The sequence below is a fragment of the Phocoena sinus genome, chromosome 3 (genome assembly GCF_008692025.1).
Source record: "Phocoena sinus isolate mPhoSin1 chromosome 3, mPhoSin1.pri, whole genome shotgun sequence".
NCBI classification, from domain to species: Eukaryota; Metazoa; Chordata; class Mammalia; order Artiodactyla; family Phocoenidae; genus Phocoena; species Phocoena sinus.
Window position 1 is genome coordinate 163,201,909 of NC_045765.1, and position 72,089 is coordinate 163,273,997.

Genomic DNA, 72,089 nt, shown 5'->3' on the forward strand with positions numbered 1-72,089 from the left:
CTAGAAACAATAAATGCTGGAAAGGGTGTGGTGAAAAGGGAACCTTCCTGCACTGTTGGTGGGAATGTAAATTGATACAGCCACTATGGAGAACAGCATGGAGGTTCCTTAAAAAACTAAAAATAGAACTACCATATGACCCAGCAATCCCACTACTGGGCATATACCCTAAGAAAACCATAATTCAAAAAGACACATGCACCCCAATGTTAATTGAAGCACTATTTACAATAGCCAGGACATGGAACCAACCTAAATGTCCATTGACAGATGAATGGATAAAGAAGAAGTGGCACATATATACAATGGAATATTACTTAGCCATAAAAAGAAATGAAATTTAGTTATTTGTGGTGAGGTGGATGGACTTAGAGTCTGTCATACAGAGTGAAGTAAGTCAAAAAGAGAAAAAAAATACTGTATGTTAAAGCATATATATGAAATCTAAAAAAAAAAAAAAAAAATGGTACTGATGAACCTAGTTGCAGGGCAGCAATAAAGAGGTAGACATAGAAAATGGACTTGAGGACATGGGGTGAGAGGCCAAACCTGGGACGAAGTGAGAATAGCATCGACATATATACACTACAGAATGTAAAGTAGTTGGCTGGTGGGAAGCAGCTGCATAGCACAGGGAGATCAGCTCGGTTCTTTGCGATGACCTAGAGGGGTGGGATAGAGAGGAGGGGAGGGAGGCTCAAGAGGGAAGGGATATGGGGACATGTATATGCACATGGCTGATTCACTTTGTTGTGCATCCAAAACTAACACAGTATTGTGAAGCAATTATACTGCAATGAAGATCTTTTTTTAAAAAAAGAAAAGGAATACAATACCAAGTGTTAACTGTAAAAATGAAGTACCAGAATGCTCAACTAGTGAGGATATAAATTGCTACAGTCTCCTGAAAACTGTTCAGCAGTATCTAATTAAGCTGAATTATTCATAAGCTAGGACCCAGCTATCCACTTCCTACAATTCTCAAGAGAAGTGCAAACACATGTTCAAAAGAATCACATACAAGGATGTTCAAAGAAGCTTTATACAAAATTGTCCCCAGATGAAAATAGCTAAAAGTCCATCAACAGTGAAATGGTAAAGAAATTTAGGTGTGTTTGCACAGTGAATCCAAAACAGCAATGAAACTGTATGGGCTATAATAACACAGAGGCATATGGATGAATCTCACACATTATTTTTTAAGGAAAGTGAACTGAGAATATAATATACTGTAAGTTTCCATTTATATAAAGTTAATTAATGGGCAAAACTAATCTATGTAATCAGAGCTCAATGTACTCTATGTAATCGGAACTCAGTGTACAGTTTGCAACACACAGTGATAATGAGAGGGGACCTGTGGAGACCTCCAGGGACTGGAGATGTTCTGCTACTGGTCACACATTGTCAGTTGCTGAGAATTCATCAAGAGGTACTCTTCAATTTGTACAATTTTTGCATATATGTTATGATTCATTATAGAGATAATGAAATAAAACATTTGATGTAGCAAAGTCTGAGGGATGAAAAGATTAACTATAAAAATAAACCTATGGTAGCAAAGAGATACTCATTCTTGCCATGCCCATTAAATGTAGCAGAAACAGTGAAAGGAAAGTGATATTTCCTTGCTTTAAATAACAGCTTTAATATACTACCAAATGCTATTTGGTATGTATAATGGGAAGGGGTTCCTGGCTATTTTTCTCACCAAAAAACTGATTTTTCAGTTTTATAATTTTCTCTAGCTGAATGCTATACTCTTCAGCAGGCAAATTAAATGTATTCTGATGAAAGACAAATATTTAATGATCCATTTCGGGAAGTCATCTGCATGCATTTCTGAAAGATAATGCACAATCAGCAGCTGTAAATTAGTATTAATAGAATTGAAAAGGAAAATGTACATACTAATCATATTACAGAATGGCCCTTCACTGGCTTTAAAACAAGCTAATGTGCAATGTTCCTGAGACCTAAATAATGTGCTTGTTCAAATACTTTAAAATAATACAAACAAGTATCTTTCACTCTCTAGGACACTTGACATGTTGAAAGAGAAACTAACAGCGGTTTGATTTAAACATTTTTGATATTTTTTCATGCCATCAATACATTGTGTCCATCAAGACATGCTATGATAAAGTAGCTTGCCAAAACATTTTGTATTATTGGAGTATATCTTTGCAAACTGCTCTAGAATACCTATGGCAAAGAGGTCATTACTATTAGGATTCAGGCCAGTATTTTTAAGACTATGTCAACCCTATCATGGTTTAGAAAATCTAGAAATATCTATTCTTTCCTTCTTTCGCTGAAAAAGTTCCTAGGAAAAAAGTTATGGGGGAATAAGGAAATAAAGTATATGCATAATGCCAATGGCATGTGGATAGTAAGTTATGACATTACCAGCCTAATATGTTTTTCCAGTGCTCATAGTAGCCATTGCAGGTAAAGAACAGGAGAAGGCATTCTTGTTGCCAGAGTCCTCAGTCCCTACATCTTTGCCATGTGCTTGTTTTCAGTGATGGAAGGAGAGTCCTACAGTTCTCTCTGTCTCAGAACAGGTTAGAGGAAATGTCATCTTAAGCATCTTGACACCACTATTTTTTTCCCCTCAACTCTTAGTGGTGTTCATTCTTTATCCAGGTCCCTCTTTCCCATATGATTTTTTTTTTTCTTTCTGAATGGTCGATCCCAGGGTTACATTTTTTTTTTTCTGTGTGAGAATTTAAAGCAAAACAAAACAACAAAAAAGTCACCCAGAGCTATCAATGCTTCACAGTCCAACTCACCAAGCCCCTCCCACTCTCAACAGTATTCTGATTTACAAGGAGTGGTGGGAGCTTTGCAGTTAGGGACACTCTGCTTTTAAACACCTTGACACTTGATAAGTTCTCTAGGATAGTCTTTTCATTTGTCTCTGTTGGGTAGGATCCTAAATGCTGCAAAAGTCTCCTCAATTTTAATCTACTCTATATGTTTTTCAGCAACTACCAAAGGAATTAAATTCCAATATGTTTTTCCATGTTGCTTTTTTTTAATAGACTATATTTTAGAGCAGTTTAAGTTCACAGCAAAAATGAACAGCAGGTATAGAGATTTCCCATGTCCTCTCTGCCCCGACATATGCACAGACCTCTCTACTATCAAAATCCCCCACCATAGGGTGCATTTCTTACAACCAATGAACTTATACTGACACATCATTATCACTCAAAGTCCATAGTTTACACTAGAAATCACTCTCAGTGTTGTACATTTCAAGGCATTTGGACAAATGTATAATGATATGTATCCACAATTACAGTATCATACAGGGTGTTTTCAATGCCCTAAAAATCCTCTGTGTTCAGCCTATTCATCCCTCCCACTCCCCAGCTCCTGGCAAACACTGAAATCATACAGTATGTAGCCTTTTCAGATTGGCTTCTTTCACATAGTTATATGCATTTAAGGCTCTTCTCATGTCTTGGTAGCTCATTTCTTTTTAGTGCAGAATAACATTCCATTGTCTGGATGTACCACAGGTTTTTTTTGTTTTGTTTTGTTTTGTTTTGTTTTTTGTGGTACGCGGGCCTCTCACTGTTGTGGCCTCTCCCGTTGCGGAGCACAGGCTCCGGATGTGCAGGCTCAGAGGCCATGGCTCACGGGCCCAGCTGCTCCGTGGCAGGTGGGATCTTCCCGGACCGGGGCACGAACCTGTGTCCCCTGCATCGGCAAGTGGACTCTCAACCACTGAGCCACCAGGGAAGCCCTGTACCACACTTTTTATCCATTCATCTACTGAAGGACATCTTGATTGCTTCAAAGTTTTGAAAATTATGAATAAAAGTACAATAAACATCCATGTGCAGGCTTTTGTGTGGACATAAGTTTTCAACTCCTCTGTTTAAATACCAAAGAGTGTGATGCCTGGATCATATGATAAGTGTATGTTTAATTTTGTTTGAAACTGTCAAACTGTATTCCAAAGTGTCATTTTGCATTCTCACCACGTTGCTTTTGAAAAAATTTTTTTCAGTATTAATCGTATTTTGTTTTATTCAGATTGGCTCTTCTATATCTAAAGGTTATAAGCATCCTAAAAATTATAATATACATTTTATTTTTTACCTTTGTGTATCCTGAAACTATTTGTGTGTCTGCAGCATAGTAAGTACTGAGGATTTATTTGTTGCTTAACAATTGTCTTATTATCAATAAAATTATGCTTCATATCAAATGGAAAAACAATGCTTTTCAGTATTTGTCATATTTCATAGTTAAGAAAAGGTTTTGCCACACAGTGATATAATTACTTTTATGAGTCACTTCAATAATTTCATTATGCATCAGGCTTTTTACCCTAAATGGAGTCATAAATCAGATCCATATCATATTACCATATATGGCACAATTCCTTCAAAATAATCCAGATTATAATTTTCAAAAAATTGTTTAAACATTTTTTTTCTTTCAAAATAATTATCCTATTTCCAAGTGCTTTTTAAATGCCAAAATCTCTTTAAGATAAATGTATCTAAAATCAATAATTAGTGGGGCATTGAAATATACTACTGTTGTCTTTATTACCTAAATTATATTTTCTTTTATGACTTATTTCTATAACAGTAGTATGTACCTGAATCACAGGTATTCTTATGTAGTTCATTTTAACCTCCCTGCATCTTTCTGGTCAAGCTTGATTTTAATTTGCCTTTCCTCAAATCACTTCTTTGTTTTTATAAGTCTTCAACAATTCCCACAGTGTTTCTTCAGATATCTCACTTAATTAGATCTTTTCACCTACTACCATACTTCTTAGATGGTATTTATTCCACACACTGTATATATTCCACTGACCTTCTAATGAATCCTTTAAAATTTTAATGCAGATATAAATTAGATTTAATATTTTACATTGATGCTTATTTTATATGAAGCTATAAATTATATTAAAGCCAGACTCTGGTGGCACAGTGGTTAAGAGTCCACCTGTCGATGCAGGGTGCAGGGGACACGGGTTCGTGCCCCAGTCCGGGAAGATCCCACATGCCGCGGAGCGGCTAGGACCGTGAGCCATGGCCCCTGAGCCTGCACGTCCCGAGCCTGTGCTCTGCAACGGGAGAGGCTACAACAGTGAGAGGCCCGGGTACCGCAAGAAAAAAAAAAAAAAAAAAAAAGCCAGACTCTGACAAGCTGGCAGTGGACAAAAATATGAGACCATTTTTATCATCAACATAGGCATGTCATTTCCAAAGTGGGCAAACAGTAGGAATTCCTTCTCCACGGCTCCATTAGCCAAAATAACAGGATCAGAGGCATATAGATATGTGAGTGGAATGACACTAAAATAATTCCAAAGTATGAAGTTCAAAAAATTGACTGAGTTGTCAAAAGCATAAGACCTTTGTAGCGGGAATATTAACCAAAAATGTTCATGGTTGTTTTCTAAGTAAATCTTGAAACAGTGCTTTCAAATATATTTGCATTCTATAAGAAAGTGGCCTGTTAAAAATTTAGCAAGAAGATAGGTGGGAGAATAAGTTATTGTCTGAAAATCAATATAAAGAATGCTTCACGCTGTGCTATATAGTTTTAAATATAGAAAGATCATGGAAACCAGCATGTATCTTTGTCTTTAAAATATTGTATTGTTTGTTTTCTACCAGATTACAGTTCTACATTAATATCTACATTAATATTCATAAGTATATTCATATCACTTTTAAGTGTATGTTATATGCTATTTTCTAGTAATTTGCAAATGAATCTAAAAATCAATCTATTGACTATTTATTTGACATTGAACATGAATAAATGTAGGTATTGTTGTCTTTGGTCATCGATTTGTTATTCACATCAACGAATATATTAGTTAACTGATGGGAGATACTTGCCTCTGTGCCTGGCACTGCAAGAGTTGAAAGAAAGGTAGCACAATGACAATTATAAGCAAATATTTAATGATAGTTTTCCTTGTCTACACATGAAGTAATACCAGAATATGTTTTATTAACTTTTTGTCTCAGTAACTGATATTATGCATTCAGGCCTTTTCTGCTTCATTGTTGTATACAAAGGGTGTTGGTGAAAACTCCCTCAATGTATCTACTGGACATAAAAGCTCTGCTACAAAGTGATTTTGCTTAGCAGTGCCCTTCAATACCAGGAAAAAAAAGAAAGAAATCACCCTAGGTGGGGTACAAACCTCATTGCTCATTGCTGGATTATGGAACAGGCTCTGATAGGAGAACTAAAATACTGCCTGCCATTTCAGTAAACAAAGGGTGTTGCATCACATTGTAGTCATCCAGGCGGTGAGCCCTGAGGGAACTCGGGATGGAGAAAAAGGGGCGGCCCACTGCCAAGTCCATGTAGCAGTCAGCCACTGCAGCCACCCGCAAGGGTGCATCTGAGGAGACTCAGGATGAGGAAACACAGGATACTGGCCCCAGATAGCTGAGGGGCATATCAAAGGAATGATTTCAGTGAGCCCAGACTCTTGCATCTTCTTATACACAGCAAAGCACTAAATTCCTTAACTTACCTGGTTTTCTTTTATTAACAGTAATCCTTTTCCAAGTACCTGGTCTTTTGTTGCAAAAACTTCTATATATCCTGGCTCCGCACTTGCGTCTTCAGAGAAGTCCTTTCAGAGTTATTTGAGATTCTGCCTCCCGAACTTGAAGCCCTAGAAAGTCTGGCAAATAAAACATAACTCTTAACTTTAAGTGGTGCATTTTTTTTCAGTTGACAGATAGCATACTTTCTCAGGATAATGACAATCGGTGAGGAAATGTCCAAAAGATCAAGAGGGATTTCCTGTTCTGCACCCAAAGTTCTGAACAAGGTCTGCATTCCCATTTCTGTGAGTGATCCTAAGAGACCAGCAATGTAGGAGAGTCCATGGGGGAAAGGTTTACCTACAGTAAAGGCTTAAAGAAATGGCAAAGACTTGAAAATAAAAATTTAAATGTGTTTATCTCTGATTGTGACATTCTGAGGCGTGAAAACAATTAGCTGGGAGGATTTTTTTTTAAATTATAAGAAAGCAGAAATAAAGAAGGAAAAGAAAGAGAGAGCAAGGAAAATAGAATAGTTGGCCATTTTTTGTTTGTGAAAATACTCTAATGATAGAGATTAACCAGGAGTATACACACAGTGTATTGTGTTTTATAGTCATTTCTCTATTTGGTTTTGGTTGTATATAAAATGAGTAGTTAAAGATAGTGTAATATGCTGAGTTATATAGTCCATTTTAATTTGCTTGTTTAAACTTTCTAAAGCAAGATTTTATTTTGAAGCATAATATTTCAAGCAAAATGTGTGATTTTTAAAACTAGATTGTGTAGAACAGGATGCTCTTTTTGACTATTTAAGGGTTGTTGAAAGACCAGTTTAACTATTCTGATATCCTTTTTGCAAATGATTCCTTAGATATTTTTCTAGGTGGCTTTTACCTGTTCTCTATCTATCTATACATACTCTCTCTTCTGAAATATCTCTGGGATGTTCCGAAAAGTTAAAATTTGACTTTTTCTTAATTTAAGTGACTAGTGATAAACTAATTTTGGAAACAACAGTGCCAAGTGTATCTTAAGAGAGGGTTCTCTTCTAAGATTCTCTGTAGACAAGCACTGTGATGTCTTGAGTTCTTGTGCATCACCTTAATACAAAGATAATAATAATAATTAAACAGATAAAAAAATACCTTCAATTGTATGGTGTGATGTAACAGATCAAGCGCCAGTCTAGAGTTAAGAGATCAAAAGTCCTTGCCTTCTTTGGCACCAATTAGCACTGTATTATTCAGGAATTTTAAAATTTATCTGAATTTAATTTCAATTTTACAATAAACTTTTCTTAGATTACTAATCCTTATACCCCAACATTCTTCAATAATACACTAGCAGTTTTGAGACACAGAGAGAACATAATCATAGAGGCAATAGTAACCCTGAAGATGACAAACCACCTGAAACTAGAAAATGTAGATTCTGGATCCATAACTTTGAACCCTGCACTCAAATTCCACAGAGTGTTTCCCATTAGGAAAAGAAGTAAGGTGCTTGTACTCCAGATCCCTGGCTCCACTGAATGTTTTCTTTGGCCACCATGAGCCCAGATGGGCTAGTTAAAAATATTTTCATTCTATTCTTGTATCTAACACCTTAAGATTGCAAGTCAGAAATTACAACAATGCTTTCTTAATTTTGGCCGTTCCCTTTTAATTACTTGTATGGAAATAATAATAATGATCAAATATGCAAAGTGCCCTCTTCCCACACCTTCCAGATAAGTCACAGATTTTGTTCAGAATATTTATACAAAATACTTTTCCATGAGACTCTACTTTGTAAAACAAAAAGTTCCAGATTTGTACAAGCCATTTTTTGTTGTTATTGTTTTGGGTTTTTTCTCTCTAAATATGAAAACTGCTCTGATTTCATTCTGAATTAAGCAGTTACTAGCCAGTTAGTCTTGAATACAATGCTTCAGACAGATGTTGAGAATAATATAAGAACATGTTTAAACTGACTCCGTTATATAAACTTTGTGTTTCTTTGCTGCTCCAAACATTATTCTAAATTACAATTCAAATATAAAAAGTATTTTAAATGTAAATGTGAATAAACCTATATTTTAGATCACTCTAAATGGTGTGCCTTCTATAACTTTGAATAGAAAATTAAGACTAGAACGTACATAGGGTTTCCTAAAGTGTGAAAGAGATTAGAGTATGAATGAATCTGGGAAATGGAGGATTCTATCACCAGGAATTGAGAAACTGGTTTCATATGGAAGTCATTTACCCTATGGGAAACATACGAGTTTTCATTTATGTCTGAGAAAGAAATTACAAAAATTTAAGCTATTTTTATCATATATTTATTTGGTTTTAAAAATATACTTATTCTAGTGGTAGTATAGTATATAAATATAAAATACACACACATTTTGAGTGTTCAGTTTTACTTATTGTGTGAACAATCAAATTATTGGAGAACTGTTGTTAACCCATCCTAAATACACCATTAATTTCCCCTATGTACCCTCAATGTCCAGCCACTGTCTGCCATATATTAGATAACTAATAATTAATTAATTATTCTAAATGAAATTTCTGGAGCTGAAAATTTTCAGCAATAAATTACTGTAATCTTATTTGAAAGTTATGCATTACTGAAAATCCTTCACCATTCATAATTTGCCTAGAATATCCTGTATTTTCCTAAACAACTCAGGGATGTATATTTTAGAAGACATGAACTTTTTCAAATCTATTGCCCAATATTCACATATATACCTTTTAGACTATTCAAACACTTGCCACAACCTTGAAAAAAATGCCTTGGAATTAATTATTGCCCATGTGCTTGAAGAAATACTTGGAAGGTTGAAATACCATACATTTGTCTTTTCACATACTTTCCAACATTTAAAACCATGCTATATTCATATATCAAAATTATTAAGATATTTTATGAAAACTTTTTCTTTACCCTGAGCTTACAGAAAACACTAATACTTCATAATAAGATAGCAAGATTTGGATATTGCATTCATTTTATGGCATGAAATCATAATTATAAATGTTTATCATGAAAACTACAGTGGGGAATAAACATATTGTGTACTTAGACATTTTTAAAAGAGAATCTGAAGTTAGCTATGAGCTGAACATAACCTGGTATTTTAATTAAAAGAAGAGACTATAAAGTCATTTATAAAAGCAGTATTAAGTTAGCAGTTTATTAAATTTTAATTTCATGTTACTTTGCTCACTATGCCTTAGGGATTATTTTGAAAACTGTGCTTGTCATTTTACCATAGGAGATAATATAATATATTCCAGGAAGATGCTCTTTGTTATAAAATTACAAAAATATTTGTTAGCTTTTTAATGAAACATACTATAGATTTATCAACCTCAGTTCCATCTGAACTCAAGTTTCAACTGCCCTTGGTAAATGGTATGCTATCTTCTGATAGAGTACCTTTTTCTATTTCCGAAATTAGAAACATTACCAACTTAATGTTATTGGAATGTCTCTATGTAAACTGGCTGAGAGCAATAAATTGGTATTAAATGGGAACACTGTATTCCTATAACTTGTGATAACAGAGTTTTAAAATATTAATTTTCATTACTTAGTTACCTGCTTTTATATGTTGTGTATATTATACTCAGTCATGACATACCAGACCCTAAGAGCCTATAATGTGCTTTTGAATATTGTCACAAATTATAAATGACCATACAATATCTATACTTGATAGTTCTAAAGTATATATTCAAAATAAGCAATAAGAGATTATACAAATAAGCATTAACATTAAGAATAAAAAATAGTAAGGGGAAAAATGGAATATTTCACTATTTAAAATAAGGACCAAAAGAAGGCAAAATTTTGCATCCCCAATTACTTTTTTTTTTTTTTTACTTTGAGATATCAATAAAAAGTTATGGATTGTCTGTTTAAACAGGTTGAATAATAATATCCTACCAAGTTATTAATGAATAATTCATCCAAGTGAAAAACTCACCTATGTATTAAAACTTGATTTAGGCAGTGGGTTTATTGGCAAAATATGAAAGATATTTCTTCTTTTGGTGAAGGAAAATGACAGATTACGAAAGAAGTTTTTAAATAAACTTTTTAAAAAGTAGTTTTAAATTTACAGAAAAATTACAAATACAATACCAAGAGTTCCTCGATGCCACATACTTAGCTTTTCTTGCTAGTATGGTGTATTTGTCACATTGAACCAATATTGATACATTGTTTTTAAGTAAAATCTACACTTTATTCACATTACCTGGTTTTTGCTAAATGTCCTTTTTTTTTCCTGTTCTAGCATCCCATGAAGGATATCACATTACATTTAGTTGCCATATCTCTTTAGCATTCTCTTGGCTATAACAGTCTCCCAGAATTTTTTATGACTTTGACAGTTTTATGGTGTATTTGTCAGGTATGTTGTGTACTGTCCCGATAGTGAGATTTGTCTGATGTTTTTTTTTCATGATCAGACAGTGTTATGGGGTTTTGAGAAGAAAGAGGTTAAATGTCATTCTCATTATACCATGTCAAGTGTACAAGCTATCATCACTGTTGACTTTAACTTTGATCAGCTCTCTGTGGTATTGTGATAGTTTTTGCCAGGTTTCTAGACTGTAAAATTATTCTCTTCCCCCTTCCTATTCTTCACTGCTTAAAAGTAAGTCGTGGGTTTTCCTGGTGGTGCAGTGGTTAAGAATACACCTGCTAATGCAGGGGACACGGGTTCGATCCCTGGTCCGGGAAATCCCATATGCCACAGAGCAACTAAGCCCGTGTGCCACAGCTACTGAGCCTGCTCTCTAGAGCCCGCGAGCCACAACTACTGAACTCACGTGCCACAACTACTGAAGCCCGTGCACCTAGAGCCCATGCTCTACAGCAAGAGAAGCCACCGCAATAAGAAACCTGTGCACCTCAACGAAAGAATAGCCCCTGCTCGCTGCAACTAGAGAAAGCTTGCACACAGCTACGAAGACCCAATGCAGCCAAAAATAAATTAATTAATTAAATAAATTTTAAAAATTAAAAAACAAATAAATAAAAAATAAAAGGAAGTCACTATGCCCAGTCCACAGCTAAGGAGCTGAGTGGAGTTCAAAAGTCTTTGCATCACCTGCAAAGTATGTACATATTTAATAACACTCTGCACTTGAAATTTGTCTATTCCTTCCATTTCATTTATATAGTTAATCATATATTTGTATCTGTGTGGACTCATAGATATTTTATATGTCAGGTTATAATCCTGACATCTTCATTTGCTACTCAAATTGTTCCAGCGTGGACCATTGGAAATATTTTCCATTTGGCTCCCTTTGTCATGCTGCCGTGTATGTGTGTGTGTGTGTGTGAGAGAGAGAGAGAGAGAGAGAGAAGAGAGAAAGAGAGAGAGGGAGGCTGGGAGGGAGAGAGAGACTTTTTACTTTTGGTACTACAAATCTATATTTCCTGCTCAATCCTAGCATCAGCCTTTTACTGAGGATTCTCGGTACTTTTTATGGGAAAATAGTATTAGAAATAAGGTTTGGGAACTAGATGTGCTTGTTGCTACTGAGGAATTGCTGCTTATAAGTCCTCTCAGCCAACAGAGCAAGGACACATTTGCATACCAACCTGTGTATACACATATATCTACAAATACTTCTATATGTATCCATATGTGTCTATATTAAGTTAAACAACAGTTTATACTTATGTCTCCAACTATAATCCTTTACTACTTGGTTATCCTAGCTTTTACTTCTTGCTTATGTATAACTTCACAAATCAACATGAGAAAACTGGCTCCCATCACTTGCCATCTCTTTACTTAATTGTTCATTTCCAGTATACATTCTGCATTCCATTCTATGAATCCCTAACCTCCTAAATATATATACACATGTATAAATAAATAAGTAAATAAATGTATATATATATGTACATATATATACATATATATGTATATATATATATATATATATACATACACATATATACATAGTGGTCAGCAATAATTAGACAGAGATTTCCTTAAATGCCTGGAATTGATCATTCTCTCCCAGACTTTGCTCCGTATGTCTGCATGTTGTGTCATACCTTCAATGCTCAGGCAGGCAGGACAGGTTATTTGTACTGAGGCTCTGAGTCAAGACAAATAAAGAGAATCCTGTGCTGAAGAATTCAGCAATTCCTCTTCTGTTAATGATTTTTGAAATATCAGAAAGTCAGATGAGCTAGGAAGAGGATAAGCTGTTCTCAGATTCACATACCTGCACAATGAAAATGAAACAAATGATGGAGACATTCCTTAGAGTTTTGTAACTCAACGTGCCTTTCAGATACAGATTTGAGAATATGATGTGGATACAGCCCAAACAGAAGAGCAGGTGATGAATCTCTCTTACTTAAAAAATCTGCTGGAAATTATCCAATCTGAAGTTATGGGAGTGGGTAATAAAACAACAAATATGGAATGAAGAAAAGACTGGAGACCAGCAATAATTCAAGCATTTTCTGAAGACACAGAGGGCTACAAAAAGGCAATGGTCTAAAATCATGGACTGTAGAAACAGAAATTAATAAATATTGGGAAAATATAATTTTATATTTGAGATGTAAAAAGAAAACAAGTCATAAGGAAGTTTAAAAACTGAATAAAAAAGGGAATGTGTGTAGCTGAAAAAGGTAATGAAAATGTAAATAAAGATTGTAAGAGAACTCAAAAACTATAGCAGAATTTAAATATGCTTTTAGATTAAATATGTGTCACATGTAGAGTCCAGTTTCTCCCACATATTTCCACACTATTTTTATCTAAATTATGTTTTAAATATGTACATTCACAAATACAAAAAGAATCACACACAATTTTAGGAAGGCTATGATAAAACATATAATATTTCTAGAAAGAAGTATACTGTTAAAATTGACTATGTGTAAATTGCCATTAATTTAACAGGCTTAAATTACTATCATGGCAAACCACCTATTTTATTTGCCCATTTCTAAAATTATGGCATTTGGAAGATTTCTTTTCTTTCAAAGTAAAGCATTGCTATCTTTTGTAAACTATAAAACATTTACAAAAAGGGCTTTTACCTGTGGCTATTAAGAGAAGCTAAAGTAATGTACCCTGATCTCTTTACTCACATAGATGTACCATACAGAGTACATTTTAATTAAAGAAAAATAATGATACTTGAGTTGAAGTTATGCAAATTAAATGTATTATTCTATAGGTAAAGAAATTGCTTTAGTGCCTCTAATTCAGAGAGACACTTTATAATGTCAGCTGTAAATTTTGTAGTTTCTCAAGGGATATTATTTCATGTGCCTTCCATTAATGTTATCAGGAGTTGGATTGCAGAACTTTAGTTTCATGCTTTAAAAAGGTATTTTCAATTAAGATTTTGTTGTCTGATATTAAAGACATACTTTTGAAATGGAATTAATTCTGACCCTTAGTTTAATAGTTTCTTCTTTAGGTAAAGAAAACCATACAGAATATAGCTCTATTTGTATACACACCAACTAGGGTGTTTAGTCACCTTAATAAACCAAGAAGGGAAAATCTTGGAGGTGTGTTATAGATATGAACCTATGTAGATATTCAAGGCATGTAGAGAGCCTCCTATTAACTCTTTGGATATAGAGTAAGGTTTTATTGTTGATTATGATATATTTTTTGATTATTATGTGTGTTTTATTGATAAAAGCCTCAAGAGAATATATAAATTTGTGACATAATAATTTCAATGGCTAGAGTAAAATATACCCTTATTTTGAAGGGCAGTAGATAAAATTATGTGAAAATCAAGAGACACTGGTTTCTCACAATAAAACAAGTACAAGTTACTTCATCCAAGAGAGTTAATTGCCTTGCATTGAATGATGTCAACAACTCAAGAGCTCAGTTTCACCACCTCTACACTCCTGTGAAATCCATCCCAATATAAATATTTCCAAAAATCTATTTCATTAGGCACCCTCACCAGATAAAGTGTATTCTTCACATAGAATTTTAACATATTATTGAATATGCATGATCCCCACCATTTTTTTTTGTATATTAAAATGGTAAGAAATGTTAATATTTAGAGAACAGAGTTCTATGCCTGACTCTGCCTGTTGCTAGTTCCGTGGTCTTGAACAACTTACCAAACTTCCTCATTTGCAAACTATTACAAAATAATTGTACATACTTAATAGAGTGTTGTGAAATTTAAACAATATGAGTAACCTGTCCTGAAAAGTGACTGGCACATAGTAAGCATCATGATGTTATTTTATGATCAAATTATTATTGATATAATCATCATTTAGATAATAAAGTCTAAATATAATGTTGTATTACTCATCTTTTTTATTATTAACATATTACAAAGTGTTTTGTATACATCACATGTTAAAATAGATGTATTTAAATACAACTTTAAGAAAGCAAATATATATTAAGAAATAAGGGCTTCCCTGGTGGTGCAGTAGTTAAGAATCTGCCTGCCAATGCAGGGGACACGGGTTCAAGCCCTGATCTGGGAAGATCCCACATGCCGCGGAGCAACTAGGCCCGTGAGCTACAACTACTGAGCCTGTGCATCTGGAGCCTGTGCTCTGCAACAAGAGAGGCCACGATAGTGAGAGGCCCGTGCACCGTGAGGAAAAGTGGCCCCGGCTTGCCGCAACTAGAGAAAGCCCTCGCACAGAAATGAAGACCCAACACAGCCAAAAATAAATTAATAAATAAATTAATTAAAAAAAATAATGCCAACAAAACAAAAAGTTATTTTTGATTATAAATACTTTGTTTAGAAATTTAAGAATCTTTCATGATACCATGACAAAAATTAAAATAAATTTAAGTTAGAACAGCTTTAGAGAGTATTCCATGCATAATATGAATATATTTGCAGATATTAAATTGATCTAAAAATTTACTTTAAATATTTTAAATAACCTCTTATTTAAAATCAACATTTGTACATTTCATTCACCTATTTCCTAAAGTTGGAATTTCCCGAGTATGTCATCTTTTACATTTTGAAATTCTGAATTCAGTTACTCTAATCTTGGAGCCCACTACTTTCATGATTACAACAAACAGACCCAAGGATATGACATCCTAACAATTTTGTCATCCTGCACACTGGAATTATAAATATCTAATAATATTTTAATTATTTAAATGTACAAGCCATGACCTCAAAATCAACATACCCTTAAATCAGTTATATGATATTAATTTCATTTTCTGCCACCCCCAATACCATTGTGTCATCAGTTATTCATTCACAAAATTTTGATTACTTCTCCTTGCCCCAAAATCGAGTCACTAACCATGTATGTTTATGTCTTCTTTTATAAGGCCCATCATCCGGACCTTTATTGTCATGCTAAGTGAATGCTAACTAAGAGGAAGATTTCAGTAAAACATCTTCTCCTTTCAATTCCAGAAAATTAAAACACACAAGATCACATATACTTTGCTCTAAAAATTCATTTTTTACTCTAAAAAGTTATATAATTATCATTCATGGTAGACAGAGTGAGCCATCCCATAGATACTTTCTCCAACAATAAAAATAAAGTGTGTCATTTTGTCTGCATGACTTTAAATAATCTTTTTAGGACTATAGTAGCTCATTTAAGTCTCTCTCAATGGTCTTTTGCTATGATCTATGTATGCAGGTGAAACAGAGTATAAAAAATACTCAATTCAATTATTCTAAAAACCTTCCAGTATGATAGGAAAATTTGACATTTTAATCAGTACAATTCTCTTTTTTCCTGTCTTTCCAGTATAGATTGGTATTCTTTTTGACAGCTGTATTCTCTCTGTCCCAATCAGTGTTCTATGTGTGCTATGGTAAGACAAATGACTTTCGAAACCCCCTTGACATAAAAGAGATCACTTCCTACTTGGAGTCAAACCAGCCCACAGAGCCCTGTTTCCTGTGAATAAGACCCTGAAAGGTCAAAAATATTTCTCTTGACAATAATAGGTCATTTCTTTTTTATTCAAATTTTGTTCAAATTCATCTAGTGATCTCCAAACTTGGTGGTGTATGAGAAAACTCTGAGATGATTTTACAAATAACATTCAAAATACCCATCTAGATCTATTAAAATAAAAATCTCAATATTGGTGTCTATTAATGTTGTAATAAAAAAAAACACCACCAATAAACTCTTTCAACCAATTTTTGCACCATATTAGCTTACATTGATTTCAAAATACCATGTGCAATAAAATAATAATTTCCAGCAAAGAATACAATAAAATACATATTTCCTTGAGACTTAGCATGCATGTAACAATTTTATATGGTGATTTGAAATATGCTTAGTTACTGCAATGGTATAATGTTACTACAGATTTTCTTATACCCAGATTTCAGCTCACACCAATAATCTACTACTTTCCCCAGGATTTCTGCATATTATTAAGTGCTTAAAGACCTCAGTGGTTCTCAGTTATAGTGTCCACAGAACTCAGAATGTCTTTCTCACTATATGCCTACACAGTTCTTATCTCTTTGATCCATGCCAACCACACTTGAAAATCAATCTCTATTCTTTAGTAGTTTCAGTGTAAACAAGTAAGCAAACATACCCTAACAAAATTTTCATTTTATAGCGTGCTGGTCTATAAAGCAAATTTTACCGAGGGTTTAGGAGGTAGAGGAGCTTACACTGCAGTTGTTCAAATCGCATAAAATTGGATAATAGATCACTCTTTGGTTAGCGTATCAGCAGAAATTCCTTTCCACCCCTTTTTGCCACACATCTAACCCTCTTGCCTCATTGCCTGAGACTGCTGCCTCTGTCACTCCCTGTCTCTTCTCCTTCCTGCCACACCCACAAAGTTCTGATGTTACATATGTAATAATTTACCCCTTATTTCTGTTTTATAGTCTTCTTATAACACATGCCCTTCTGATCTCATTTGGAAACAAGAGGTGGATAAACTACAGCTGGCTGACCACATACATCTCAGCACCAGTTTGTTTGTTTCTTTAATTTAATTCAATTTTATTTTATTTTTAAAATTTTATTGGAGTAGAGTTGATTTACAATGTTGTGCTAGTTTCAGGTGTACGGCAAAGTGAATCAGTTATACATGTACATATACCCATATGTATACTTTTTTTCGATTCTTTCCCATATATGCCATTACAGAGTATTGAGTACAGTTCCCTGTGCTATACAGCAGGTTCTCATTAGTTATCTGTTTTACATATAGTAGTGTGTATATGTCAATCCTAATCTCCCAGTTTATCCCTTCCCCCCTTATCCTGGGATAACCATAAATTTGCTTTTTACATGCTGATTCTACTTCTGTTTGTAAATAAGTTAATTTGTACCCTTTCTTTTAAGTTTCTTGGAAAACAGCCATACCCATTAATTTATGTATAGCCCATGGCTACTTTTGTTGTAAAAATGCAAAGTTAAGTAGTTGCAACAGACATGGTATGGATGGCAAGACTGAAATATTCATTCTGTGGCCCTTTACAGAAAAAGTTTGTCAACCACCTTACTAAAGGATTTCTGGAATAGTTTGCTAAACAGAGACTCTCTAGTCCTTAACAAGACTTATGGGCCAGATGTTGTTATAATTATTTTCCCACCCATTTCACTCTCTCTCTAGGGAAGTATTTGTAATTTATGAACGTAGCCTCTGTCCCCCAGATTCTCCCTCCGTGTGCTTCACGGAGTAGGACAAAATATAAAAAAAATCTGTTTAAACCTCAGGTACTTTCTCCATTTCAGGTTGTTGGCTGTATTTATTTCTTCTCCAACTCAATGCTCAACCACACCTTCATTCCTCCTGGTGGGAGGTGAAAGTAGCACTCTGAAAGTTCGACTTGCAAATATTGCTTTCCGACTGTGCCCTATTTCCTGGATACTTAGGGATTTTTTCTTTTTGGTTTTTTGCTTTTTTTTGCTTCTGTCAGGAAAGCTGATGCTCCATACCAAATCTCTTCAAGTCTCTTCACAGCCAAATTTCCTCTAATACCCAGGGACGGTAGGTCAGGTAGATTTCAGAGGCAGGTCTTGGATGACTGGGGGATGTGTCAGTGTCCTTGCCTTAAAATTACTGACATGGAGATTTAATTTTGACTGAGAGGGAAGGCTGTTCCTCTAGACTACATATTCTGTCATTTCTCTTTCCCACTTCCATATTTCTGAGACTCACAACTTAGAAAAGAGTATTATTAAGAAGTCTGAAGAAGTAAAAGACTCCTAGAGACCTTCTATAGTGCCTGAAATTTCCAGGAATAATTCATTATAATTAGTCATCGCTTCTGTGTTCCAACTAAACTTGGATCATCCCCCTGTGCTGAAGAAAATCTTTCAGAATTGCCCTTAGAGTAAAAGTTTCTTTACCTTTAACCATATGCAGAATTGTCAACTCCTTCTTGTAATACATTGCAATAATTAGCATAAGCAAGTAGAGCACTATGGACTTTAACTCATATAGAATTCCATAACGTCTTATGAAAAAACCCAAACAAACTTTTTGGCCAACCCAATAGCTTATAGAGGTTGAAATGATTTGTGTGTCACTTCAATACAATACTTACTTTATTTGATAAGAGCAAAATGAAGGTTTTAAAAACTCACACAGTATTTTAGGAATGATAACTAAAATTCACTATTGTATATGTATATGTTATAAATATTTATGTGATAAACTATTTAAAATTAGTTTCTTTTTCCATTTTTGCTTTTCAATTAACATATAAGCCAAACCTTATTAACTTTAATTTTCATGAAGAAGGAGCTTCTTGGTCCAAGTCATACTACTAGAAAATTGCATATCCTGGACTATATAAGTGTATACATTTAATCTCTTAGAGCTGATGGTGTGGAAATTGTGCTGTATCTTCTGTTAATCACAGCTCCTGGAAAGATGGCAGGTGACAGCACTAGTTCTCAGATTCTTCAGGAACTGTCTGAAGAGTTCTCCTCAACCAAAGGCATGTGTTTTCCTAGTGCATTCTGAAACAAATTACCTGTCATCTCTGGTACAAATCACAGTATCCTAGCTCTACCATGGAAAATTCTGAAAGGTCATTTCATCTTCAGAGCTCAATACGGGGTGGCTGAGGTCTTTGCAGAGACTGCATTGAGACCAATTTCTCACTCTGCCTAATGGTGTACCCTTCAAAATGTTGATCCTGAGAGCATGCTCTATTAAACACTCTGCACAGTAGTCTGGCCTAGAGTCTGCTTCTTAGCAATGCAACCTTCCAAAGAGTATTTACACACCATCTTCTTGCTATTTTTGTACCTGCAGAGGCTTTGGGGGTATCTCCCCACTGAAATCACCAACCTTACTAAAAAAAATTGTCAAATTTGGACTGATTTTGTGTGAGACAGCATACCCTTTTATGATAGTTCAAACATCTTGAATATGGGACCATATATCTTATATATAATTCCAGCACCCTCTGAGTGTAGGTGTTTTACATGTAAAAATTATTGCTGAAATGATAAGTGTTTGTAAACATTATTTAATTTGTGTTATCTAAGGTGTCAATAAAATATTTTTCTTAACTTCTTGGTGTATGGAGTCTAGTTATTTTGTATAAGGATGATATAAGCATTATCATGCCAATGTGTCACTCAGCATTTGGATTTACTAATACATATTTTCAGAGCTGTTTGTCAATAATATGAAGAAACATTAATGAAAATAACTAATATTAATAAAATATTTTCATTTTGTGAAAAAAAGTTCATTATTTTCAGACACACTTCTGTGTTAAACAGCTTCTTCAACGTAAAAGGCTGTTTGTAGATGTCTTGCTTAACTCAGCAGTTCTTTCTCATTTACATTCATGGCTTTTTCAGGGTCTATGCAGTTAGATCTCAGAATCCTGAGTCACAACCTTATTTCAGAAAGAATCATTTCAATCCATTGGTGAATATTGAAGTCTGAAGTGATAAAATTTAATGGTATCCTAGGGCATAACATTGCTCTAAAAATATAGAGACTTTGGACTCAGCTCCCTGTTGATAGTCACACTAAGAAAGTGTTTTAAAGATTTGCCAGTCTACACTTTTATGAATATGAAAATCACTTGTACAATTGACTGTTTTTTAACCACAAGAAAACTGCCAAAATTGTAGTCCTTTTTCTTTTCAAAAAATGCACAATGAGTTGCCAGCTAATTTGTTCATATATTAAAGAGTAATAAAATCTTAAATTGATATGTAAATATATATATATTTAGTAATGTATTAAAATTCATGTCTTAACATGTATCTACAGACTTTCTCTGTCACAAAGAATTGGAAATAGTTAACCAAAATAGTCTAAAACATAAGATGTCTATTATTAGTCATTGAGTAAGAATTACTTTGTTTAAGTATAAAATATGATTTAGTAAATATATAGTGATTTAGTAAATATATTTAGTTCAATAAGGAACTTTATGTTATTACATAAATAACACACATATTATTTGAATTTTAAAACATGGGTATTTTCATATCCAAGCCAATACTCTTTATTATATAAATAGTTGATGATGCTATGCACTTATGGTGCTATACTATGATCCAATATTTCTCTAACAATTTCCTACTCAATTTTAACATTCTACTCAGGGAAAAGACATATTAGTCTCAGCTTCTGCCTAGAGAGTATGAATTCAGCATGACTTCAACCAGCAGACATCTGAATGAAAGGCTATCATACACCAGCCTGTTCATTATCTAAGAATTTTTGGAATGAAACATTTATTTCTGTCATTGTGATGGACATTGACAAATGTACCTGGCAGAGTAATGTCCGGTTAACTGGAAGAAATACATTTTCCAATGTATCTATAGCAGAAACATAAAATGGAAATAACACAAAATGTTCACATGGACTGTCTTTAGACTCAAAATATACCGATATGCACACATTACTGCTGTTTTATTCTAAACTTCCCAACTACTGGTATCCTCTCTTCCTCTCTTTCTCTTGCAGTGCCTGCCTCTGTAGTCCTTACAATGTGGACCACTTCACTGTTCCTGCATCCTTTCTTTAAAGTCATTACTAGTCAATCGCAGGTGTTATTCATGGTCACTAAAACTATATGCATAAGGATAGCACTCTCATCCACCTTAAAGTGGAACGTAAGAGCTGAGAGCTTCTGGCAATGCAGATCATCCTGAAAATACGACATTAAAATCTTCTGCAGTGAGAAGTATGTAAAGTGTCTGATTTCCATCCACCACAGCGAACAAAAGCCATGCTATTAATTTAGTGCCATATTTTTCAAGATCATGGGAGGTTATCAGGGTTTTGAGCTTGCTATTCAGGGGTACATTTCTGGTGCTTAAACTTGTCATCCAGACACACATTTGAAATACATTTAAAAATAAATAAATGTATGAAAGCTACTTATAGAGCTCTATCAAGTCCCTTTCTGCCCCACCATATACAGCTGGCTGGCACATCCAGGGTAGTGGGTTTAATTCACTTATGGCCCTTCCCTTCCCTACCCCCTCAGCTTACCACAAACTCGTATTGCATCCACTATTTTATAAAGCACCCAAATGTTCAACTTAAAGACAAAGCCCTTGCTTTTCTACCTTTGTATTCTCTGTGCCTGCCACTTGGACTTTACTGAATATTTTTGGTAAAAATAATTAATTGGATTACAGATAACTTGATATAGCAGCCAGCTTTTAATTAGGACAAATATATATTACACATTTTTCCTTTTCTATCTAAAAAGACTTCCAAATAATTTTCAGTCGGAATCACAGTTTTGACAAACCATTATATCAAGATATTTTAACATGGCCAACTGAGAAATTAATTTGTGAATGTATTTTATTTTAATTAGTTAATTTTTAGTGTAAATTACATCACTATATAAAGCTCCTGGCTACACTATTAAATGGTTTACTTCTAGAAAGTCAGAGAGAGAAATATATTTCAACGACTGAAAATTTGGTAACTGAGGAATTATAAATAAGGCATTGACAATGGAGGTCACAGAAAAAAATGAACCAGGAAAAATTATTTAAAAATAAATAAAAGTGAGAAAATAATTTCTTAGTGATTGAATCCCATAAAAATAATTTTTCTTTTAATTATTCAGAAGGGCGGTTAAGTTTCTTATTAGCTGTCCAGAAATCATCAGATGCCCATTGACCTGTGATAAATATAAAACCACCAACATAATTAAAAATGACTTATTCAAAATAGATAGCTCTAAAAAGAAGAGAAAGTAACTTATTCTTGGCCACTGTTTAAAGCAAAAGATTCATTTAAATGAATTTTCACCTTCTAAACAATTAAAATCATGATCATTAACTCAAGATATTATTTGAATCTTAATCACAGGGATTCATGTAGTAGGATTTTGTAGTGTGCTGTGAAGTCACATAAAATTTCCTTTATGTCTTTCAGTTACATTCATTACACTTAAATGAACAAAAATGTCTTAATTAAAACTTAAAAGTGCATTTAGACAATTTTTAAAAAAATATAGAGTTAGTTTTAGTCACTATAAATTGCAAATTACTGTGATCCATTATTTGAGGGAGAAAACTCAGTTCAAGAAATAAAATTTAACCCCTAAGTAAATTTGGTAAATCCATCAGTAAAACACTAAACAAATAAATATTCAGCACTGTTGGATTTTGAGGTGGAAAGGTTAAATGTAATAACTAATTACTAATCAAATTTTGGCATCAAAGACTCTCCATCTCGGATGACAAAATTAAAAGAAAAATAGTATATATAGGATGGATAAACAACAAGGTCCTACTGTATAGCACAGGGAACTGTATTCAACATCCTGTGATAAACCATAATGAAAAAGAATACATATATATGTGTATAACTGAACGACTTTTCTGTACAGAAATTAACACAGCATTGTAAACCAACTACACTTCAATAAAATATATTTAAAAAACTAACAAACAACAAAAAGAAAACCTATGTATGGCATCCATTAAAAAATAGGTCATGAGAAACAGATATAAATCAATATGTTAGTCAATAAGAGGATGTAGTTATGGAAGAGTATGAAACATCTTTAGCCAAAAAAAGCTTTAAAAATATTTACAGTTGAGGCGACTCTTTTACCACATGGATGAAAAAATATGCCCTTCCTACAGGCATTGCATATCCTTAGAGAAGGACTCAGAAGGTACTACACTATACACTTTTCATTCCATTAATAAAATCCTCTAAGTCAGGCCCTCCTGCCTTGGGAAAAGTTAGAGGGGAAAGATGAACCAAGAAAGCAACTCTGATTAAAAATGCTACCACTTAGAGCCATAAGGCCAGAGAATTAAAGAGCTTCCATCAAGATAGGTAAGGAAATCAGATAAATCTTGTTAGCATGTTGAATGATTTCTAAGATGTTATTTAAGGTGTACACTAAAAGCTGATTTTGAGTTATCATTTTTCTTTGTTAACAAAAGTATTCTGTTGTTGGATAGTGAAGGGTTATCTTAGCCTCAAGCTCTTTTTTTTTTTTTTTTTTTTTTTTTTTTTTTTTTTTAATATAGGGTTGTCCGTCTTTACAAATTGATCTAATGCTGGACATCAGTATTACTCCAACCAAACTATTTCGAATGAGGCTTTGTATCAAAGTAAATAAATAAAAATCAGTTGTATCATGGAAAAAGAACAAAATATATTATCTAAACATTAAACTGTCTAGGGTTCACTGAAAGCAGAGATTATTCTAAGACTTTAAACTTTTTTTCTTTGCAAATCTATACTTTAGCTGTTTCTTTTCCAAGTTACACTCCTCTTTCCTTTCTTTGCCTTCTTTCCTTTCTCATGCTCTTTCTCTTCCCCATCCTTCCCTCCCCTCCTGTCTCCTCTACTTTTCATTTCTTCTTTTGTCTTTCTTCTCATGTTCCCTCATTCATTTATTTCTCTTCTCTCTAATTTGTCACTATCTTTCAAGTACACACAGACTGCAATTCATAAATAGAGTTTTCTGAACAGGACAGAAGAACCATCCTGTGTACCTCCTTACTTCAATTCTCAAAGATAACTTTGGCAGATAATCAAAGGGAATTACTGACAGGAGCATGTCATCAGGCTTATCCCCAAACTAACCTATAGCATATAATGTAGCCAGTTATAGCTTGAGCTATTTACTTTCTCAATGGTCCTCAGTATCCTTTCTTTCACTTTCTCTGCTTTACTCTGTGTCCCACAAGTTTGATCTCTATGAACTCCATCACCCAGGTTCCTTTGCCTTCTGTATCACTCAGATTTGACCAAGGAAAATAACGAGCAGTAATTTGAAGGGAGGGAGCAGAGACAGGTTAGGATATTTTATACCTGCTTTCTCCCTAAGGGACATCAATTCTAATGGTGTTAAATTGTTCTATCTACGACCAGAGCTCCTTTCTTGTGGGCTTGCTTTTCTTTTCCAACAGTTACAGCTCTTGCCAGGTTCTGGTGAACCTAATTCCCCCATCCAGATAGAAGGAAGTTCTTAGTCCCATGGCTATTAACCATTCCTACTTGGTTCTCTTAGGTATGTCCATGCTTCTCTAAATAACTCTTTCATTAATTTACATACAATAATTTTTATAGTTATGTCACCTGTTTCCTTCTGAGACTCTAATATAGTGACTTAACATAGATTCCAGAAATGATATCTCAAAATGGATTTTGGATTAAGTTGGTCATACATTTGATGAGCAAGAGTTGGATACCCTCATTATCAGATGAATGTGAGACATTGGACATAGGTAACCCACAACATGAAAATGATTCTCTACTATAGTATGGAATGGAATGAAGGAAAAACATTGAGAGATAAGTGGTCATAGCACAATAGTAGCTCTAAGACAGTAGTGATTTTAAAGATTATGGGAAGTTTTAGCTTTTTTTTAACTCCTCCAAGGAGCATACACAATGTAGAATGTAAATTTAAACATTCTATTCTCAGTTCAAGGAGCAAGAAGGGAATCATAGAGTCTCTCTCTCTCTTCCGTTTTAATGCAAAGTAAACTACCTTCTAGCCAAAGCCAGATAGGGTTGTTACCTCTTTGTGAATGCCCTGGAGGATAAGAAATATTTTTTTATATATTTAAATGGTTAAAAACCAAAAGAATAATAATACTTTATGATGCACGAAAATTACATGAAATTTTAATGTCTTTGGCTATTAATTCAATTTTATAGGAGCAGGGACATGATCATTAGTTTAAGTGATGTTTTTGCTGCTTTTGTGCTACAATGACAAAGAGAATAGTTGTGACAAAAAACATATTACCCACAAACTTAAAATATATACTCTTTTAGAAAAAGTATCCTGACTCGCTTTAAAGGAATCCCTTTATTCCATTGCAGAAAGAAAGGGAAAGCTGAGGATCGGGACTAATGCATGCATATGGTTTACATAATTGCAATAACTCTGGTTACTCAGACTTGGGTATTTACCCAATATTGCCTCTGAAATTAATGATGTAAGCCTGTCACTTACTAAAAGAAGGAGGAGGAGAAAACATTCAATGTCTATTGTTGCCAAAGACAAAATTTGAACTAGTAAAGCAAAATTAAGTTTTGGAAACTTGTATCAGCCATTGTAACTGTTGACTGATTCCCAATACTTGACTTTTCTGAGAAGACAGTGGCAATATTAATGAATGTGATTTAAAAACAAATATTTTATATTGAAATGTGTCAACATATGAAAGAACTGAAATGTTCAGTGATCCAGTGTTTTCTGAATTAGCAATAAATAAAGTTACAAAATCATGCATGAGCAGAAGAGCTATTCAAAATACAAAATAGATCAATGGATTTTAATGTAACAGAGTGCAAAATGTTTACTGATATGGTTTCCAATTCCACAGTGCAACTATTAAGGAATTACAATATGTTGAGCTTTGCTGTAGTAGCACAGAAAAATTTCCATTATCTGAAAAATCTATCAAAATACTCTTTTCTTTCCAACTAAATACCTGTGTCAGATCAGATTTTATTTGCGTATTTCAAAAAAAAAATATTGAAACAGATTGAAGGTAGAAACACACATAAGATGTCAGCTACCACTGATTAAACAAGCATGAAGTATATTTGCAAAAATGTAAAAAAAGATGTTCTATTTTTATTACTTTGAAAAAATACGGTTATATAGCATAATACATACATATATACCATGTATGAGTTTGATTTCTCAAAAACTATTTCTATCTTACTTTTTATATTTTCTCTTATATTTATATGTGAGTCTTGTCTTTTTCTTTAGTATATTATCTTCATGTTTTAGTCTCTATCTTTTATATTATCAGGTTTTCTTACATGTACACTGACACTCTTGTTCACATTTGAGACTGGGGCTTTAAAAATTTGAGTATCTCCACTGACAGGTGATATTTGTTTAATAGTTCAGTAATAAGCTGAGGTGATTTGATGATAGAATTCCTCATGTCAACTTCCACAGATGTGGCTTCCATCATTCTGGGAGTTCTGTTGGAGAAGTGGATTGAGAATTCCACCATCTGGTGTATAAGAATTGACTTCTCTCTGCATTTTGTGTTTGTCATCCTCATTCTCAGCTTCCCCTTTATCCGTTGGTTCAGAGAGCCTTTGCTTTACCAAAGGTTAGATACATTCTGTCTTTTATTGTACTGGGGAAGGGGCACGGTAGAGATGATGATAGAACCTGGGAATTTATTGAGTTTACAATTCCTTGGTATTTTAGCCACTCCCTTCACACCTCTTTCCTGACATACCTGGGACCACTAAATTTGAGTCTAAGGAATTATAAAGTGAAAATCAGTCTGTTTCTCTGAGATCTTTACCACTAATTTTGGTTACTATTCTGCCTGACAATCCAAAACGTCTTTTATGTTTTTGGTCCTTCGTTTATTGAACTCTATATTTTATTCTCTGAACCTACCACACAGCACAGCATAATAATTAAGTTATAATCCATGCATATAATGCATTGACCCTTCTTAATAGGTTCAGGAAATATGAGCTGTAGAACATAACCTTTACTAGGTCAGAGTCATAAAATCTGCCATTTATCCCTGAGGACTACTCCTCTTATAACTACGTCCTTTCCCACCAAGAAATCAGTGTGTGATGTTAAAATTCTTCCTGACAACAGAGAAAACTATATTATTATGAATCCTTAGAAACAGCAGTAAATATGTTTGTGAGCTTAATTATATGACAATAAATTAAGAATAATTTTCTCTTTTGCCTCTGGACAATTGGTAGTCTAACATTTCACATAAGCATGGATTTATGTAATCATTTTAATTAATTTAAATCTTGTCTCTCCTGCGGCTTCATTATGAAAGAAAAATAATTTTACATTTAGCAGTATGTCTCAATGTTCACCACTGATTTTTCCTAAGTAGAAACTTTCTAAACTTCCATGTGTCTATTTGCTAATATATTGCCACATAAAATGGTTCTGAAATTTAATGATTCATATTACTGAAAGGCCTTTTTTTTTTCTTAAAGTAACAATGGTCTAAAACTTGGCAGTAAAATATGTATATAAAGTATTAAGGCTATTTTCTTTTGCTATTAAGGGAAAAGAAAGAATGTGAAAGTATAGGTAGTATAGGACTATAGAGCAATGCATATTTTTCTTTCTTTTTGGCTGAAAATTATTCTTTCCTCTTCAGATTTTCAGTGTTATAAAAACAGCCCTTGGAATGGGTTATTGGAAGGGATTTTGTTGCTGAGTGCAAGAGCTTGAACCCGTGACCATGGAAGTCACGATGCTGGAGACCTGGAATGATCTATATTTTCAATTAGCTAAATATTGACAGATAATCAGAGATATATTCTTATTACCAGATCCAAGCACCATACAAAGTATATGTGAAAGGAGGGTTGTGAATTTTTCTCACTCTAAACAACAAATATCTTTTATCCTGCTCTCCAATACGATTCATGAATATGTAAAAGTGAAAGAATACAGTTGATTTAAAAGCAATATAATACAAGCAGTGAGATAGTACAAGTTGGGGCCAAAGGGAAAGTCGTGTATAGATAGTTTAGAAATTCAACTTTTGTAAATTCGGAGGAATATGACAAGTCCCTTCAGTTCATACAATATCTTATTAAGATATATCTATCAAAAGAAGATGAGTTCAATGAAATGAACTAATAACCCTAATGAAAACTATCCAGAAAATGCCTCAGATTTTCTTTAGCAGCTGTCATTTGCTCACATGATTTGCTAGACCTCAGTGAAGAATATGTAACAAGACTCACATTTGTGAAAACTTTTATAAACGACTAATTTATTTATTGTAAAATGTTTCCTAAAGTTTATTACCAAATTATTTAATTTTGTATATTTCCATCTTTTGAATTTAAAGAGCTTTGTTTGAGGGTACTAAATTATACATTATTTAAAAAGGAATATTATATGAAGTGACTTGTATTTAAGCAGTCTTGCTACTTCTCTAAAATTATGTTAGATGCTCCCTTTTCAAATGACTGCTTAGAGAAAAATGCATAAGACATACTCTTTGATATTTATGTTGAAACTTTTTGACAGCCCAATCTTCTTGAACGTACCTCTGCTCCTTAAATCTTTTTCTCTCTCTTGTTCTTTCTCATGAATCACTAAATCTGTGTAGCTCTCTTTTTAAGAATGAGTGAACAGAAAAATCCTTTGAACACATCATCAAATATGTTCAAACACATGATTTTCCTTTAATTGCTTTAAATATTAAATCATGTTTATATTCATTTGATATCACTTTTATAAAGACCAAATTAAAACTACTGATTCATAATAGGTCTCTGGAAGGTTTTATAAAATTATACAAATTTTAATATCCTTACAGTTTACTATCATCCCAGTGTAGGATTTAGTTACTTGTCCTATTTAGTATTCTTTAATCCATTAAATGTGAATTCTTCCATCTTTCTTTCTTAATAATTCTTGATAACTCTTCATTCAAATACTTCTGATTTTTTTCTCCCCTTTGGGGACTAAATTTTATAATAAGTGAGTGCTCCTATCCATCACGTAAATGTTGTCTCTTCTATTTCTGTCCCCAATGTCTTTTAACTTTACTTACATACATTTTCTATCATTATCACTTCTTTATGGCTTGTGATAGAGTTCCCCAACCACATCTTGCAGCTCAAGTATATGCTCATCAACTATCTGTTTTGATACTTAGTTCATCTAAATTTTACTTTCACCTGTTATACTGTTTTTACCTAGAATTTGAATTTGATTCAGCATTATATCAGGTATTACTGATTTCTGTTTACATTATCATTCCATAATTTTTGTGGGTGTTTATGTGCTTACATAAGAATTTTTTTCTCTGTGTTACTTATTTTTTTTTGTCTATTATTACTTTTCTTAGTGTGTTTATTCATCTTTAATGGCCATTGTGGTCTCCAGAAAACTAGCATGGTTCTCCTGTGAGCTCAAATTCCCTTCAACTATCAGCTAAATTAGCAGGTGAAATATACAAGAAGAAAGGATCAGCCATTCTTAGTACAGTCAAGTGAGAGGTCCTTCTGAGCAAAGACTGTCCAACTCAACCACATTGTGATGGTTAATATTACTTGTTAACATGACTAGGCCATGGTACCCCGTTTTTGGTCAAACACTAGTCTAGATGTTACTGTGAAGGTATATTTTTAGATGTGGTTAACATTTATATCAGTCAACTTTGAGTGAAGCACATTACCATCCATAATGTGGGTGGACCTCTTCTAATCAGTTGAAAGCCTTCAGGGAAATAAACTGAGGTCCCACAAGGAAGAGGGAACTCCACCTTCAGGCTAACTTGGGACCCAACCTGCAATATTAGCTTTTCCCTGGGCCTCCAGTGTGCTGGCCTACAGATTATAGACCTCTCCTCTTATAAATACCCTACCTCACTTTACTCATACCTGTCACAGGGATAATGAATCAAAACCTCATTTTTTTTTAATAATAGAAAGTAAGAGAAATCAGGTTGGCTCAGAAAAACATGCAAAAGAAAGGTGAGCACACATCAAGTGCTATCCTCCAAATTATGTTGTCTTGTCTCCCCTCACCAACTGCCCACTACTGCCCTCACACTGCAGCCCTTAGCACTAGCCTCTGCACCCTAATGAAAGCCACAGATGCTTTCATCATTTAGAACTGTTTCTCAGTTTTGTGTAAATAAAACATCTCCAGGATTGCATATTGGGAGGGAGGTTGTGAGGCACTGTGTGATATTCAGTTACTCATCCTGTCAGACAAGAAGGGGCAAATCATTTTATCTGGTTTATGACAATTAAAAAAAAATCTAACTACAACTTTAAAAGTCTTTTTTTCCCCCTCTTTTCTGGCAATTTGAACCATTTTAACTCTGGGCATATGTGAAGTTCTTTGTTTCGCTTTGTTTTTTTTTTAACCATCTTAACCATTCAAAAATAATTCCATAATATAACTGCAAGTAGAAAAATATTAATATATAAAGTTTGAAATGGAGGTACAACTTCTGCAATGGCAAAAAAAGAAAAAAAAAAACATAATTTGCCCCTCCATAACAGTGATCTTCAGAGGAAGAAAGGGAGGGGCAGGGGGGAAAGAATTGTCCCAGCTGCTAAGGAAGTCTAAAGTATATAAAGTGAATAAGTATGTATATATATATATATATATATATATATATATATATATATATATATATTTAATTTTCAGTCTGATTCCCCACCCCACCCAATATAATGCTTTAAACCCCCTCTCTTCAGATCTTGGCATTGCTCTGCAGCAAGTCAACACACGGTGCTCTATAGTTATTGCAGTTTATTCCTACTATTCACACGATCACACTCATGGCGTGCTACAGTTTATATCTCATTGCCATGTTAATAAAGACTACATTTCTCTAATAATTTGTGGAAATTTTGTTCTTTAACATTTTCTTATAACCAGATCTTAGTAAAAAAAATTGAACAAGAACAAGAAATTGAAAATTCAATTAAGGGAACCCAGAACACAGAGGTAGAATGGTCGAAATTCAGACCAAGGAAACAGAATTGCCAGAGTAAATTTATGAGAACTTTGATTAAAAAGTCACAGCACACCTTGGCTTTTGTGAATAGTACTGCAATGAACACGGGGTACAAATATATCTTTGAGATCCTGATTTCATTTCCTTTGGATAGACACCCAGAAGTGGGATTACTGAATCATACAGTAGTATTTTTGTGTTTTGAGGAAGCTCCTTACTGTGTTCCATGGTGTGTTTACCAATTTACATTCCCATCAAATGAGTGGAAAAAGAAATTGTGTGTGTGTGTGTGTGTGTGTGTGTGTGTATACACACAGAAGGATATTATTTAGACATAAAAGAGAAGGAAATGTTGCTGTTTGTGACAACATGAATGAACTAGAAAGACATGGTGCTAAGTGAAATAAACCAGACACAGAAAGACAAATACTGCATGATCTTGCTTATATGTAGAATCTAAAAGAAAGTCAAACTCATAGAAGTAGAGAGCAGAATGGTGGTTGTCAGTGTCTCGGATCTTGGGTAAAATGGAGAGATGTTAGTCAAACAGTACAAACATTCAGTTATAAGATTAATAATTTCTGAGGATCAAATGTGCAGCATGCTGACTATCAATAATATTGTATTGCATACTTGAAATTTTCTAAGAGAGTATATAATAAGTGTTCTTACCATATATACAAAAATGGTACCATATACACAAATATGAAGTGATGGATGTGTTAACTTGATTGTTGTAATCATTTCACATTTTATACATATATTAAACTTCATTGTACACCTTAAAAATAAAAACATCATGTTATACAACCTAAACATATACAATTTTAATTTGTCAATCATCCTTCAGTAAAGCTGGTGAAAAAGAATAAAAATTAATTAATTAAATGTTAGAGCACTAAGGTTGAAGGAGATTAATAATTTATAAAAACAACAATAAGAAGAAATGGTCCACATGTATTACTTATCTATTTTTTCTTAACAAAGGACTTCAAAAAATAACATGTATTATTATCTCACAGTTTCTGTGGGTCAGGAGTCTGAGCACAGCTTAACTGGGTCTTCAGCTCAAAGTCTTACAGAACTTCAGTCAAGGCATCTGCTGGTATGTGTTCCTTTCTGGAGCACAGTATTTTCTTCCAAAATTGAGAGGCTGTTGTCAGAATTCAGTTTCTTGTGGTTGTAGGACTGAGGTTCCCGCTTTCTTGATGGCTACCAGCTGGGATATTTTTTTAGCTCCTAGAGGCTGCCTGCAGTTCCATGCTACATGGCCCTGTCACAGGCCATCTGGCAGCTCATTTTTTAAAGTTCCAGAAGAGAATCTATCCCCCAGACTTCTAAGATGGAATCTTACATAATGTAAATAATCATGGGAATTTCTTTCCCATATGCTATGCCATATACTATTGGCTAAAAGCAAATATCAGTTTGCACTTGCTCTAAAGGGGAGGGAGTTATTGAAGGTGTTATTCATGGGGTTACCCTAGGGTGTGTTTCCCACTCATCAATTAAATATCTGAGATATTGCTTTCCCTTCATTTTCCAGGCCATGAATCTAAGCATAAATCAAAAACTTGAAGAAATGGAACTCATTAGACAGAAGGTGAAAAGACTAAGATATAAAAGAAACATGGCATAAATATATAAAATATAACTGATGGAGAAAATAATGATAAAATAAGGAAAAATATTTTCTTTTTTGAAGCAAAGTAGTAAGATTTAGCAAATAATTCAAACTCATACATTGCAATACAAAGTCATGAAAAGGAAAGTAATCTACAAATACGAATGAAAAACAATTTTCAAATTTACATGGGAAACTTTGAAATGAAAAACAATGTTATCTAACCAGAGAAATAGGAGAAAACAATGGAAAAAAATAAGCTTGTAAAATCACAGCATAGATGTTAACACTTATACTTTGTTGTTCTAAACACTCCCTTATGACAGATTATCATGAAAAAATAATATGTGATAACGAGCAAAATATTTACGTCTCTTAGAATAACAATATACTTGCAATGAATTTAAAATAGGTTGAAAATAAAGAGACAAATAAAAATACACAGGCAAATTCAAACAAAGAGAAGGAAACAGAAAATTAGAAGTCAAAGTAAGGGAACCTGAGAATTATCATATGCAGACATGACTAAGTATAAATGATTGAAAGGATCAGTACTTGTTGTAGGAAATGTCACAGAGTAAAGCCTTTTGCCATATTTATTCATTACTGTGTGGAGATTATAGAGAGTATTTGAGTGTATGAGGATTGTGACAATTGAGAGATATGATTGGGAGGAAGAACTTGTGTATTTGGCCTTCCCAGGGTCTACTCATTACTAATTTGCAGATGCTACCATATGTTATATTGGTAGCAGACTTTAATAGAATCTGGGGATCTAGAGGTGAACACTTAAATGAAAAGCATTCAATTCTCCAAGCGTTAACTAAAGGCATGGTCTTATTTAAAATCAAGAAAACGGTGCTCTGAATTGTAGACACCTTAGTAAGTCTTAGAAAAAACATTTATTCTTGGCAATTAATAAATTGAAATTTGGTGTATAGAGTAAATGTTGGCCTGTTTGTTTATATATTCATATTATCTAAAATCATAACCAAGAGCCTATTCAACCTTGAATGAACTACAAAAACTCTAATTCCCCTACCTGTCTCACTGGATATATCTGGAGAGCCATCTACCCTGCTCTTATATTGGGAATTTCTGTTTCAGTTTTATTTAACTTCAGTACTTGTTAGATAGATGATGATGATAGATGACTAAGAGGTAGGTAGATATATAGATAGATGGATATGATAGACAAATATAGAGATATATAAAACATTTAAGAGATTGAAAATAATATGGCTTTTTCTACTTATATACACAGTTAACATATGTAAAGATTTGGTATATCAAAATTTTGTTCAATTGTTTTTTAGTGAACTGGTATTCACTAAATTGATGAGGCCAAATAAGTCTGTTTCACAGGATTTTGCACATACACTCAAACCACCACTCTTACAGCATTAGGATAACTCAAATTTGGAGGTGTGAAGTGAGGTGCATTGTGAATATGCTTTTGTCTATGTTCCTAAAATGCCAGTTATTTAAGAGTGTAAAGTTCCTCCTAACAGTAGAGAAAATATGTATTCTATTCATGCTCTGTCAGGCGTAGGCAAAGTTGTCTTGGGAACGTGAGGAGCAGAGGGACAAAACCAAGTCATTGGCTGGAGAGACCCATCCACTGGGCAATTTCCAAAGAGAAAGTTCTTAGTTTTGAAATTGTTTCCAAATAATTGGTGTAACAAGGAAAACATGTACCTCCTCGTATGCAGTTGGTGGTAGGACGTCAAGCACTGTCTCCAATGGTCTTCCAATAATTTGATCAAGTAAGTATTGGGCACTAAAATAAGTAGATGAAAAACACAAGTAGTCACTGAAGAACTTTTTTTAAAGGTGACTTTTCTGGACCATTAATGATGCTGCTTAATTCCAGGAACTGCTGTAAGTGCAAACTGTCTTATGGCAAAGGTGAAGTTTTATGAGTTAATGATAGTGATGGATTTAAGAGTGGTATTAGAAAACATTGAACATAAAATTGAAGACACATCTTACCAAGAAAAAAGTAATATAGCAATGGTACACCTGATTGTATAACATAACTACATTTTCAATTTACAGAGTTAAATTTCATCACCAATGTATTTGAAGATTTTAGAGCATGTGTTATCTAATAACAGTGGGAGTAAGGACATGAGTATTTTACTTATTATTTAATAAAGGTCATAATTTAGTAATATTTATTACTGTACATTTTAAAATATATTATTTCAAAATTCATTTTTGTCACTTGCTAAATTGTCCTTACATGTCTCCTCTTTTTCAGGATTTAAATATGATGAAAATTAAAACTGATTTTTTTATGGTATCTTTATTACTTATCTATACCTGTAATCTAAACAATTGTATGAAAAGAAAAAACCGTGAAGGAAAGTGGCTGATTAGAAATTGCTTTTATGCACATTTAAAAAATAATAAAAGAAAAATCCATATACAAAGCTAATGAACTATAAAATGTTTGGTAAATTAGGACAACTTAATTTATTAGTCAGAATAAATTACTATATTTATTTACTGTATTAATTAATTACTGTATTAATTAATTACTGTATATTTAATTACTGTATTAATAAATTACTATATATTACATAGTTTACAGAATAAACTATGGTGAGATAAACAAAACCAACCAAACAAACAAACAAATAATGCCACCCACTCTCGGGCACTTATAATGACAAAGATTGCTATCATATTCAAGGTACGTAACCAATGATTGTTATGAAAAGGCCAAACCTGACAGTTGTACTATTTCACAATGTTTTTCACAACTGCTGACTCATAAAATGGAGCATAGAAATCAAAGCACTGGCTCATAAATATTTTTGTCTAGATGAAATGTGCTCATTCTAGCTACAGACTATAGGCCAGTTAGTAGTTATACAGCATAGCCTACCTCTTCAAGCCTACTGAGAAATGCAGAAACACATCGTTTCATCAGTAAACATTATCCATCTCTGAAAGAGTCTTCCCTCCTGTTCTTTAAATATCCTTTTGCATTTTTTTTTTTAACACATAGAACTGACTATATCCCTGCCAAGGAAAGCAGGCCAAAAGTACCATTCCATCTACTATAGACAATGTCTGAATTCCCGTAAAATTGATAGGTTAAAACCTAATACCCAATGTAATGGCATTAAGAGGTGAGAACTTTGGGAGGTGTTGAGACCCTCATGAATGGGATTAATGCCCTTTTATAAAAGAGCCCTGAAGAGAGTTACCTTCCCATTTTCGCCATGTGAAGACATAGGGGCAGAAGGCTGTCTGGGAACCAGGAAGCAAGTCCACACTAGACACCAAATCTGCCAGCACCTTGGACTTGGACTTGCCAGCCTACAGAACTGTGAGAAATAAATGTTGGTTAATCCACCCAGTCTATGGTATTTCATTACAGCAGCTTCAAATGCATCACTGCATCCAGCTTAACGTCTAAGATTTCTGGTTGATGCACAGAAGTTTCTACATCCTGTCTCAAACTTCCTTTTCTTAATTTGGAAGCTATAAACTAGTAAATCAAGTTATCTTATCTCTAGAGTACACATGCACACACACACACATGCACACACAATTTTGAAGTAGGAAGCAGTGAAGACATAGGGCCATGGTAGTTCTGAATCACTTTTATCACATCTGGAGATGGTCCACAGTCCTGAAGGTATGAACATTCATGAGTAGGCAGTCATTCTATTCTCAGGAAGGAACATTCTTGTCCCTCATTCTCCACGGTCATCTGAATCCATATCTGGTCTAGGAGATTCTACCTATTTATTACCCTCTTTCGTCCTTAAGTCCTCCATAGACTGTATATAGTTTTCCCAGCCTGTTTCCTTTCTAGAGAGATTGTATGCCTAAGGATCAAAAAAATACTTTTTCTTTTTTACCAAGGTCTGTGGTTTCTTAAGCAGTACAACAGTCTCAGAACCATAGACATCTTTTTATCTATTTAACTTCTGTCATTTCCATGTGTTGGTAACAGCACATAGTTATTTCAACAAATTGGTAATTAAAATTATAACCTTCATATCTCTAGCTTATTAAAACAAATGCAGGGGCTTCCCTGGTGATGCAGTGGTTGAGAGTCCGCCTGCCGATGCAGGGGACACGGGTTCGTGCCCCGGTCCGGGAAGATCCCACATGCTGCAGAGCGGCTGGGCCCGTGAGCCATGGCCACTGAGCCTGCGCGTCCGCAGCCTGTGCTCCGCAACGGGAGAGACCACAACAGTGAGAGGCCTGCGTACCACAGAAAAACAAAACAAAAATAAACAAATGCAAGGCTGTGACATCTTAATATGTATACCAGCACATAAAAAAGGAAAAGCATACACTCTTTAACATTTAACTAACTGTAATCTATGGCGCCCATTGAACTGATATAATATTTATAATGTTTCAATTGATGTAAATGCTATGTTGATATAATTGCTTCAGTTCAATGTTGAAAATGCCTTGAACTTTTGCATTGTTGGTAAAAGCTGGAAGGAGTTCAGATTTACATAAGACAAAATGAAATGCTTTCAGTCATCCACAAGATAAAACATGAGTTATCTAGCATTCATAATGGATTCCTACAGAAAATATTTTTTGAAAAAATGAAAACAAAGGGACATTATATTAATAATTAAAAATGCATGAAATCAGTTCAGCTTATACATCTGAGTAGATCATCAGGTTAGTTTTGTAAAGTTATTTGATTATTTAGCATTTTATGTGGGTTCCTTTCTCTTTGTTCTTTCAGAGTAGATTGTTTCGAGGGGAAAAAAAAAGAATCTGCTTCTACTATTGATAGAACTTGACTTCTGACCTAAGATGCCATGTTTTCAGATGAATATTCTTAAGTGTGCATATTGTTTTTGTACTTCATGTTCTATTCATGGTTAAATATTACAGAGGTTGGGCTTCCCTGGTGGTGCAGTGGTTGGAAGTCCGCCTGCCAATGCAGGGGACACGGGTTCATGCCCCAGTCTGGGAGGATCCCACATGCCACGGAGTGGCTGGGCCCGTGAGCCATGGCCGCTGAGCCTGCGAGTCCAGAGCCTGTGCTCTGCAACGGGAGAGGCCACAGCAGTGAGAGGCCCGCGTACTGCAAAAACAAAAACAACAACAACAACAACAAAAAAAATTAAAGAGGTTATAAGTGTGTTTCCATGGAAATTAAGTATTTAGGCTAAGAAAATGATTTTTTTTAAAGGGATTAGTTTTTTTTTTTTTTTAATGAATCAACTGAGATGATCAACTAGAGAAAATCACAAGGACATAGCTTGTCTAGTTTCAAAGACTGAGGTAAATGACAAGTATTACGGGGCTTACGTTGTTTCCCCACTAGTTTCCTATTAAACCAGCAAATAAGCAGTGCATTGGATTTATGAGCTAAGTATCCTTGGAAGCTCACAGGTACAGAAAAATATTTGTACAGAGGAGGCACACTAGGATATGACTAGAAAGTCATATCCACAAAATACATAAAAATTTTAAAATAATATTTCAAGAACAGTTAAATATATTAATAGAATAGAAGAAACTATAAAATACAAAATAATTACAAAATATTAGAAATTTTAAAAATTTGGCCAAAAGAAAGACTTGAAAAAATCTTACTGACTCATAAAAAAAATGAAAATTAAAGAAAATATTCTATGCACAAAGATTAAACTAGAAAGAATACAAGAGAAAAAAATCCAATGTACAATACCATAAAAATAGAAAAATTTTAAAAACTAGAAAACATAAAAACATTTCAAAATTACATGAATAAAATTAATTTGGTATGGTTAAAAATAATTTTTTTTATGAAGAAACACTAAGAAAACACTATTGTAGGTTCTCATTTTTAATCTTACTCTTATTTTCATTTGGAGACCATGCAATCAGTGTTAAAGTACTAACCGCAGGCAAGGAAGGTGAAAAATGAATGTATAATAGTGTTCCCTACATTAAGTTTCAGACTAATGTTACCTCTAAAACAAGTATTTCATTCTCAGCTTGTCTATGGTCAAATAGATATAATATATACCCCAAAGTTTTCCATGAGGTCCTTATATCCAAGGTTACATCAAAATAACCTAATATTTTGAACACAGAAACCTCTAAAATTATATTTAACCATAAGACAAGGAAATCATCTAATGAACAGCACATTTAAAATGGGAGTAAGCTATTTACTTAAAAAAAAAGCAAAATAGAGCTTTATTTATTGTTATGGAAAATTTCTGAGATATACATATATATAATAGTAAAAATAAGAGTATAAAGAGCTCCCATCCAACAAACATCAACACATAGCTATTCTTGGGTCATCTCTACCACTCACACACACTTATTAATCACCACTTGTAAAAATGTGGACCTTTTACTATTGCTCATGTTTCCAAGAAAATGCAGGTTGCCAAAGTTTCAGGGGAAAAATTCTATAGAATGGCTCAACTACAGAAACATAATGACAGATTGCTGCTTGACAATATTGAAATTTTATGTGTGTTTTGAAGGGAGTATAGCAATAAATATTTTGGTATTCTGTGCTTGATTTTCAAATATCAAAAACAGTGTAGCAAATATCATAATATTTAGATTATAGTCAATGCCAAAAAATAATAATAATCTAACTACAATACATATACCATTAGAATGTGAAATTATATTTTAGGGAAAGGAACTGAAATAAACCTATAGTTACCTTATATTTGGCCTTACAGTGCATTAGTAAATCTGTAAATAAATAAGGCATATAAAGTTCTTTGGTTTTGTCAAAATAAAGATAGCTCTATGTTGAAATAAGAAAATAATAAATTGGATTTCTGTTAGAATTACTAGGCTTTAATTACTTGTAATGACTAAAAGGAGTAATTGATAGTTTGATTGCTACCTGTTATAAATCACATGACTCAATAGGAAAAAAAGAGTGTCTTCCTGATTAAAAATATATTTTGTAATTTCAAACAGTGACTGATTCTATTATTACTACAACCTACCTTTATTATCTTACTATATATTTAATTAGATTCAGTACTAATTATTTAGGTATTTAAATTTTAAAAATGACCAAATTGTCTGTTGAGCTACATAAGAGGTTCAGCTAATCTAACACCATCTCTCTGCATGTCTTGAAATCTTGGAATAATCATGAGTTTGCTAAAGTTTAAGGAGAAACATTCTACTGGATTGCTCAACTACAGAAATATACTGGCAGATTGCAGCCCTGACGATAATGGAATTATATATGTGGTTTGAATGGAGCATGGCAATAGGTATTTTGGTATATTGTGCCTGATTTTCAAACACCAAAAATAATGTAGCAAATATAATATTTAGATTATAATCAATGCCAAAAACCAAAAAAATTCTGGACTTCTTGAGTGAACTCCATATTCTTACAGACACAAGATGATTGAAGTGAAAACTTGTACAATTTTTCTATATTGAATTGCTGTAGCAGGAGCTGTCAGCACCACATTCATATCCTTTGGTCTTCACCATTCTAATGATCCTGTCCAGTTTCCAAGAGTCAGCATCTGGATGTCTTTGCCTGATAACTTTCTCCGTCCACTGGTGCTTGATTAGCGTTCATACACACTATGCTTGTAATGCTGGCAAGCTAATGACCACCATCCTGAAACCCTGCTCCAATAGCTATCAAACAATGACTGACAAGAGTTAATGAATAAATCATTCTATTGCAGGTGGGATTACTTTTAGGCAAGTGTTTCTATACTGGATTTTAGAGTTCTTTAGTGGCATTAAGATCCAGTGATTGATAAATGAAATTCATTGATAATGCACAGATTACTATATGCCCTCTGATTTGTGTCATACTTCCTTATTTTATACCAGTGGTTCCTAGAATTAACTACTAAATAAACTACTTCTACTTGAAACCTTGTTTTGGGTTATGATTTGGAGAGTTTAAACCAAGACAACTGGTAACAGACATTTTCCCAGGAAGCAGATCCTCAGGATGGGATCCTGGCTTTAGCTGCTATGCTAGCCAGATGGCAACCAGGGTCCCTTTGCTGGTTTGAAGTAGGGTGGTGTATAGCATCACAATTTCTAAGACTATCAGGTATTGTGGATTGGGATGACATCTAATTGGAAGCCTTCACTGGTCATTGCAATATCCACAGTGCTTGAGATGCATAGAAGTATGTATAAAGACTGTAGAGTTGTTGGGTTTTGCAAAGGGCCACTGTGCAAATAACAGGTGTAGGTTAGGCAACTAGGAACTCATGGCTTGGGGTGAAAGCTAGAGGACTTCTGTGGCAAGGTGCTCATTTCCTTGAGCCAGGAGAAAACTGTGCTGATAAAAATCCCAGGATTTGATTGTGTATCAGAGTTACAAAAAAAAATAAAAAGGGTAAATATGCAGCAGCCTACTTCAAACCAGCAAAGGGACCCTGGTTGCCATCTGGCTAGCATAGCAGCTAAAGCCAGGATCCCATCCTGAGGATCTGCTTCCTGGGAAAATGTCTGTTACCAGTTGTCTTGGTTTAAACTCTCCAAATCATAACCCAAAACAAGGTTTCAAGTAGAAGTAGTTTATTTAGTAGTTAATTCTAGGAACCACTGGTATTTAGTTTTGTATTCCTAAGATATTCATACAAAGTATTTAGGGGTGAAGAATCTTGTTATCTACCATTTAAATTCACATGCTTTAATATAAATAAAAATTGCTACTGTATGTTCAGATTTATGAAACAAAACTAAAAGCTGGTTCTTTGAGAAGATAAACAAAATTGATAAACCATTAGCCAGACTCATCAAGAAAAAAAGGGAGAAGACTCAAATCAATACAATTAGAAATGAAAAAGGAGAAGTAACAACTGACACTGCAGAAATACAAAGGATCATGAGAGATTACTACAAGTAACTATATGCCAATAAAATGGACAACTGGAAGAAATGGAAAAATTCTTAGAAAAGTACAACCATCCAAGACTGAACCAGGAAGAAATAAAAAATATGAACAGACCAATCACAAGCACTGAAATTGAAATTGTGATTAAAAATCTTCCAACAAACAAAAGCCCAGGACCAGATGGCTTCACAGGCAAATTCTATCAAACATTTAGAGAAGAGCTAACACGGATCCTTCCCAAACTCTTCCAAAATATAGCAGAGGGAGAGACACTCTCAAACTCATTCTATGAGGCCACCATCACCCTGATACCAAAACCAGACAAAGATATCACAAAAAAAGAAAATTACAGGCCAATATCACTGATGAACATAGATGCAAACATCTGAAAAATTTCAAACGTGTTTTGTTTTGTTTTTGCTGTAGTTTTATATTTTACATGTAAGTCTGAAATCATGTTGAGTTAATTTTTGTATGTGGTATGAAGTATGTCCAACTGTCCTCACACTATTTGTTGCAAAAGTTGTATTTCCTCTGTGGAATTGCTTGTTCACCGTTTTCAAAATCAGTTGGACTTATTTGTGTGGGTCTTTTTCTAGATTGTCACTTCTGCTCTGTTGATCTATACTTCCAATATAACAGTCTTGATTACTATAAGTATATAATGTCTTGAAAAAGTCTGACAGTTTCCTCCTACTTTATTCTTCTTTTTCACAATGGTTTTAGCTCTTCTAATTATTTTGCTTTTCCATATAAATTTTAGAAGAATATTGTCTGTATCTATAAAAATATTTCTAGGATTCTGACAGGAATTGTGTTATATCTGTATATCAATTGAGGAGATGTAGCATCTTTACCATGGTGAGTGTTCCAATTTTTGAGCACAGCATGTCTTTCTATCTATTTAGATATTCTTGAATCTGTTTAATCAACATTTTATAATTTTCAGTGTATAAGTCAGTTATATATTCTATTTATATCTAAGTATTTCTTTCTGTGTGTGTAACTGTAAATGGTACAGTAATTTTAATTTTAGTGCCTATGTGATTTTTGCTAACATATTGAAATACAAAATATTTTTGTAGTTTTATCTTGTATTCTTTGACCTTGGTGAACTCATTTTTATGTACATTCCTTAAGATTTTCTATGGAGACACTATGTCATCTGCAAAAAGGTATCGTTTTCACTCTTTCTTTCCAGTCTGTGTGCCCCTTTTTTCTTGCCATACTGAATTGTTCAGAATTTCTAGATCTAAGTTTATTGAGAATATTGAAAGCAGAAACCTTTGCCTTGCTGCCACTCTTAGGGATAATACATTCAGTCCTTTACCATTAAGCCCTTCATCACTTGATATACTGTTACCTATAGGATTTTTGTGAATATTCTAGCAATTTGAGGAAGATCCTCTATTTTTCTGTGTTTTTGTTCATGAAAGAGTGGTAATAACGTCAAATGCTTGTTTTATTTATTTATTTTTTCAAATACTTGTTTTACATCAAGTGATATGACTATGTCATTGTTTCTTCTTATCTTTGCTAATAAGGTGAATAAAATTGGTTTATTTTTGTATATTCACACAACATTGCATTCTTGGAAATAAAACCTCACTTGGTCACAGTGAATAGTTTTTTATGTACTCCTGAACATTTTCTGATAATATTTTGTTAATGATATCTGCTTCTATTTTCATTTGGGATATTGGTCTGTAGTTTTCCTTTTGGTAGTATCTTTGTCTGGTTTTAATATTAGGATGATACTAACTTCCTAAAATGATTTGGGAATTGTTTAATTTTCTGGGAGAGATTGTGTAGAACAGATGTTAATTCTCTTTTAAATCTTTGTGGAAATCTTTGGTGAAACAATATAGGTCTGGATATTTCTTTTTAAGAAGTCTTTATTTATTAAATTTATTTATTTATTAAATATTTATTTATTTATTTATTTATTTATTTATTATGATTTATTTATTATAATTATTTTTTAAATGAGTGTCTTGTATACAGAGTATGGTTTGGTCAATTTTTAAAACCCACTTTGTCCATTTGTCTTTCAATTTGTATACTTGGATGGGTTACATTTCATATGTTCACTGATATTTTAAACCTTAAACCTGCATTTTTTTTGGTTTTGTTTCATGTTTCCTGAATTTTTTTTCTGCTTTTTTGTGTGCTTCTTTTTTTAATCTTTATTAGAGTATAATTGCTTTACAATGTTGTGTCAGTTTCTGCTGTACAACAAAGTGAATCAGCTATCTGTATACATATATCCCCATCTCCCTTCCCTCTTGCGTCTCCCTCCCACTCTCCCTATCCCACCCCTCTAGGTCTTCACGAAGCACCGAGTTGATCTCCCTGTGCTATGCAGTAGCTTTCCACTAGCCATCCATTTTACATTTGGTAGTGTATGTAGGTCAGTGCTACTCTCTTATTCATCTCAGCTTCTCCTTACACCCACCCCATGTCCTCAAGTCCATTCTGTATGTTTGCATCTTTATTCTTGCCCTGCCACTAGGTTCATCAGTAGCGTTTTTTTAGATTCCATATATGTGTGTTAGCATACGGTATCTGTTTTTCTCTCTCTAAGTTACTTCATTCTGTATGACAGACTCTAAACCCATCCATCTCACTACAAATAACTCAGTTTCGTTTCTTTTTATGGCCGAGTAATATTCCATTGTATATACGTGCCAAGTCTTCTTTATCAATTCATCTGTCAATGGACATTTAGGTTGCTTCTTTGTTTATTTCTTGAGTATGTATTTTTAACATTTCCTTTTAATTTAACTGGAATATTGTTAAGTGACTCTTTGTTTATTTTACAAGATTACAATTTTTGCTTCCACTAACAAGAACAATTTAGAAAGTTCAAGAAGAGAAGGAACACCTATTGTATTTGCTTATCTTTTACCCACTGTGTTCTTTTCTTCTTCCTAATAGTATTAGTTTCCTGTTACTGCTGTAACAAATCACCACAAACGTATTGGCCAAAAACAACACAAATTTATCATTTTACAATTTTGGCAATCAGAAGTCCAAAATAGGTCACCAAGTCTGTGTTTCTTCTGAAGACTATTGGGAAGAATCTGTTGCCTTGTCCTTTCCAGCTTCCTTAAGCTGCCCACATTTCTTCCAACTCCACTGTTGACTCATACCTCCTGCATCTTTCTTCTATGGAATCTTATGATTATATTGGGTACACTCAGACAATACAAGATGAGACCAACATCCTTAACTTAATCATGGCTGCCAAAGTCCCTCTTACTATATAAAGTCATATATTCATAGGTCTCAGGATTAGGATATAAACATCTTTGGAGGTCATCACTGTGCCCTTTACACTGATATTGCAAGATACTTTTCCTTTGTATTTAGTTTTCAGGAGTTGATTGTGATGTACCTTGGTATGGACTTCTTTGAAGTTATCTTGTTGAGAGTTCACTCAGTTTCTTGAATCTATAGTTTTAAGTGTTTTGTTAACTTTGGGAGATGTTCAGCCATCATTGATTTGATTAGTTATTTAGCCCCACCTCTTTCTTCTCTTCTTTAAGGACTTTGTCCACATAAATATTTGATTTTTTGTTATAGTCCCATAGGTCTCTGAGATTCTATTCATTTTTTTTTCTGTTTTCTTTCTACTCTTCAAATGGGGGTAGTTCTATTGTTCTGTCTTCAAGTTCACTGATTCTTTTCTATATTTTTTCTACTCTACTGTTGAGTCCATCCACTGAGTATTTTTTCCCTCTGTTCTTGGATTATTCAGTCTGCAAAGCTTGAGTTTTTTTCTTGGTAATGTCATCTATTTTTGGAGAATCTTTCACTTATTTATTTGCCATAGATTTCTATATTTGCATATGTTCCAGGGATTTAATTGCATATTGAAATTTTTTATGATGTCTGCTTTAAGGTTTTGTTAGATAATTCTAACCTCTCTGACATTTTATTATTGGCATATGTTAATTGTCATTTGTTGTTCAGTGTGAGATCGTCCCAGTTCTTGGTGAGCGATTTCCAATTGAAATTTGGGCAACTTGGATGTTGCTATGAAACTCTGGATCTTATTTGTTACTATCTTATTTTTTAAGCCATGTACATGAACATGTTTTAATACTTGAATAATGTGTAGGTTCTTGTTTAAAAATATAGAGTGATTTATCTAAAATATTATGTATATAAATCATTTTTATATTTAAATGACAATATATAAGATTTGATAAAGAAGTTAGAATTTTTAAATAAATGCTTTTTATTACATTTTACACATTATTCTATGTTCATTTTGGATTCATATTTTACAAACTTCTAGTTTATGAAGGAAACAAAAATAAGGAAATTTTTCCTAATGGGATGTAAATTGATATTTCATTATGCCATTTGAGTAAATTTTATAAACTTATACACAAAGAAATGAATATCTCATCTCACAAGAATTTATTTATTTATTTATTTATTTTTAACATCTTTATTGGAGTATAATTGCTTTACAATGGTAAGAATTTAGAAACTTATTGAAATTCACTGGCACAACTGATTTACGTTTACTACTGGAATTTACATACCCACTTAGTATAATTACCTCCACCCTTTTATGAGCTTCTGTAAAGGAAATAAATCATCTTTTATGTAAGTATCAAGGAACACATAAACAACATATGATTTCATTTATTTCATACTCTAACAGTGATGAGAAGATGTGAAAGGATCATTTGACAATAATGTAATAAATTATCACTATTTTCTAAAACAATTGCAAAGCTACTATGTAGAAAAAGCAAGATGTTAATAAAGTAGGAAGGTTGGAGTATATTCTACAATGAGTAGTAATAATGATAGTATACTTGTTATTATGCGGGAATGACTTGGTAATTTACATTTAACTAGAAAATCATCCATTTTCTCAGTTTTCAAAATTTTCACAAAAATATCATGTGGTATTATGGTTTTATCTTAAAATTATAGTTTCTTTTTTGTGTGTTGTGTATTTTTGCATGTTTTTAAATTTAACCTTAATAGGAGCAATTTCTAACAGGAATGGATTTTTTATAACACAACTATAACAGCTGCATAATATTTACATGTATAGAATTAGCATTTTTATACTTTTAATTATCCAATTATTTGACACATTATTTTTACTGCTTGCAAAATTTGGAGATTTTAATATATTTCAATGTTTCTGCATTTTCTTAGGTAACTTTTAGGAAGTTGAATTGCTGGCTTAATGGTATGAGAGTCTTTAAGGGTTTTAAAATAGACTATACCATAAGCAAATTCTTTGTTTCTTACAATCTCTATAACATTTTAAAGGCGGTAAATTTTATTTTTAGAGAAAATTAGGGTATTTTTAACCATTCTGCTGTTTTTGACACATGATTTTAAATGTTAAGATTGTGTTTCAATATTTTATTATTATTAACATATTACTGGTAATTCCACCTGGTAATATTACAGGAGCAAACTTATTGGGCTAGATCTTATGAACATTTGTAATAATCTTTATACAAATTGTCAAACTGTTTTCTAGAATTATATTAAATTTTCACAAATTATTATAATTAAAAATGAAAGTATTAATTTAATAGTTAATGTATTAGGATGTCATTATTATCATTTGCAATAACTTGGTACTGAGGTAAGACTTTTTTTTCAACATGTTGGTTAGTGTTTAGACTTTCTTATTCCACAAATGTTTATGTCATGGGAAACAAAGATTTAATAACCCTGTAGTAGTTCCCTTTCTACCTCCTAGTGGACTCTGAAGGAATGATTGAGTCAAACAGATGGACCTCTTTGTAAACATGTTAATAATACTTGCTAAAGGAACAGTACTGGAGAGTTGTTATCTTTACAAAATAGATATTTACAAGGACATACCCAGTCTGTTTAAAAGGTTAATACTTAATACACCTGCGATTCATGGTATGTCTAGTGTAATAACTAAAATGGGGATGAATGAGGTCTTTGGTGTTAATAGTATTCTATTTCTAATTTATGTGCTCATTATATGGATGAGGTCAGTTTGTAAAATTTTGGCCAGCTGTACACTTTATTTTGTGTTCTATTGCGCATCAATATTATATCTGAATAAAATAATTTTATTTAAAAAAATATATATTTTTTTTACTTTCTGAAAGATTTTTTAGCTACCAGCCTCTTTCCCACAGACATTTTGACTTGCCCTCACTCATCTTCTCATTTATCCATCCATTCATTTAACATATATTTTATTCAGTACTTACTGTGCCTTCCAGACATTTGTGAAAAGACTGGAACAAGAGAGACAATTGTATACTGCTTGCCTAGAGCTTACATTCCACTGGAGATGAACTATACAATAAAATAAGTGAATATATATATATCTTTTTTTTTAAAGATTCAAATAAATGTTGTTTACAGTAGACACTACTTTTAAATGCAAGTATAGTTGATTTACTATAACTTTACTAAACGTTGAGTTAGTTTCTGCTGTACAGCAGTTATTCAGTTATACATGTATATACATTCTTTTTATATTCTTTTCCATTATGTTTTTTTTGTTTGTTCTGTTTCTGGTCAACCTTTCTTTTTTCTTTTTTATTGGAGTATAGCTGCTTTACACTACTCCATCAGTTTCTGCTGTACAGCACAGTGAATCAGCCATACGTATGCATATATCCCCTCTTTTTTGGATATCCTTCCCATTTAGGTCACCACAGAGCAATGAGTAGAGTTTCCTGTGCTATAGAGTAGGTTCTTATTAGTAACATATTTTATACATAATAGTGTATATATGTCAATCCCAATCTCCCAATTCATCCTTCCCTTCTCCCTTGGTATCCATACATTTGTTCTCTACATCTGTGTCCCTATTTCTGCTATGAAAATAAGATCACCTCCACCATTTTTCTAAATTCCATATATATGAGTTAATATATGATATTCGTTTTTCTCTTTCTGACTTACTTTGCTCTGTATGATCTACAGATGTAGGTCCATCTATGTCTCTGCAAATGACACAATTTTGTTCTTTTTTATGGCTGAGTAATATTCCACTGTATATATGCACCACATCTTCTTTATCCATTCATCTGTTGATGGACATTTAGGTTGTTTCCATGTCCTGGCTATTGTAAACAGTGCTACAATGAACAATGGGGTGCATGTATCTTTTTGAATTATGGTTTTCTCTGGGTATATGCCCAGTAGTGGGATTGCTGGGTCACACAGTAGTTCTATATTTAGTTTCTTAAGGAACCTCCATACTATTCTCCCTAGTGGCTGTATCAATTTACATTCCACCAACAGTGTAAGAGGGTTCCCTTTAATGAATATATATGTTTTCAAAGTTAGATCAGCTCTGACTGTCTTGGAACATATGAAGGTATTTAGTAAAGGGGTTTTGGCAGCCCTTTCCAGGAGGCGGACTTAGCTGTGAATCTAAGCTCATGAGAAGGAGCCAGCAATGTGAATGGCCAGGAAAGGATCTTTGAATTGAACAAAAAGGTCCTAAAGTGATAAACTTCTTGGCAGATATTTGTCATAGAGAAAAAAACAGCATGATAGAAGGTGTTAGGACATTTGTATAAAATGAAGATTAGAGAAATGTATTGGCCAAGATCCTCTGGAACATAGTAAAATATTCTAAGTACAAGAGAAATGAGATATGAAGGGTTAGGAATATGTACTTTGGACCTTTTCCTTGGAAAACTGTCTTCATTCAAAACCATAAATTATTTTTTCCCTTGTGTTATTGCAGTTTCAAAATTAGGTTAACAAGTTTCAGTAATGCCCTTTTTATCACATTATAAATAATCTGTGGAAATAACTACTCTCTTAAATTGATGACTGTCATACACAAAAATCCATACCACAACATACAATTTTCATAAGATTTCTGAATTGGTGAAGAAGGTCTCTAAAAAAATTGCTTAGGTAATGGAAAAGACCTGGGTTGAGGGCATTTTTTACTCCAAACACTTCCTAACAAGCTGCTACTTGGAGGTTTAGTACAAAACAACAGAAAAGTATTCAATCAAATTCAGGGTAATTAGGTATAATGCAGATTATGGTGTTGAATTTATGCAACACACACAAAAGGAAAAGAAAGAGAGAAAGAAAGAAAGGGGAGAGAGAGAGAGAGAGAGAGGAAGGAGGAAGGAAGGAAGCAAGCAAGCAAGCAAGGAAGGAAGAAAGGAAGGGAGGAAGGAAGGAAGGAAAAACAAGGTGATTTCTTAGCCAAATGTTAAAGATAATATTTTGGCTTAATTGGGGTGGGAGTATTTACCAATAGGCCACAGTAATATATTTAACCTTCATTTCAATGAAATGGAAATCATTCTAAAGGACTCCCACACACTGAATAGGCTATGGAGCTAAGGAAGTGTCTGTCTGTATCTAATACAAACTTTTGATATTGGATGAGCCATCAGCAGAGTTTATTACTCTTAAATAATGTAAATACATAGTAAATTATGATAAAGCTCTTAATAAACATTTTATTAAAATGTATGTAAAAACATACACATAAAATGTGTGTGTGTATATATCTTTAACCTCATAAAATAAGTGTATGTCCTCATGTTCTCTAATGGAAAAATGTTTGATGATCTTTGTCTATCTACCTATCTGGGTATCAATAATAATATATTTTCTAAAAAGTCTTAAAAAGGTGAAAACCTATATAATGAAGATACAAAGACCCCCATCAACTAGCTTTGTTTCTGGTTTCCTCTCTTTCTTGTCTTGCCTTTTGTTTTTTAAACCCATCTTCTGCACACTTTTATGGTCAAACTTGTACGTTATATATTTAAATATTTATATTACACATGCATTTTACTAATCCATATTGTTACCCACTGCTCCATAAATGTCATAAGATGTATTTTTAAAGCATTTACCATGTGTCATCTTTTACTCCACTGGTTATTATGCTGTAATATACTATGGAAATATGTTCCCTCAGTGTGAGTTCCTGCTATAGCTATTAACAAGTTTTCAGCACAAGAATATGTCAGGTAACACAGTCATTAACATCAAGATATAACGTTGACAGGGATATATTTTGTCAAAACAGCTGTTCTCCAACCATTCTAAAGCATAATACACTTTTCCCTAAATAGTTACTAAGGAGAAATTAAATCGGTCAAAGTAGATACTGTAATCTCAAGTGTTACTTAGTTTTCTTTATTTTTGACTCTGAGGAAACACATCATAACCTAGTAATTGTAACAAAGAAATATGAAAGAGTATTTGTTGGTCGAAAACATACGGGTGACTCTCACTAAGAGAAAGATGGAAAGCCTACTAATATCCTTCAATTTTTTCTCCACTGAGATGATAAATGGGATATTTAACTAGGAAGAATATCTGAATTATTAATTTTTAAAAGAAAAGGAAGTCCATCATAAGAGAATATATCTTAGAAATATTACATAATGAATCAAAATGAAGGCAGATCAGACTAACGTGATTTTCTGCATATGTGGGAAGTTAGTGGAACATTCCCCTGCAAAAGCAATAAACTCAGAGTGTCAAGGGCTGGAGGTTAAAATTCAGAGTTGGGGCTCATTACGATCCCTACAGCATCTCTAGGAAGTATACCCAGACTGCAGGGTGGATATACTCGTGATAGAAAAAGTGAGGGCAGCCATGGTAGTCAGAACTGGGAGTGGAAATGTGGGATGTCTAAGATTGCTTGATACTGGCTAGAGCAACTATGATAAGCCAAGAATGGCAGCTCTACCCACGTTAATCCACATCAGCTGTAAAACCAAGTAAAATAAACTCTTCAAGGGAAAAAGAAACCATACTGATTGTGATTACCTCTTTCTATCTAACAAGCTGATGGATATCTGAAATGTTGTAGCCTTCTTCCTTGTTCTACACCTGGAAGCAGGGACCCACACTAAGTCCAAGAAAGAGTGCTTTTAATATTAATAACTGATTAATTTAACTCATGCCCTCTACATATAAATTAATAAGAAAAATGTAGAGACAGTTTTATTACCATTATATATGATTGATATTTATTGACTAATATTGAGGTTTAACCACTGTAATAAGAAACTTGCCTGCATTACCTCTTACCTCATTTAATTCTCACAAAACACTATGGGTGCCCTATTTCTAATATGCAGAAAGAGAGAACAGAGAAATTTAGACATAAGCACATTAACTAAGATGATCAAGCTAGAAAGTGACATGGTTGGTATTCAAACATTGGAAATGTATGAATCAAAAGCCCATGGTATTTAGTAAATCTGTTCTATAGTTTGTGTTGTACAGAAAAGTGTTGCTGATTTCAAATAAAATAACATGAAGAAAGGGCTTCCCTGGTGGTGCAGTGGTTGAGAGTCCGCCTGCCGATGCAGGGGACACAGATTCGTGCCCCGGTCCGAGAAGATCCCACATGCCGCGGAGTGGCTGGGCCCGTGAACCATGGCCGCTGGGCTTGCACGTCCAGAGCCTGTGCTCAACAATGGGAGAGGCCACAACAGTGAGAGGCCTGCGTACTACAAAAAAAACAAAAAACAAAAAACATTACATGAAGAAGAAAAAATAGTGGGTAAAATTCATCAATGCATTTTAATGAAAAAAAGGAAGCAAATATTAACAAATAGAATCCAGCACTAAATGAAACAAGCAATATGTCCTGAATAAGATTGTTTCAGAAACACTAGGAAACTTCACAATTGGAAAGTATTTTAATTTCATTATTTCCATGTTTAAAATTAAAAATACATGATTTTACCAAATGTGCTGTACACACAACAATACTAAAAATAAATCAATATAAATGAAATGAAAGGATATTTATTCAAAGTGATTAGAAATATAAAACTCAAAATAAATATCCATATATAAAATATATACACAAGCATAATTTTGATATAAATAATCACATATATGGCTATTTTTTCCAAAGTTATTTTTTAGACTTTGACTTAAGCTGTATATATTGAAACAAAAATATTGTACTGTATGAAGATTATCTACATTGAAAACTTTAGGAAATTTATTACATCACCTGGATTGCAGTAAGGGCATTGTTTTTTTTTAAAATAGATAAACAAAAATCAATAGCTTGAATGTGTAACAGAAATTACCAATTAGGAAATATAATGAAAAACAAATTCCAGTCACAAAAGCCATAAAACTTTAAATTATGTAGAAATAGACTTTATAAGAAATTAGAAAAGTCCATATTCAGAAAATCATAAAAAGTTTCACTTTTTTAAAATAATAATAAATGGTGACACAAAACACATAAAACAGACCAAATAATAAATAAATTTCATGTAATTAAAAAGAAAATAAGTATCAACATTCTCCTTTGGGTGGGAAATTGGCAAATTGATTTTAAATTCCATGGAGAAGCATAACTATGTAAGAAGATCTAAAATATTTTCTAAATATGCTTAATTATATTGTATTCCATTTGATTGTGCTACAAAACTATAGTAGTTAAAACTGGCATGTTTCTTCACAGGGAACAAAGAGTGAATATAACAATAGCAAATATAAAAAGAAAATTGTATAAATATACAAGTTTTTATTACATGAAAAATGTAGCATTTTTAAATCTATCAGAAAAGGGGTTTGAACTCTGTTATGAATTTAGAAGAAAAATATTTCATATCTCTTCTTCACATTAGTTATGAAACTAAATTCCAAATGACTGAGTTTTTAAAACAGTAATATTTTAAAAACTTCCCTTTAGAACACACAAACAAAATATTTTATTAATTTTGTAAGAAATAGCTTTTCTGTCACAAAAAAGAACAGAACCTGTAATAATAAAAAAGAATTGGCTGAATAAATTGCATAAAATTATAAATCCATATACGATAATTTTTAAATATAGACAATTACAAAACTGGAAAATATGTTTGATCCATATGAATATTCAAAAGAATGTTTCAGAACAGAAATGAAGGTGAGTTAGTGGTGAAGGCAAGGGTTTTATATTAAATATTATTGCAGTAGGAGGCAGTGAGGAGTAAGAGTTTTTACTGAACAAGGACCAGAGAGGAAATGTACTGGGAGAACCAGTTCACTGACCCAGAGGTAGGGTGGTCGTACATCATGTAATTTTTCAACAATTCCTGTGAATTTGTGACCAGCCAACTCCTGTTGAGGAGGGTCCATTGAACCTGTTTGCAACCATCTGCTCCTTGGTATTTATTGTTTCTCAAAATATGTAACAACTAGTTGCTTTTCTCAGTTCTCAAAATGGTCTTCTGTGAAGAAGTTAAAGTTTCTAGGTGGAAAGGTACAGCTTCTGAAAAATGCTTAAATTTATGATTTGTAATTTAAAACCAAATTAAATTAGCTTAAGCAATAAAGGAACACTGTCCCCAGTATCATCAAAATGTTGTTCCTCAAATAAGACTTCAATTTAAGTTTGTTTATCTCTGGGGGTCTTTATTCTGTAATCCTCTCTGTGTGTTGACTCCATTCTCAGACTGACTTGGTAGCTACCTGACTGTTAACATCTGGGGTGATCACATGTTTCTTATTCACATTCAGAGATGTGAAGATGGCATAAGTTACCAACAAGTTAAGAGTATAATTCTTGGGCTTCCCTCTAATTGGTCCAAAGTAGGTCTCCTTCTTACCATTAACTCCATTTGGTCGGCATGGGTCTTCTCCCCTAGGGTGTGAATATATATTACCAGTAAACAATGGTGGATCACATTTGTTCCATGCTGGGTGGTAGTGTTTGACCCCTGTAACCTTAAGATGAGAATTCCTCACTCTCCAGCAGGGTGAATAGGAGGTGATCAAAATAATCCCCATCCAAACTCAATTAAACTCAAAATTCATTAATTTAAGAGCCTTCTGTAAAACTCCACAGGTGTCTGCTCAGCATTTCAAATGAAAAACTTCCAAAACTGGACTACAATAATCCCAGTCCTAGCCCAAACCTTGGTACACCGGGCAATATGGATTGGGTCAATGCATAGAAATACAGGTTAAGAAGGAAATATATTACCTATATATTCTCACAAGTGTATTTAAATACAACTAAGCTGTTTGGCAAGGATTGAAGATTTTCTCTATTTAATATCCATTTAATAGTTATAGATGTGTGTATTTGCATTTTGTATATGCTTGTTAACATACAAATGTGTATGTACAAATGTATTTTTATTATGTAGTATTTGATTTTTCTTCTTTTTTCACTCTAATATAAACAATTCTGAATGATAATTTTACTCATAGTATTTGTCCATGGCTTTCCTTTGCCAGTGTTGATTATGGCATCAAATAAGTTCAGGTTTGCCACATACATTTGGGCAAGGTTAGTATTATACAATTTGGGCAGGATTTTATTTCACTGGATTTCACTAGAATTTCAAAATAGTTTATTAACCTATTTTATATATGTATATAAAAACACATACTTTTAGTTCATTTCAAGAAAATAAATAAATATAGGATTTTTAGAATATAGAATATTTAATAACATTGAAATTATATTGGCAAATGAAAACATATAGTGCACAGAGAAATAGAAAAATAGAATCAACTGTAAAAAGCAGTATCTATTAAGTCAAGGGTTGCAAACTCTTTCTGTAAAGAACAAGACAATAAATATTTTAGGCTTTGTCTAGCAGACCATGGTCTGCTGAACCCTGTTGCTAGTATTGAAATTATGTTATTTTTATTGATCATTTATTACACTTTTCTAAATGTTCAAATTGACGGTCATAATCAGATACTCTTTTTTAATAAAATATTAAAAATTAATAATATTTGGAGAATATATTCTGTTTATGATACAAAGATAAAAGATTTATTATTTAGTTCTTAAAAATTAGTTAATATACAACATAAATGATCCCTTCTTACATTTTTGAGGTATAATTCAATGATGCATTTGAAAGTTGTTTCTCTAGCCAAAAAAAAAAAAAAAAAAAAAGTATTTCTCACTTATTAGCACCATTTAGTCCTTTTGGCTCTCACAAAACCCTTTTTATCCACACATAATTCTACTGTTCATGTTATGCAGAAAATTGGAATGCATTTTAATGTGCTAAATGCACTTCACATGCATTCTTAAAGTCAATCTAGGATGGATCAGTAGTATTGGAAAGAGAAACAGACGTGGAGAAACGGCACATAAGAAGTGATAATCTCTCTGAAAACTCATGAATTTTCTCCTCAGACAGAGCTTGTCAAACCTTAGTTCATACAGTGAATGTGATACTTCCTATAAATGTGGCATAGTCCTTACCTAACTTTCCTAAGCAGCAGTTTTATCAGAGGCAAGATGGCGATTGTTGTCCCCACCTCGTGTATTTGTTGCTATGATAAAAATGCCATTCAACTATCCTTGCTGAATTTCTAGCATGACAGGCATACATCCTAAATAACATGGTTTAATACTTCCCTGTCTCTTCCCTCTTTTCAGTTCCAGATATATTTCAGGGCAAATTTAGACACTCACACTATAATGTTCTTTCATTTCATTAGAATTCTCTATTAACAGTTCACACTAAAGTTTTTAGTACAAGTTTTTAGTACAATCTTCTCCAAGTCCACTCATCAATAGTCTGTAAAATAATTTAATCTACAAGAAGAGCCCAGCCCTACTGCACCCCATACACACACTCCAGATAACAGTTTTTTAAAATTAGTTTTTATTAGAATATAGTTGCTTTACAATGTTGTGTTAGTTTATTGCTGTGCAGCAATGTTAATCAATCATACTTATACATTCATCCCCTTTTTTTTAGATTTCCTTCCCATTTAGGTCACCAAAGAGCATTGAGTAGAGTTCTCTGTGCTATACAGTAGGTTCTTATTCGTTATATGTTTTATACATAGTAGTGTATATATGTCAATCCCAACCCCCAATACATCCCACCCCCTCTCCCCCCTTGGTAACCATAAGTTTGTTCTCTACATTTGTGACTCTATTTCTGCTTTGCAGATAAGTTCATCTCTACCATTTTTCTAGATCCCACATATAAGCAATATTGTACAATGTTTGTTTTTCTCTTTCTGACTTACTTCACTCTGTATGACAGTATCTAGGTCGATCCATGTCTCTGCAAATGTCACTATTTCATTCCTTTTTATGGCTGAATAATATTCCATTGTATATATGTACAGCATCTTCTTTATCCATCCCTCTGTTGATGGACATTTAGGTTGCTTCCATATCCTGGCTATTGTAAATAGTGCTGCAATGAACATCGGGTTGCATGCATGCTTTCAAATTATGGTTTTCTCTGGGTACATGCCCAGTAGTGGGATTGCTGGGTCATACGGTAACTCTATTTTTAGTTTTTAAAAGAAACTCCACACTGTTCTCCATAATGGCTGTACAAATTTACATTCCCACCAACAGTGTAGGAGGGTTGATAACAGTCAATTTTAATTAAGGTATGCAGAAAACTCGCAGCCCCAAACCTACAAGTCAGAAGGCACCTGCTTCTAGTGGGTAAGCCCCTCCTTTGCTTCTCCATCAAGGTGCTGGTTTCTATTCCTGACCATTGCATTGGTTCAGTCAGAATGACTTTGTTTTTGCTTTCACTCCTGGCACCTGTCTCACAGCCCTGAACAATCTGCCTCCCATATGCCTCCTCTATCATCCAGGAGTTGACCCTGTTCCCATAAACCTGACCACGGCGTGACACCCTCTCCAAAATGACTCATCGTATAGAATGGCCCGAGAGCTATTCAGCCTGATGACAAATACCTATAAATCTACTTCTGTGTGCTTACCCACAGGTCTGGGTCGAATTAAACAATAATGACCAAATTATCTACTACCATTTGGAAAAGAAATATCCAACTTCTAGAATCATGTCTGCCCGGGACCATTTTCTCCAACCCATATCTTGCCCATTCTGATTTATGACCCCTCCATGAAGCACTCTCATTACAGGTTTTACTAAGTAATCACCAAGTAATTTCTCTGTCATTTCAGAATAGATCTATTGAGCAGTATGAAAAAAAGAAAACATCTAGAGGATTATGAGTGGTTCTGCCATTTTCTTTCCTTCCATTTTCTTTCCCTAGTATTTTAAAAGTTCCTCTCTCACAGAAAAAGAAGAGTTTTAGTTATAATGGTAATAATGATAGCTGAAATGCTTTCCATAAAAGGTTTTACTACTTGGACATGGTTCTTATCCCACTTTTTATTTATGTGTTTGAGGAAGAACAAAATACTTTATGACACAAGCTATAACTTAAAAAGATATGATACAGATAAATAAAAAGCTACATTGCTATGAGAGTTACTCTAATAGAAAATACATATTTTTAAAAACATGTCCCCAAGAACTGAAATTACAGCCAGAATAATTTAAAAATTGCATGTACCCATGTTTTTAGAAAATTGAGTTTGATTTTAAAATCAATCAGCCTCAACTCAGCCATGACATTTTCTAACTAGTACTATTTGCCAAGTTTTTCTTTACATTTCAAAACCCTAATATAAATGTGAAAATAATAAAGGCCACATAACAGGATTGTTGTAATCATGAAATTAAATAGATAGTTGTGCTGGTTTTTATATACCTATATCTCACTATGTGATATATAGTAAGTGTACAGTAAAAGATAATTTTCTACCTTTGTTCTAGTTCACTTGAAGGTTCATAGATAACTTCAAATGTTTTATGACAAGTTCCTATACTTGGTCATTTGAAAGGATGGTAGAGTGTCATTTAAGTAGATACAATGTCTATGAAAATATACTGAAGTGTTATTGCCAATAGCCAGTTTTATAGAGTTGATCCACTTTATTCTATACCAGCTGAAGTCCCTGGGTGAGTAGTTACAGGTGTGTAGACTCAGTGAATTATAGTAATCAAATCTAGAAATTATAAAGCTAAGAACATCTGTGGCTTGCTCTGCATTACTGGGATGAGGTTGTGACTGCCATGTCAACTGCAGGTGCAGATTTATTCCATTTGCTCCAAAATGAAAGTTGATTCTCTCTTTTCCCACCACAACACATCATGTAGCAAATTACGTCTTGACTTAGAGTTAGGTTGAGTCAGAGTTTTCTACTAATATCCACATCTGAGGGAATTTATGACAGATGACTAAGTTGATGTATCTCTATTGGGAAAGTAGAATTTAGGACTCCACTCAGGAAATGCAGCACAGTTTTGAGCATTACAAAGGTTTGCACTTCGGACATATTCCTTAGTTATAGCAACAGTCTATAAAATGTGACATTGCTAAATAGTATTATTGGAGATAATCTTTAAAATCATTTTATTATTTAAATATAGAGTTCTTTTACTGAAATTTGTGGATTTATTTCTAGCATGGAAATGTTGTCAAATTTATATATAATTTTTGTTCTCGTCTTACTTCTAGAAGGAAAATTTTCTACCAGAAAGTATTTTCAAATAATTTCAGATTATATTCTCAATGCTATCATCTGGATTCTTAAAGTGATAATTTTCAAATGAGAGTTGGCATTTGTGACCGAAACCAGGGCAGATGTCTATTTGGGCGTCTTTTGAAACACTCTGTGAACAGTTCTGTCTGCATCCATATGTTTCTCTCCTCTCTTTTTTTCCATTTGACTTCAAAATTATTCTCTTTTTCTTGAATCTTGATGAGTTTATTCTCTGTCATTAAAAACAATGATGTTGTTAATGGCAATATATGTATTCATTGATTCATATATTATTTTTGTATTCATTCAATCATTCAACATTTATTAAGAAATTACATCATGTCAAGGGAAGACCTAATGAATATGGAATTAAAAGATGAATATTCAATATTTTGCCTTAAATAAGTATATGTTTGAGCCTGTGAGCAGAGTTTTTATTTAAATAATGTGATCCTGAAATACTGTTGATGTTGGTTTCCAGATAGAATGAAACAAGAAGGACTAAATTTACCCTCCAACCTTAAACAATTAAAAAATTTACCAAATATATGACACACAGTTTTCAGAATTGGAGAACTTGTAAACCAGACTGTTACCCCTGAGACAGAAGAAACAAAAATATGAGGCCTACAATTGCCCCAGATTAAAGATTGGAGAGAGTTTTCAAGCCACAACATAGGTTCATTAGAGAAACCTAAATTAAGGCTAATAATTCTGTTGAATAGAGGAAACAGTTACATACCAGCAGAGGGAAGGCAGGCAGAATCATGGGCTGAGTACTAAGGAAAATGCTCTACAGAGAGAGAGAATTGTACAGAAAGAAAGATCTAGAAACCTTGAGAGAGTGTCCCCTTGAGTGTTTAGTTGAATACTGATCGGCGTGTGCATGTGAAGAAACTATTGGAAGCTGAGGAAAGAAGCACCAGAAAGAAGACAGATGGTGTTCTCTAGAGCTTACATCCAAGACCTGTGAGTTAATATCAAACATCATTACACAATATATGTATTAGCTCATTGGAATCAAATACATTTCATCAAGAGACCCATACATATATGATCCACTTATCTTGACTAAGATGCTCAAGAAAATCCAAGGAGAAAGGATAACATTTTCAAGAAATAGAGTTGGATCAATTTTATAGTGATATGGGAAAAATACCTTCCCAATAAACAATAGACATAATATTTGGACATTCCACAAAGGAAGATATACAAGAGGCCAATGAGCCCATGAAAATGTGTTCAATGTTATTACTCATTAAGTACATGTCAATAACTCTTTAAAAGTTCATCATCCCTTCAGACCCACTAGAATGGCTAATACTGAAATGACTGATGATACCAAGTATTAGCAAAGATATTGAACACTGATCTTTTCACACATAACTGGTGGGTCTGCTACAACAACGTTGGAAAATATGGATAATATTTAAAGCTATCATGCTGAGCAAAAGAAGCCAGATTCAATCAGTACATACTCTATTATTCCATTTATATTAAACTTTAGAAAAATCATCAGTAGTCCATAATGACAGAGTAAGAAAAGTGGTTTCCTGGGGTTGAGTGGTGAGTATGTTGGGGTTGAATTTTGTCCCCCCACTTCAAAGATATGCTGAAGTCCTAACTCCCAGTAGTCATGCATATGATCTTACTTGGAAATGGTATCTTTGCAGATGTAATCAAATAAAGATGAGGTCATACTCAATTAGGCTGAGGTCTCATCCAATAGGACTGGCATCCTTGAAAGAAGAGAAAACAGAGATATATGAAGGAGAATGTCATGTGAAGACACAGAGGGAAGATGGCTTTGGAAAGATGAAGGCATAGGTTGGTGTTATGCTGCCACAAGCCAAAGAATGCTTGGGGCTACCAGAACCTGGTATTGGCAAGGAAGGATCTTCCCCTAGAGGTTTTGAAGAGAGCATGACCTTGACAATACCTTGATTGCACACTTATACCCTCCAGAACAGTAAAAGAATACATGGATCTTGTCTTAAGCTACCAGCTGTAATACTTTGTTACAGAAGCCTATGAAACGAATACAGACTTGATTGCCTAAAATGGAGCACAGGTATCTTTTTACTGTTTTCATTTTTCTAAGTTGAGGTGAAGTGCATATTACATAAAGCTTACCATCTTTACTATTATTAAGTGTACATTTCAGTGGCACTAAGTACATACACATTGTGCAATTTTCACTGCCATTCATCTCTAGAACACTTTTCATTGTGCAAAACTTAAACTATGTACACATGAACTAAAAATGCCCATTGCTTCCTACCCCCAGTCCCTGGCAACCACCATTCTCCTTTCTGTCTATAAATGTGATTACTCTAGGTATCTCTAGGTGGATTCATACAGTATTTGTCTTTTTGTGACTAGCTTATTTCACTTAACATAATGCCCACAAGGTTCATCCCTGCTGTAGCATTTGTCAGAATTCCAGTTCTTCTTGAGGCTGAATAATATTCTGTTGTTTGTATGTACCACATTTAAAAAATCCATTCATCAGTTGTGAACAAATGGGTTGCTTCTACCTTTCAACTATTGCAAATAATGCTGCTCTTAACATGGGTATACAGATATCTCTTCAAGACACTGCTGTCAATTCTTCTGGCCATGTATCCAGAAGTGAAATTGCTGGATCATATGGGGACACAGGTATCCTTCTGTAGTGACAAAATATTTATTCTCTTGATTTTGTTTGTATGTACAGAGTTGCATATGTTTGTCACAAATTAATAACTGTCTTAAAATAAGAATCCTTCATTTTATATCAATTGCAAAGATTTGATTAATAGAATGGCAAACAAATTTGCAGAGGACCTGGGGCAAATGTATTCTCACATATTGCTTGTGTGAATATAAAACTGCTGGTAGAGTTTGGAAAAAAAGTTTTGCTCTTTCTAATTAAGTACTGCACTTAAGCCTACCCCATCACCCAGATATCTCACTTTTAAGTATATACTTAAGAGAAATGGGATCCTTCCCCATAAACACAGCTCATCCTGAACTCTCCACTGACTGGCCTGTAACTTGTAACATTGTGCCTTCTAGAACTGCAGTTCCTCTAATATTCCTGAGTAAACTCAAGTTCAGAAACCCCATTAAAGGCTCTGGCCGAGAGTTTCCACTTGCTCCTGTCTTGCAACCCGAACAAAACCTGGAGCTTCCTCTGTGGCCGTGTAAGGCATAGAGTGACTCCCCTCTGGAATCTTGTGGCTAACAGTGTCTGGATGCTCCAGCTGGTTGTCAGGCCTGAGCCTCTGAGGTGGGAGAGCTGAGTTCAGGACATTGGACCACCAGAAACTATTCAGCCCCACATATTATCAACTGGCATGTGCTGTCCCAGAGATCTTCCTCTCAACACTAAGACCCAGCTCCACTCAATGACCAGCAAGTTTCAGTGCTGGACACCCCATGCCAAACAAATACAAGACAGGAAAACAACCCCATCCATTAGCAGAGAGGTAGCCTAAAATCATAATAAGTTCAAAGAAACCCCTAAACACTCCACCAGATGCAGTACTGCCCACAAGAAAGAAAAGACCCAGCCTCACCCACCAGAAGACAGACCCCAGACCCTTCCACCAGGAAGCCTGCACAACTCACTGAACTAACCTTACCCACTGGGGGCAGACACCAAAAACAACAGGAACTATGAAACTGCAGCCTGGAAAAGGAGACACCAAACACAGTAAGTAAAGCAAAATGAGAAGACAGAGAAATACACAGCAGATGAAGGAGCAAGGTAAAAACCCACCAGACCAAAAAAATAAAGAGGAAGTAGGCAGTCTACCTGAAAAAGAATTCAGAGTAATGATAGTAAAGACGATCCAAAATCTTGGAAATAGAATGGAGAAAATACAAGAAATGTTTAAAAAGGATCAAGAAGAACTAAAGAGCAAACAAACAATGATGAGCAACACAATAAATGAAATTAAAATTCTCTAGAAGGAATCAATAGCAGAATAACTGAGGCAGAAGAACGGACATATGACCTGGAAGAAAAATATTGGAAATAACTACCACAGAGCAGAATAAAGAAAAAAGAATTGAGGACAGTCTCAGAGACCTCTGGGACAACATAAATGCACCAACATTCAAATTATAGGGGTCCAAGAAGAAGAAGAGAAAAAGAAAGAGACTGAGAAAATATTTAAAGAGATTACGGTTGAAAACTTCTCTAATATGGAAAAGGAAATAATCAAGTACAGGAAGCACAGAGAGTCCCATACAGGATAAACCCAAGGAGAAACATGCCAATACATAGATTAATCAAACTTTCAAAATTTAAATACAAAGAAAAAATATTAAAAGCAGCAAGGGAAAAGTAACAAATAACATACAAGAAAATCCCCATAAAGTTAACAGCTGTTCTTTCAGCCAAAATTCTACAAGCCAGAAGGGAATGGCAGGACATGTTTAAAGTGACGAAAGTGAAAAACCTACAACCAAGATTACGCTAGCCAGCAAGGATCTCATTCAGATTTGACAGAGAAATTAAAACCTTTACAGACAAGCAAAAGCTAAGATAATTCAGCACTACCAAACCAGCCTTACAAAAAATGCTAATGGAACTTCTCTAGGCAAGAAACACAAGGGAAGGGAAAGACATACAAGAACAAACTTAGAACAATTAAGAAAATGGAAATAGGAACATACATATTGATAATTACCTTAAATGTAAATGGATTAAATGCTCCAACCAAAAGACGTAGACTGGCTGAATGCATACAAAAACAAAACCCATATATATGCTGCCTAAAAAAGACCTATTTCAGACCTAGTGACACATACAGACTGAAAAAAGAGGGGATGGAAAAAGATATTCCATGTAAATGGAAATCAAAACAAAGCTGGAGTAGCAATTCTCATACATATCAGACAAAATAGACTTTAAAATAAATAATGTTACAAGAGACAAAGAAGCACACTATGTAATGATCAAGGGATCAATCCAAGAAGATTTAACAATTGTAAATATTTATGCACCCAGCATAGGAGCATTTCAATACATAAGGCAAATGCTAACAGCCATAAAATGGTAAAACAACAATAACACAATAATAGTAGGGAACTTTAACACCCCACTCTCACCAATGGACAGATCATCCAAAATGAAAATAAATAAGGAAACACAAACTTTACATGACAAATTAAACAAGATGGACTTAATTGATATTTATAGGACATTCCATCCAAAAAGAAAACAAAATACACTTTGTTCTCAAGTGTTCCTGGAACATTCTCTATGACAGAGCATATCTTGGGTCACAAATCAAGCCTTGGTAAATTTAAGAAAATTGAAATCATATCAAATATCTTTTCCGACCCCAATGCTATGAGACTAGGTATCAATTACAGGAAAAACATTGAAAAAACACATGGAGGCTAAACAATATACTACAAAATAACCAGGAAATACCAGAAGAAATCAAAGAGATACCTAGAAACAGATGACAATGAAAACACAATGGCCCAAAACCAATGGGATGAAGCAAAAGCAGTTTTAAGAGGGAAATTTATAGCAATACAATCTAACCTTAAGAAACAAGAAACATCTCAAATAAACAACTTAACCTTACAACTAAAGCAACTAGAGAAAGAAGAACAAAAACCCCAAAGTTAGCAGAAGGAAAGAAATCATAAAACTCAGATCAGAAATAAATGAAAATGTAATGAAGGGAACAATAGCTAAGATCAATAAAACTAAATGCTGTTTCTTTGAGAAGATAAAAAAAGTTGATAAACCATTAGTCAGACTCAGCAAGAATAAAAGGGAAAAGACTCAAATCAATAGAATTAGAAATGAAACAGAAGTAACAACTGACACTGCAGATACACAAAGGATCATGAGAGATTACTACAAGCAACTACATGCCAATAAAATGGACAACCTGAAAGACATGGACAAATTCTTAGAAAAGCACAATGCTCTGAGACTGAACCAGGAAGAAATAGAAAATATAAACAGACAAATCACAAGCCCTGAAACTGAAACTGTGTTTAAAAATCTTCGAACAAACAAAAGCCCAGGACCAGATGGCTTCACAGGCGAATTCTATCAAACATTTAGAGAAGAGTTAACACCTATCCTTCTGAAAATCTTCCAAAATGTAGCAGAGGGAGAGACACTCCCAAACTCATTCTATGAGGCCACCATATCCCTGATACCAAAATCAGCCAAATATGTCACAAAAAAAGAAAACAACAAGCCAGTATCACTGATGAATATAAATAAAAAATCCTCAACAAAATACTGGCAAACAGAATCCAACAGCACATTAAAAGGGTCATACACCATGATCAAGGGGGGTTTACCCCAGGAATGCAAGGATTCTTCAACATATGCCAATCAATCAGTGTGATACACCATATTCACAAATTGAAGGATAGAAACCATATGATAACCTCAATAGATGCAGAAAAACTTTTGACAAATTTCAACACCCATTTATGATAAAACCCTCCAGAAAATAGGCATGAAGGGAACTTACCTCAACATAATAAAGGCCATATATGACAAAACCACAGCCAACATCCTTCTCACTGGTGAAAAACTGAAACCATTTCCACTAAGATAAGGAATAAGACAAGTTAGCCCACTCTCACCACTATTATTCAACAGAGTTTTGGAAGTTTTAGCCACAGCAAACAGAGAAGAAAAAGAAATAGAAAGAATCCAAATCGGAAAAGAAGTAAAAGTGTCACTGTTTGCAGATGACATGATACTATACATAGAGAATCCTAAAGATTCTACTAGAAAACTACTAGAGCTAATCAATGAATTTGGTAAAGTAGCAGGATACAAAATTAATGCGTAGAAATCTCTTGCATTCCCATGCCCTAATGATGAAAAATCTGAAAGGTCAATTAAGGAAACACTCACATTTACCATTGCAAAAAAAGAATAAAATACCTAGGATTAAACCTACTTAAGGAGACAAAAGAACTGTATGCAGAAAACTATAAGACACTGATGAAAGAAATTAAAGTGGATAAAAACAGATGGAGAGATATAGTATGTTCTTAGATTGGAAGAATCAACATTGTGACAATGACTATACTACCCAAAGAAATCTACAGATATAATGCAATCCCTATCAAACTACAAATGGCATTTTTCACAGAACTGGAACAAAAAATTTCACAATTTGTATGGAAACACAAAAGACCTCGAATAGCCAAAGCAGTCTTGAGAAAGAAAAACAGAGCAGGAGGAATCAGGATCCCAGACTTCAGAGTATACAACAAAGCTACAGTAATCAAGACAGTATGGTACTGGCACAAAAACAGAAGTGTAGATCAGTGGAACAGGATAGAAAATCCAGAGATAAGCCCTTGCACATATGGTCACCTTACCTTTGATAAAGGAGGCAAGAATATATAATGGAGAAAAGACAGCCCCTTCAACAAGTGGTGCTGGGAAAACTGGACAGCTACATGTAAAAGCATGAAATTAGACCACTCCCTGACACCATGCACAAAAATAAACTCAAAATGGATTAAAGACCTAAATGTAAGGCCAGACACTATCAAACCCCTAGAGGAAAACATAGGCAGAACACTGTATGGTATAAATCACAGCAAGATCCTTTTGACCCACTTCCTAGAGAAATGGAAATAAAAACAAAAATAAGCAACTGAGACCTAATGAAACTTCAAAGCTCTTGCACAGCAAAGGGAACCATAAACAAGATGAAAAGACAGCCCTCTGAATGGGAGAAAATTTTGCAAACGAAGCAACCGACAAAGGATTAATCTCCAAAATTTACAAGCAGCTCATGCAGCTCAATATCAAAAAAACAACCCAACCACAAAACGGGCAGAAGACATAAATAGACTTTTCTCCAAAGAAGATATCCAGATTGCCAACAAATACATGAAAGAATGCTCATAATCACTAATCATTAGAGAAATGCAAATCAAAACTACAATGAGGTTTCACCTCACACCGGTCAGAATGGCCATCATCAAAAAATGTACAAACAATAAATGCTGGAGACGGTTTGGAGAAAAGGGAACCCTCTTGCACTGTTGGTGGGAATGTAAACTGATACAACCTCTATGATGAACGGTATGGAGGTTCCTTAAAAACTACAAATAGAACTACCATATAACCCAGCAATCCCACTATTGGGCATATACCCTGAGAAAACCATAATTCGAAAAGAGGCACGTACCACAATGTTCATTGCTGCACTATTTACAATAGCCAGGACATGGAAGCAAGCTAAGTGTCCTTCAACAGATGAATGGATAAAGATGTGACACATATATGCAATGGAATTTTACTCAGCCATAAAAAGAAGTGATATTGAGTTATTTGTGATGAGATGGATAGACCTAGAGTCTGTCATACAGAGTGAAGTTAAGTCAGAAAGAGAAAAACAAATAACCATATGCTAACACATATATATGGAATGTAAAAAGAAAAAAAGTGGTTCTGAAGAACCTAGCGGCAGGACAGAAATAAAGACACAGGCATAGAGAATGGACTTGAGGACATGGGGAGGGGGCAGGGTAAGAGAGTGGCACGAAGTGGCCACTGGGATGAAGTGAGAGAGTGGCATTTACATATATGCACTAGTAAATGCAAAATTGATAGCTAGTGGGAAGCAGCTGCATGGCACAGGTAGATCAGCTCAGTGCTTTGTGACCTCCTAGAGGGGTGGGATAAGGAGGATGGGAGGGAGATGCCAGAGGGAGGGGATATGGGGATATATGTATATGTATAGTTGATTCACTTTGTTATGCAGCAGAAAATAACACAACATTGTAAGGCAATTATACTCCAATAAAGATGTTAAAAATATTTTAAAAAAGAGAAATGAGTGCACAAGTCCACAAAAATCTTCACAACAGCTTTATTCATTAAACAGCTCTAAACAAACTAAATGTCTATGAAAAGGAGAAAGGAAAACTAATGTGGTATCTTCACACAATGGAATATTGCACAACAATAAAACATCATTCTTCCAATTATCTCACAGTAGCACAAAATGAATTATGCCAGAACATGGATGGATCTCTAAACATTAATTTGAGAAAAAAATTCAGGCTATACATTTCTATTCTACAGCTTGTTTTGGATATTGTTACATGGGTATAAAATTCATTGAATTTGCCTTTAAAATTTATGCATTTTACCCTTCGTAAATAATACCTCAAAAAATAAAAATGACAGTTTCATAGTATTTTGACATGTTGGAAAATGTTTATCAAATATTTTCAGGGAAACATGCTTACTGCTGTTCTGTGAGCAGAGTGTGTGGCTTTCCTTGCTTACGCTGGTGTGGAGGTTACAAAGTTTTATGTGTGATTCATGTATGATTTTTTTTTTGATGTCGAGTTTTTAATGCCAATGGAACTTTTCTTTGCATCATATTTTGTTTGGATTATAACTAAAATGGTATTTAAAAACTCAATGATTCAAGAAACTTATCCTGAGTTATTTTTGTTTGGCATATTTGCCTGTGGACAATCAGACTCTAATTTGACAGGCTTCATCTTTGGGACTCTCTGTCATAGCATTTGTGGGAAAAAAGAAAGAAAAAAATTAAAATTATGTAGAGAAACTGCCCAAGCAGACATAGTAAATCTTGCCAAGGGCAAGTTATACCTAGTTTATCAGTAACTGAAAGAGAACATGGAAGTGAAAAAATCCTTTCTTTATGTATAGAGATTACTTTTGAAGAACAGTAATTCTTTTGAAGTTGACAAAATGTCAGTAGCCAATTAATATTTGTGTTTGCCATCAAATATATCTCATGTAATAAAGTAAGTATAATATCTGTGTATTAATATGATAATGTTAAAAATCACTTGCAGGAATATAACAATAAAAATCTTTTAGGGAAATTCTCAAGCCATGTTTGTTTCAAACCTGACAAGGAATATGATCAGAAAGACATGAGACAATATTCAGCTATACGAAATTATTAAAACTACATTAAATAACTCTCACTAAACTCTTCTGAATTTAATGTACTATGTACACTCTTAATCTACATCTGATGAGAAGTCTAGTTCAAGTCCCTTTCTGAACATCTTCTTGTGTCAGGGAATTTATCAGCCTCAGACCACCACATCTTGTCACACATATTGATCCATTGACTGATAGGAACCCAAGCATGAGTTTAAGGCATCAGTAGAGCCAAAGCACCAAAACAAGACTTAATTTGAGAAATAACTTGATATTTGATACTTAAAAATGTACTAAAGTGATCATCACAGAGCAACATAGGATGTGTTAGATTTTCCTACACATGTATTACTGTGCTCTATTTTCAAAACATGTAAGGAAGGCATCATGATTTTCTAGAGCCCACAGCTATAACATAGAGTGTTAATTGTGAGTCAGTCAACAAAACACTCTATTGTTTATTATCCCTGGAGAGGGAGGCAGCCTCACACACAGGATTTATTTCCTCAATTTCTTTTTTGTAAAATAAATTTATTTATTTTATTTTTGTCTGCATTGGGTCTTTGTTGCTGTGTGTGGGCTTTCTCTAGTTGCGGTGAGTGGGGGCTACTCTTCATTGCAGAGGTTTCTCTTGTTGCAGAGCACGGGCTCTAGGTGCGCAGGTTCAGTAGTTGTGGCATGCGGGCCCTAGAGTGCAGGCTCAGTAGTTGTGGTACACTGGCCCTAGAGTGCATGGGCTTCAGTAGTTGTGGCTCGCGGGCTCAGTAGTTGTGGTGCCTGGGCTTAGTTGCTCCACGGCATGTGAGATCTTCCCAGACCAGGGCTTGAACCCATGTCCCCTGAATTGGGAAGTGGATTCTTAACCACTGCACCACCAGGGAAGCCCCTTCCTCATATTCTTAAATAACAAAGACTTTGACAGGTTAACACTTTGATATTTTAGTTTGGAAAGAATCCCTTTCAATTCTGCTGTAACAATGAGGCAGGTCATTGAGCAAAGAGATCACCTTTCTGGGGAAAAAATAATACCTCATTGGAGTTATTATCCTATAAGTTTAGGATATATGTGTACAAGTCACCATTCAAGGATTCACATTTCATGTATTAATAGGAAGAGCAAATAATACAAAATACCTGTGCTGGAGGTGTTTTATATTTTTACTGAAGATACATAAGTTATTTTTGAAAAATAACTATTTTTAGGGGACATCTGAACAAAAGAGCTACACCATACACAGAGTATGAAGAGTCAGTGTTGACTACAATAATCTATTAAGAAAATGCTATCACATCTTAACAAAAGACTTTTTTTTTTACAGGAAACAAGATAAACATTTTCTAAAATGTATGGAAAAATGTTCCATCAATAGGAAAGACATAATGCCATGATTAACAGGTAAAGAAAGAAAATAAATTTAGAGTTTCAATCTGCAAATTTCAAATTTTATTTTAAAGCTATAACATTTTAAAATGTGGGACAAAATAATTATAGCTAAAATAAATTGAGCTCCAAATATGACATACATTTTTCTAGCTAAATATATGCATGTATACATACAATATTACATATTCATGAATATATTATATATGCACATATATACATGTGTATAGATATATTATGCATACAATGTGAAATTAATTTTAATAATGTATTTTAACCTTATGTTTCCAAAGTATTGTCATTTAAACAGCAACATAGAATATAAATGATATTTTTATAGCCTTTTTTTGGTATGAAGTTTTTGAAATCTAGCTTGTATTTTGTACTTACCAGCCCTTCTAAATTCATAGTAGCCTAATTTCTCTTGTTCTAAAGCCACACATGGCTGAAAATCACTATATCGAATAGCCCAGTTCCAAGGAAACTCTAGCTCATAGTCAAAAGGAGAGACTGAACAAAATGCTTACTGACATTACTTGTGAGAATAGATTTATTTAAAACATTATTAATATACAACAATGAGAGGTGAATTAAGAAAATATCATGTAACATATAATGGGACCAGCAAAGCATTTTTCTTGTTCCCCCAAATCTAGACTCTACTTGTAAAGATATAAAATGGCCCGGGACAGTATATTGTAGATTCAAGCAGTGGTCCTTGCCACGAAAGGAGTACAGCAATTAACCTGGGATAGAGAAAAGCAACTTCTCCATATAAGAAACATTTTATTTTATATAATCAAAATAAAATTGATCAAATAATTTGGTAAAACAACAATGATTTCAAGTCCTGGGTATTTTGAACAATATCCTTGATATCCTACATTTGTTATTTTATGAATTTTAAATACTGCTTGTCACCTATGTAAACTTCATATAGTTCTTTGGAAATTACTACAGGATCCATATAATTTGAATGCTGCTTCTGATATTACTACATTAGTATAACTATCACTATTACTATTTTATCTGAATTAAAACCTATTCAGTATGACTCCAGATTTTATTTTTTTAAGGGTAAATGTTATAAAAACATTACATCATCTCTGAGGAGAAGAAATGAAGATTTAGAGGAATAGGAAAATGTTTTCTGTGTGTGTGTGTGCATTTTCTAACATATTTTAATGTTTACCATATGCATGCACGTAAATTTAAAGCTAATTTAAAATTATAAAACATATTTTATAATCCCATGCAATTTGGTTTAAAGCTTACAAGCACATTTTTGACCTGCAGAGGAAATTGTTTTGATTTATTTATTTATTTTTTTTCTTAGATTCACAAAAATAACCAATTTTATTTGAACTAATGAATCTAATTTGCTTCAAGGAAATAAGAAACTATAATAAATGCACTAACTATAAATCAGGAAGTCCTATGAATATAAGGATATAATAACTACCTAAGT